The sequence below is a fragment of the Euleptes europaea genome, chromosome 1 (assembly GCF_029931775.1).
Source record: "Euleptes europaea isolate rEulEur1 chromosome 1, rEulEur1.hap1, whole genome shotgun sequence".
Taxonomy (NCBI): Eukaryota; Metazoa; Chordata; class Lepidosauria; order Squamata; family Sphaerodactylidae; genus Euleptes; species Euleptes europaea.
The window spans coordinates 97047878-97119966 of NC_079312.1; the positions used below are offsets into that span (position 1 = coordinate 97047878).

The 72089-nt window shown below is 42.9% G+C and overlaps 1 protein-coding gene across 1 annotated transcript; it reads left to right on the forward strand.

The window, feature by feature from the left end:
• Positions 1 to 2757: 2757 nt before the first annotated feature.
• Positions 2758 to 55668, forward strand: NDFIP1 (Nedd4 family interacting protein 1). Its single transcript, XM_056847786.1, has 8 exons — positions 2758 to 2799; positions 20319 to 20406; positions 34561 to 34691; positions 35496 to 35583; positions 36472 to 36596; positions 41438 to 41504; positions 45053 to 45158; positions 54741 to 55668. The coding sequence occupies exons 1-7, from the start codon at positions 2758 to 2760 to the stop codon at positions 45154 to 45156; spliced, it is 645 nt and encodes a 214-aa protein (XP_056703764.1). The 3' UTR covers positions 45157 to 45158; positions 54741 to 55668.
• The last annotated feature ends 16421 nt before the right edge of the window (positions 55669 to 72089 follow it).

Sequence of the window (72089 nt, forward strand, 5' to 3'; positions counted from 1 at the left end):
GGATAAATAGCGATAATGAAACTAATTTTTACACATTAGAGTCTGATACAATCAAGGGAATCTTTTCACCCACTGACTTCATAGGGTAAGTTGAACAATGAACATGTGCTTATGACTGTAATCCTGTGCACATTTATTTGGATGTAAATCCTACTGAACTCATTGGGCTTCTGAGTAAACATGCATAAGACTCAGTTGTGAACCCATCCAATAACATAATTGGAACTTTACAGTGCTTAATTTTAGCTGGATCCATGTTCTACAATAATTGTCCACACTAAATACCTGCAGTATGATCCAGTAAAACTAAAACACCTTTAAGTCCTACATATTTCAATGTGAGGATGGGTTAAACATGTGCAACTAGTACATCCAATGTTTTGTACTAGATGAAGAAAACAGGGGAAACTTCAAGAAGATAAGTAGACTGATTGTCAGGACCTTAAAAAGGAATGAAAATATGCTTTGGTGCATTTCCCCAGCAGTTGGTCATGATTCCTTGAACTTCTGCCAAGAGGAAAGAGATTACAACCCATCTAGACCTTAAATCGTGCAGGGACTATAGAGCAAAGTGGCCTGATACTTGCCTACTTTGAATGACCAATGTTTATTCACATAAAACCTAGCAGATCATAACAAAAATATGTAAAAAGAAGACCATAATGCCTTTCTCTCAATATTAATACAAATATTATAGAGTCAAGTCAAGTTTTATTTCGATACACTATCAGCTCTAGGTAAAAATCAAAGTTAGGTTAAAATAATAAAATAAAATAATAAAAGTTGATGATTCTGGAAGGATGATTTGAAGAGGAGGAAAGATCTTCTACTGGGAAACGTTTTCAGTTAGCCATTTACTAATCCCACTAGACCGGAGGCAGAATTTGGCTACTTGAATGGTTATCTCCCGAGAGGACTCTGCTAAGAGAAGGGAAATTTTAGCTTCTTCCATTCTCCCAGGAAAGGATGACAATATGGGGAGAATGTACTGTGATTTTATGTCGTTGTAGAAGAACATGTCGTTGCAGCAGAACATGTTCTATTGATCCATTTTGGTTAGCTAAGCCAAATTGCACCTTCCGGTATCAACCCAGGAACCCTACAAATGGATTTCAGAAGTCCTGCAAGATCTTTCTCCCTACAAATTTCCAACATTCAGTGCCATAAAAAGAAGCAAATTAGGAGACACTAAAATGAATGGAAATCTTGTTTGGAATCCAATAATTCAATAAATGAGAATATATGGTGTATAATACATTTTTGTCTTATTTATTGTCTTATTAATTGTAATTTTAAGTGATTGTGCTGGGGATGTGTGTGTGTATCTATCTATATATATCTGGAAATATTATAGATATATAGATAGATACGTCTGGAAACGTGGCATGCCCACCTAGTGAGGAAAGGCTATGCCCCTCCAAGAGAAAGGAAACAGGAGGGGAGAGGGAACAGCAAAGCATGAAAAACCCACTGAAGGTTAATGCTTTCCTGTGGTAATTCTAAGTCATATCTAAATGGGGAGGGGCCGTGGCTTAGTGGTAGAGCATCTGCTTGGCATGCAGAAGGTCCCAGGTTCAATCCCCAGCATCTCCAGTTAAAGGGACTAGTCAAGTAGGTGATGTGAAAGACCTCTGCCTGAGACTGTGGAGAGCCGCTGCCGGTCAGAGTAGACAATACTGACCAAGGATCTGATTCAGTATAAGGCAGCTTCATGTGTTCATGTGTAAATGCATAAGGAAGCCTGGGGGGCAAAGTTGGGAGGGGACTATGTCTCCCTATTCCCCAACCCAGATCTCTGTGACACACCCCAATACAATCCTGGATGAGGGAATGCTTTGTTTTAAACGGATGTGGCATTTAGCAGCAGCACTTTTAGTCTTGATGGATGGTCAACAAGATTGCCAGGTTTCCTTCGGCTGAGAGGACAAGCAGAATTGATGGGCACAACCTGCGGATCCCTTCTTCCCTGTCCTCCTCATACTGCTATACCAACTTCTGCTCACCAGAATCTCAATAGTGGCGCCTCTCCTCCTCCTGAAGTGGCACTTGATAAAGTATACACAACCAGCAGCAGCCCACTGTTGACGGAGGATCAAAGGTGTTACAAATCTGTCCGGGTAGGGTAGGGTAGGGTATGAGCCTATGAGAGGGTAAGTATGAGAGGGTATATTTTCTGGCGGGTATGAGCTTTCGTCAGCCACAGCTCACGCTGCGGCTCCCGAAAGCTCCTACCCTGCCAGAAAATATTTGTGTGAGTCTTGAAGGTGCTCCTGGACCCTGGCCCTTTTCTACTCTCCTAAGGCGGCTTTCGTGTCCTCAGGAGGGGTTCTTTTGCCAGAGACCCCACGATGCAGCCGCTCGCCCCTTTCCCAAGGGATTTGGCCTCCGCAAAGCAGCCTGGCGCCCTCTCGTAGGCCTCGCCGCGTCGGCGACAGCGAGGAGGAGCCCCGCAGTGGCCGCCTGAAGGAGGCGGCGTGTGACGGGGAGGCGGCGGCAGCGGAGGAGGGAGGAGGAGGAGGAGGGAAGCGGCAGAGCCTGAGGTGGCATCGGTGGGGGCTGCGAGCGGCCCGCCTGGCTGCCGCCTTCGTCGTCGCCCCGCCCGGCCGCCCGCCCGCCCCCCCCCAGCGGAGGGGAGGGAGCCACCGCGCCAGCCCTGCCCAGTGGGGCCTTCGCCCGCCCGCCCGCCCGCTCAGCCCGCTGCGCCCGGCACTACCCGGCTCCCTCCCGAGCTCCTTGTCGCCCTTCCTGCCCAGGGCCATGGCGGCGGCGGCGGAGGCCAGCAGCGGCCGATACCAGCAGGTGAGCGGAGGCCCGGCGGGACGGATCACGCAAGCGCCGCGGCTGTTTAGGCCGCACCGGGTGGAGAGGGGGGGGGAGGCGTTTTTGGTTGGTGTGTGTGACCCACATTCAGGACAGGAAGGCTCAGCCGGTCCTCCCTCTCGGCCTAATCCGGCAGAGTCATTATTTTTGTTACCTCTCCTGTTCATTTTAAGGACAAGGACATTTTCAGCTGTTTGTTTTGCCTCTCTCCGCCCCCCCCCCGCCTCCCCGGTTCCGGGGAGGCCGGCCTCCCTCTCCCGCAACCCCTCACTGGAAAGGCCGAATGATCTTCTTTTCAGTACTGTTCATCCCCTGCCGGAAAATATTTTTGTGAGTCTTGAAGGTGCTACTGGACTCTGGCCCTTTTCTACTTTTCAATACTGTACAGCTCTTTCCTTCATGTCCCCCCCCCGCCCCCCATATGGAGAGTTGGGGGCAAGAAGGGATTGGACTCCTTTCCTTGGAGATGTACGAAAGAAAGGGTTTAAATTCCGAATATCCCAGTGTTGTCCCTATTTCTTTGGTTGCTTCACAGTGGGTCGCCGTAGAAAAGGGCCAGAGTCCAGTAGCACCTTCAAGACTCACAAAAATATTTTCTGGCAGGGTAGGAGCTTTCGTGAGCCACAGCTCACTTCTTCAGATAGAGCTAGAATGTGAATCCATCTGTCTTTAAGTAGAGGAGAGTGAATTCAGACAAGCATTAGTATGTAAATGTTAACAGTATGTCTTTGGTTGCTGACATTCTTTGACGTTTAAATAAACACGGGGTCTTGTGGCATGATTTTGATGTTAGCGCAGACTTTGGTGCGCTGGAATAAACTGTTCTTGGTCTTTAACCTACCAGAACGCTATTTTTGCTGATACAGACTAATACGGTTATATGTCTGGAAGGGTTCACATGTTTCAGATCACTTACCTGCTTTACAGCACAGTCCTGTACACGGTTACTCAGAAGTAAGGCCTGCTGTGTTTGGTTAGGGGCTTTCTTCTATTGCAATGCGCATGGAGTTGCGGCCTCACATTGCAATCAGAAACATCCGGCTTAACCCATCGATTTCAAAGGATTTCCCTTTTCAGGTAAGGATCCACATGTCCCTTCTGGATCCTTGTGACGGTGTGGTTGTTTATCTGACCATCTACAGGGTTTAATGGCTGTTTTGTAGCCTGGAAATCAAAGGGATACAAGGATGTAACTTTAGGAGAGAAGGCAGTGGAGGAGGTGCTGACGTATGAGATTGGTACAGTTAAGAAAGTGTGACTGAAGTCACACTTCAAAACTAAGCAGAAAATGAAAATTTGCGGAGGGCTGCAAAACCACAGTGGCTTAAAAATACAAATGCAGTCAGATGTTACAGTACTTCTGGAATGGCTAGGAAGTTGCCTAGGAATGGTGGTATGACAATTGTGTTAAGCTGGATGGCTCATAAAATCCCCTCATTGATTGAAAATTGAGGGAGGGCACGAGTTTTGATTGTGAACAGGGAGATTTTTTCATGAGTATTCAACTTTTTCTGTGCTGAATATTTTTTCTTTAAATCAATTAAAATTCATTATCTAATAATTTTAAAACTTGGATTGTTGCCTTTTTAATTCCCCTGTTGCAACTATTAAAAGTGTTTTAAAAATATGAACTTTAAACCAGACTCATTATGGGGGTTGGGGGCGTTATCTATGTTTTTTTTTATGATTAGGAATAGTAAAGATATTTTTGAAATGGGGTTATTGTGCACCTTTTAATTTATTTTGTGAATGGATCTCTGAATGGAAGGTTACAAGGCTGAAATGTTATCCACTAGGAACTTGCAGGACAGCAGCATCTAGAAGGAGAAGCTTTAAATGCACTCACTGTAATACAAAATGGAACAAACTGGACTTCCTGTAATTGTGTGTGTTTACCAGCTAGTCTAGCAACATTACATATTCGTTTCCTATTATTCCCTTTACTTTAGTTGAAACGTAAAATAAGTTAAAAACCCCCCCCCCCAACAACTGTCATTTGATAATAATTTCTTGAAGAAAATCTGAAAGGCTAATTGATCATATTAGAATAATTTGTAATGAATTGTCAGTCTGCCACAAACTCTGAAAGAGGAAAGAATTTTTGATTGGGGAGTTCAAATGGCCAAATATAGTTCAAATATAGAGTTTGGCTCTATATGTGGAATAAATGGATGGGAATTTACAAATGGCAATACTATGCTGGGCAAAAAACCTACGTGGGGAGACAATTGCCTTAGTTAGCCAGATTTCTGGGTACAAATTTGTGGTATAATTATAACCATGTGTGGGTACACAATAAAGACAACCAGTACTATAATGCATTATCACTTGTTTTAAAAGCTATGCTTACTCAATCTGATCAAAATTCTGTAGGCGGGTTACTTTTAGTTCCCATGTATGAAATATATTTAACTAGATTAATGATGGAGATAAAGTTGGTTCAGGGTAACTAACCTTAAAAGGTGGCTCAGGACCGCCAGCATCCCAGGAGATGTTCCCGGGGCCAAAGGGGTTTGGGAGCTGCCTAAATACAGCTCCGCCCCCCGGAATGCTCGGGAATGCCCCAGGAATGGGAATCCCTCTGGCCCCAGGACGCCCCGTTGCAGCGTGGGGCTCAAGTGCCAGCGGGGCTTTCTGCCAGTGTTCTCCCAGTTCAAATCCCCGTGCCAGCATACTGGGAGGCATTCCTTGGCCGAAAGGGTTTTGGAAGCTGCCTAAAGGCAGCTCTGCCCCTAGAACACCCTGGGCGTTCAAGCCCCACGCTGTGGCATGGTGTCCGGGGGCCGCAGTGGTGTAAGTGCCCATTATCCCAGGATAACAGGCACATGCCGTGGTCGGGTCACATCGGCTCCTAAGCCAACTTGGCCCCCCCTTCAGGAATGCACAGTAACAGTCCTAAGGACGCTTTCCTGGGAGTAAGCTCCATTGAATAGACTTGTAGAATTGACCTGCTCAAAGTTGGTGCTATGTAAGGTTCCATAGCACTTTTTGTTATTTCCCTGTGCCCTTTCCAAAGAAAACTGGAACACATCTGAACAAATATGTTGCTGAACAAATATTTATAGATCTAAGTTCTGAAGGGTAGCCATGTTAATCTGTTGTGACCCAGAGTTCATTTTATTTAATTACAAAAGCAGCTAACAATTTAAAACATACAAAATAAAATTACATTATATAAAACCATTAAAATCAACCCCTTTCCCAAACATGTATAATTGAAACAATTTTTAAAAGAGTTTTTTAAAAAGACCTAAAATGTATACAAAACAGTAAAAGTACATACAAAACATAACATTGGAAGGAAGGGATCACAGAGGCAATCCCAAATGAAGCAAAAAAAGTCTAGAGCTTTGGTGCCATGACTGAGAAGGCCGTATCCTGGATTGCTACCCGCTTGATCTCAGAAGGCAGGGGCACCCAAAGCAGGACCTTGGAAGATGACCACAGTGGCTGGGCAGGTTGATGAGGGATTAGGCCAGTGATGGCGAACCTTTTAGAGACCGAGTGCCCAAACTGCAACCCAAAACCCACTTATTTATCACAAAATGCCAACACAGCTAGAAGTCCACATGGGCTAGGGGTTGCCAGGTCCCTCTTTGCCACCTGCGGGAGGTTTTTGGGGCGGAGCCTGAGGATGGTGGGGTTTGGGGAGGGACTTCAATGCCATAGAGTCCAATTGCCAAAGCGGCCGTTTTCTCCAGGTGAACTGAAATAGCAGATCTCCTGCTACTACCTGGAGGTTGGCAACCCTGCATGGGCGGCTGAGCGGAGGAAGGAAAGCAGCTGGAACATAGCCCCCACCCCTTCAGTTTGGTTCTTTCCCCAACTGTTATCTTCATATGAATTTAAAAAGACTGTTATGCGGTGGGGGGTGATGGTGGGGACAGCCCTCTGCATGCGCTCAGAAGCACCTTCAGTTGCATGAACGAGCAGAGTGGAAACCCGAGCTAAGCGAAGGGCTTGGCTCCAGCACAAACGCCAGGCTGGCCCCTGTTCGTCCCTTACCGCCAACCCCCTGCGCTGCAGTCACGAACCAGTCCGCCGCAGACGGCTGCCCAGGCATCCCACTCCTGGTCCAGCTCGTCGTCGTCTTCACTTCCGTCGCGCAGCCGGCGACTGCGGAGAAGGCATTGGGAAGGAACCCGGCGCTTCCCAGAGGAGCCAGGAAGGCACCGCTGGTCCCCAGCATCCTCAGCCGGGGGAACGAACTCAGGCAAACTCTGCTGGGGCGACGGCTCGCGTGCCCACAGAGAGGGCTCTGAGTGCCACCTCTGGCACGCGTGCCATAGGTTCGCCACCACTGGATTAGGCAGTTCTTCAGGTATGTTGGTCACAAACCATAAAGGGCTTTGAAGTTCAAGACCAGCATCTTGAATTGTTCCTGGAAACAAACTGGGAGCCAGTGTAAATAGGCCAAGACTGGAGTAATATTGTCCCTGTGACCCACTCCAGTCAACATCCTTTTTGCAGTGGTCTGTACTAGTTGAAATTTATGAACACTTTTCAAGAGCAGCCCCATGTAGAGCTCATTGCAGTAATTTTACTTAGATGTAACCAGGGCACACACTACAGTGGCCAGATCTTTTCTGTGCAAGAAAGGCTGCAGCTGGTTAACCAGTCGAAACAGATAAAAGGCCCTCTTGACCACAGCTGCCACCTGCTTATCCAGCAGCAGGCGTGGGTCCAAGAACACCCCAGACATGGACCTGTTCTTTCAAGGGAAGTACATCCCCATCCAGAATGGGTGACACCTTAAATCTTGGGTCCGGTGTTACAGGGCAGGTGTTCCACCCACCAGTAGCACTTCTGTCTTGCCAGGATTAAGCTTCAATTTTTAACCCGCACCCACTCCAAAACTGCCTCTAGGCACCTTTTCAGGGTTTCTACAGCCGTCCTGGGATCATCTGGAAGTGCGAGATTGAGCTAAATGTCACCTGCATATTGATGACAACCAAATCACCAGATGACAACCAAATCACCAGATGACTGTACCCATCAGTTTCATGTAGATGTTAAAGAGCATAGGGGACAATATGGAACCTTGTGGAACCCTATAGGCCAAACACCGAGGGCTGAACAGCACCACCTGTGGAAACCTTCCCTCTAGGTAAGACCGGAACCAAAGCAGAATGGTGCCTCCGAATCCTAGTCCAGACAGGCAGTCCAGAGGGATACCTTGATTGATGGTATTGAAAGCTGCTGAGAGGTCCTGGAGAATCAACAGAGCTGCACTCCCTCTGTTCATGTCCTGGCGCAAGCCAAGGTGACCATGGCTGTTTGAGTCCCATAAAACAGGCCTAAACTCAGACTTGAAGGGGTTTAAACAGTTTGCCTCATCCAGGAAAGCTTGGAGTTGTCCAGCCACCACTTTGCTCAAGAATGGAACATTTGAGACTGATTGATAATTGTTGAGATCACCTATGAAAACAAGATCCAGTCAGAAAAATCAAAAGTCCCATCAGTGTGTGTGTGGACCACTCCTCGTTATTGGTAAAGCAAATTGTATAGTGTACATAAACTTCTAAAGAGAGGCAACTGCTTTCTGTTGTGATCTAGCCACTCCCAAGGCTGATAGCATTAAATATGAATTCCAGGCCAGCTGCTTCATGCTGGAGTTGTATTATGTTGATTCTTGTGAGTCGTTAAATCACTACTGAAGATATCACTAGCTTCCAATTCACTGCTAGTTTGATATAGTCCCCACCCACTGGGGAGGAATTATTTACATAAAAATACAATATTTTGTTTGCAAATATAAAATGATGGATTATATACTCTTTTGACTGCATCTTCTGCTCACATATGCTCTGTATAGTAATACAGTGTAACTGATATCTTGGCTCCATGTAATGTGCAACTGAGCACAAAACGTTATGCATCTAGATCACAAAAGCTCATGCCACAATAAATTTGTTAATCTACAATAGGGGTCCCCAACATGGTGCCCACCAACGCCTTTTCTGGCTCTTGTCAAATGTTTTTTAAAAGTGGGTGGGGCCAGGTGAGGCTTTTGCCCAGCAAGACTTCTGATTGGCCATTGGAGATCTGATTGGCTGTCCAGATTTTATAAAGTGTTGCTTTGCAGCAGTTTGCCACCACAGCGCAAGGATCTTCAACTGTGTGACTGAAGGTAAGCTGGTGCAACCATTTTGTAGCTGGCTCCACCTCCTGCTTGCTGGGGGTGTACCCAGCTTGTTGGAGGTAAAGGGAAGATGACTGGGGAAGGCACTGGCAAACCACCCCATAAACAAAGTCTGCCTAGTAAACGGGATGTGATATCACCCCATGGGTCTGGAATGACCCGGTGCTTGCACAGGGGACCTGTACCTTTTTACCACCTCCTGCAGCAGCCATTTTATGGCAGCCATTGTGTGGCTGTGGCCGGCACGCTGTGTCAGAATGCCAAAGGCTCAAAAAGGTTGGGGGCCCCTGGTCTGCAGAGTGCTACAGGACTCTTTGTTTTAACTCTGAGAAGGAGTGTCAAATTTCTCTGCTTATGAAGCCACCTAAAGCATCATTTGAAGGCTGAACTGAAGAGTCTTTGCGTGTATTCTGTTGGTTTCAAAGCCACGTAACTTTGGAGGATTCTAGAATGGAAATGGTTGGATAGTAATAAATTTGTGGCACATCTCGTGGGAATTGTGTGGAAACTCCTCTGTGCTTGCGTAAATGCAGTGTTCTTATGAGGGCCATACTGTCCTGTCACTCAGGCCTGTACTAGTGCTGAATTGGGAGTAACAGGCAGGAACTAAATAGGAATAGAAGAGCAAGGATTCCCAGTTGATTGTCCCTACTGAGTGCAGCCTGCAGTAAAGTTCCCTGTTGCGATGTAGTCATTTGTGATGGACTTTTCTGACCTGCTTTAGATTTGCTGGATTAATTAGTCTTTGATTTGCCAAACCAAGCTCTTCATATAACAGGAAACATTTTAAAGAAGTGGATGGAAATGGGTTTTTGTTTTTATACCATTACTTTACTTTTACATTTTAGTTGGCCTTTTCCTTATTTCTTCACTGGGCTGGAAAAAAAGCCCTCACTTGGAGGCAGACCTTTTTGTTAGTATTTTTTTTAGTACATTGTTGCCGTTGAATGAATAATAATTAATTACACAGTTTGCTTACTCAGTGGTTTCAAACTCTTATTCCATGGAGCTTTGCAAACTAAGTTAGATTGCTCAGCTTTTTGGGAAGGGATTAATTTTACTCGGCAGTCATGTTTGGGAGTCTTTGTACGCGTAGTTCAACATAAACCAGGGCTGTTTGGATATGTACTGTAAAAATGTCTGTATCCTAAATAGCTCATAGTGACAAAATGTATGAGTGTATGGTGAATGTCAAGTCACAGCTGGTAGACATGCACTTCTGTGATAGCGCATGACATTTTGATTCTGTGATATGTCAGAGCATATGATCATTGTCACCAAATGACATTGTTTAGAAGGAAGACAAGTCTTCTCATTCCATACTTGATGTAGCATTTAGAACATTAACCCCACAGGCTCAAAACTGAAGTGTTCATTTCTAATAAATGTATATTGTTTTGCTTGGAGCTTTTAAAACACAATCGAGCCATTATTTTGACACGTCGTGCAATCCTAAACTGAATTGCACCTAAATCCATTGATTTCAGTGTACTTAGGGCAAAACTTGATGTGACGTGTCCTTGTGGCCACCGAGGGGATGCTACTGCCATTTTATAAAGTGATTTAAAAATTAAGTGAAGGCTTGATCCTGATCCGTCCACAGTTCAGTGACTGAGGCACTCTTGTTCCCCCCTCCCGACACCTTTTCATTGCCGAAACAGCCACACGCACACACACACACACCCTGCAGCGGCTCTTTCAGGACTTGAAAAGGAAAACAAGAGTGCCACTCTGCAGACCTGATCAGGATTGGGCCTTGTGGCATTTTTAAATTGCTTTAAAGGGGCAATGGCATCATTGAGGCTGCCACCAAGACGCCGTCCTGTCTAGTTTAACCCTTAGAAGGATGTAACTTTGGTTAGAGATGCACTATTAGTTTGGCAGATAGTGGGATTGGGTTTTCAGGCATTTAAAGTGATTTTATCATGTTCTGAGTACAGCCTTGTAGCTGCATATTGCCTACCATCAGCATTGGCTATGATCTAGGGTCGCTAACAGGCCTGAAGAAAAATGTCCTTTTCCTTTAACAGGGCCTTAACAGCAGTGAAATAGGTTAGGTCGAGAGAGAGTTACTAGCCCAGGTGAACATTTGAACCTGGATATTACTGGTCCAAGTCCAACCCTCTGTCCCATTACATTACACTGGCTGTTTTACCAAACAATGCAACACCTGAATAGTATATGTTTCACATTTTGTTTCCATACAGTTACTTCTTCAGCTTCACTGTTCCAGATTTGGGTCTCCCAAATAGAGGGTTTTAAATTTTTTTTGATACAAATCTCACATTTGTTAGCTTACCTTAGGTTAAAAATTTCATATTGAATGATGGTCAGTGTCTAGAACTAAGTTTGTATTGCTAAAATTTATTAGAAGCATATCATCTTCACTGTTTTAAAAATTAGTGGCAGTTAGAAAAGCCTGAAAAAACAGGAATTCGTATTTGGCAGTGGGAGGTGCTAGGAATGGCATAGTTCTCAGAGGTTGATTTGCCCTGTTAATGGGCTGACTCTGGTATCCGTACTGGCCTTTGGAAGTGAATATATGAAAGTGGTATTTTAAGGAAGAGATTGAGCAAAAATGTGTTACAGAACGTTCTCACAGACTTGCTCTTAATTTTTAATTTTTGTTGCGCAAGTGCTGTTTTGTAGCTGATCTGTGTATATACACGGTGAATTACAATGTAGGAAGTTCTGGTTATGTGAGCATTCTACTTGTTTGGGTGCATTGGGCTTTACAATACACTCAGAACACCTGGACATTTTAGTTACAGGTTTTGGCCAATAGAATTTAGTGTCAACAGTGGTATGGGGAATATGGAACACTATTTGTTGCAATATAAGCAGAGCACGCTGATGTCTAGGTGTAGTGTTGAAACAGATTGACAATTGGAGTCTCATGATCAGTGCAATAGTTGTATGCATGAAGTCATTTGTGTGACGCATTTACTGCAGGGATACTTACCATAGGGCCTTCTTACCCGTGCCACCACTACATACCAGCCATCATGATAAAATGCTTAAAATAAAAGGATAACAAGGAATAATAATAATATCTAAAATAGGTTTATATATATATATTCACACAGATATGTGTGTGTGTGAATTATATACATATGAATAAAATATAGATAAATAAAACAAACACTCAGCTCGTACTGTAGGAGTGCCTGCCTGCACTCCAACCTAAAACCCTTACAGTTAATCTTGAGAGGAAGAAAAGAAAGAAAAAGAAAGAAGAGACGGTGCCAATAAAACTAGAAAACAAAGATAAGCACTTGAGTAAACTCAAATAAGGCAGAGGGAGATTAAAAAACAAATAAAACGAGCCCTAAATAAAAGCTAAAACAAAGAAAAATGAAAGCTCCAGATACGGAGTGCAGCCTTGAGCATCCTGTAATATCATGGCGGTAACCGGAAGCCACACTGGGCCATCTTACCATGGATACAGCACCCATGTCTTAGGTTGCTTTGCTTGGAAACCAGACAAGTTCAGAGGGTAAGGTTTTTCAGGTAATGCTTCTGTTGAACGTCTGAGAGATTTCTTACACCACTGTGCCTATAGCTTTGTTTAATCGCATATAATAAAAATAAAAGAAAACCACTTTGACTCATACTCCTAGAGTTGAGGGGGTGAGGGGTGAGGTGATTCACAGCTCTTCAGCCTGAGGGACTTGTTGCGTGGTAATATAATGTAGCAAGTGAAAGGCCTGGTTCTGAGGCTGTGACACACAGGTTCCCAGCTTGTCAGTTCTAATGTTTCTTGAACCTCAGTACTGAACGTATACAGAAATGAGTGACACTGAAATTCGGAACTTCCTGTTGTATTTTAGATTCAGAATGTCCTAATCTGTAGCACATACAGAATGTGCATGTAAAGTGCCGTTGTGTCGTAGCCAATTTATAATGACCCCTGCGAGAGGCTTTCAAGGCAAGTGAGAAGCAGAGGTCGTTTGCCATTGCCTTCCTCAGAGTCTTCCTTGTGGTCTCTCTTCCAATTACTGATCCTGCCTAGCTTGCGGATCTGACAAGATCATGCTATACTAAGCCGCCTTCCCTCCAGAGCACACAACAAAGTTGTGTGTATTTTTAACTTTTCTTATGTGTTAGAAAAAAAATGACTGATGTAGTTGATAGAAGTACCGCAACACGGTAAAAACCAGGCATATGTCTCTCCTCACGCTAATGCAAAAGTAATTTAAAGCACACTGTATTTCACAGCTGTTGTTTTTCTGACTTTGCTTATATGCTGCAATTTATTATATTTTTTAAAAGAGCTGCAAACCCATCTCAACCACACTTTTCAGCATATATATGCTTGTAAATGTACTGCTGTGCCATGAGGAAAAGCAAGCACAGTGCAGCCAAACCCCTTTGGTGAGTCTATATGGTTCTTGGCAAAGGAGCAGCTAACTGTATAGTAATCAGTGTGGTATATTCACATTGAATAGACAGAAAAGTATGGATTACATTTGTTGTGAAATGCTAGTGCAGTCCTACTGTATGCCTGTTAGAGATCATGGAATCCCCCTCTGTTGCTATAGCAACAGGTTGAGATTGAGGAGTGGTGTGCAGTCTAGAGGCTGTCTCATGCGTTGTTGCTGTAGGATTGTTCAGCAGTTTTTTCACACGTTAAATTATAAGATATAGTAATAGAAATGAATAATCAGGCCTTCTTTGATGGAGATGGAAAGGCCTGCAGTGTTGTTCTAGATAAGTACATACTCAGTTGCAAATAGAAATCTACATTCTTTCATTGACTGGATGCCTGTGAGAGATAGGAGTAGGACGTTAAACCCAGTAAGAAATAGTTTTCTAAACAAAAGGTAATCTTTCAGAACGGGAAAGCTTTTACTGGGGAACAACAGGAGAGAAAAATTGGCCAGAAATCATTTTAATACTCAGTGTCTTTTATTTTCAGTTTTTCAGTTGGTAGCATTATGAGTTGGGAAATTTCTTTTCCTATGAAGGGAAGCTGAAAAAATGAGTAGGTATTCCAGCACCTAATGGAAAAAGCCCACATAGCAGATCTGAAATGCCATCAACTGAATTTATTGTTCCAAAATTTAACCAGAAAACTCGGTGTGTTCGCATTGTGTTGGAAGAAGGCAAGACTTTGTCTAAACGAGACCAAAAAACCCCCATGCTCTAAGTAGTTACTGCAAGTTTGCTCTGGTAGCAATCACCCCCTTCCTGTCTTAGCTTCCTCTTCCTTCTCAGTATTGGCTACTGATGTTGTTCTTCCTCCCTTTCACCACTCTTCCATTTTTCATGCATCTCACACGGTCTTCTTTCTTCCTTCCTGCACTCAACTGGGTCTCTCCAGATCCCCCTCCTGGCCACAACTGTCCCCCCTCCCTCGCACATGCCATTGCTCATTTTCCAGCCTGTACTCTGGGGGCAGCAACCTCATGCTTTTTCCCACCAGCTGTGCTGGCCCACTAGGGCAGGGTGCGCCTGTAGCAGCACGGTGGTCTGAAGAGGCCTGCAGCAGGCAGGGCAACAGGCTGGGGTTTCTGAAGCCGAGGCTTCTACAGCTGGCAGCTGTATTAATTGGAAATGGGAGTAATAACGCAGTCCAGTAACAGTCCAAGGTCAGTCAGGGTGAAAGGCAATTCGTCAGAGCGAAAGGCAGAGTCAAGGTCAGGCAGGGAGTCCAGAAGAATTCAGGGTCGAGAAAACAGTCCGAGTCGATACAACGTCAGCCAGAGTGGAGTGCCGCAGGTTCGCCACGCGTTGCTTCCACAGCTTCTGCTGACTCAGCCCTCCTAAATACTTGCAGCTGTCTGGGGGAGGCAGCTTCTGTAAAGACTCACTATCTTCATGACTGTCTCGGTTCCTTCTTTATTGTTCCAACCTGGCTGAACGCCGGCGTTGTTCTGCCAGGACCTGGCCCATTTTCCTTCGACGAGTCCCAGGAGACATCTGTTCCTCATGGTCTCCCAGCTCCCTGGGCAGCTTCCTTGATGTTCCTGGGTCGGCTGGCGTCTGGTCTTCTTTAGGCTGCTCTGTAGCCGGTGACTTTAAGGTATGTCTTGGCAATACATCGTCATCAGCTGTTTTCTCTGTCAGCGTGGGTGCGGAAGGAGGACTCTGTCCCTGGATCTGGTCTCCGTCAGAGTCTGAATCTGTTGTCAGGCAGCCTATGACACCAGCCCACTGATCTTCCAGATTGCTGCCAGTGTTTTTGCCTTGCAAGTCCCTGGGTGAGTGCAAGGGCAGGGTGTCACAGAGCGAAAGGAAAACCTCATGTATTTGGCATTACTGTGCAATCCTAATCAAGTTTACTCGCAGGTTTGCTCAGAAATCTCCTTGAGCTCCATGGAGCTTACTCCCTCGTATGTGTGTTTGTGTGTGTTTAAAGTGCCTTCAAGTCGCAGCCAACTTATGGCGACCCCTTTTGGGGGGGGTTTCATGGCAAGAGACTAACAGAGGTAGTTTGCCAGTGCCTTCCTCTGCACAGCAACCCTGGTATTCCTTGGTGATCTCCCATCCAAATACTAACCAGGGCTGACCCTGCTTTAGCTTCTGAGATCTGACGAGATCTAGTCTACTTGGAAGTAAGTCCCATTTTATTCAGTGGGGCTTACTCTCAGGAAAGTGTTCTTAGGGTTACAGCCTCAGTTCACCACAATCACCACACGCATGTCTTTGCTAAGTTCAGCAGAAGGTGGGGAAAATAGTGTACCCATGGGAAGCATTTGTGACATCATTTAATTCTGAGACAGGACGGCACTTTTTCCTGGACTTCTGGAATCAATGTATAGAAGTACAGCAGCTTCCTCTTAAGTTTGTTGGTAAAGTATAGGTGGATTATTAAATCTCATTGAGTATGTTTGTCTTGCCTCTAATTGAAGCTGGTTTAATAAGTAAGTTGAACTGTAGTCCATGGTACGTGTGCACAGGATTGCAGACGACAGTGGGGAATCCATATTCATTTGTTGCGAGAGAAACCAGCCTTAAGGCATTTCAGCAAGTATATTGTGAGACATTATTTTGCGCACCAGACAGAACTTCATCAGATACATGATGCTCATTGGAGTATATAGCCAAGTACAGAGGAGAATTTTTAACAAAGTGAGGCAAAAAAATCAAGCTACGCAAAAGACAGCCGTAGGTGGCTCAGTGCTATGCAAAATGTAGCTTGGTCTAGAACAGGGGTCGCAAAAGTGCGGCTCCCGAGCCGCATGCGGCTCTTTGAGCCCTTGAGTGCGGCTCTTTCCATGTCCGGGCCCGGCTGAGTAGCGAAAGGGGCGGGGGGCGGGAGAGAGTCTGCGCAGGAGGCGCTTGGGTTACGTAGGAGCGACCACGTGCCGCTGCTGCTGGCGGGCCTGCTGTGGGGAGAAGTCTGCGCAGGAGGCACTCGAATTACAAAGGAGCGACCACGTGCTGCTGCTGCTGGCTGGCCTGCTGTGGGGATTGGGGGTTTCTTAAGCAGCGGAGGGAGCAGCCGCCATTTCGATATTTGCACGGTAAGCCCACACGCTGCCTCTTGGCTTCTGCTGTTGGCTCCTCGAGTCCCTCGTCAGAAAGGCTTGAGAGAAATTCTCATTGCTTTGGATGCGCTTCGCCCAGACGAGGAAGCCCCGCACAGCGCCTTTCTCGCTTGAGGCCGCCCGCAGCCCGGAGGGGAGGGGGAGGCAGAAAGTGAGCTGCCCCGGCGGCCGCCACCTCCCCCCTCCCTGCCGCGCGGGCCTCTCTTTCGGTACGGCCGCTCTCGCCCCCAGGGCTGCAGAGTGGGCCCAAGGCTGTGCTCAGGCCGCCCCTGGGAGGGGGGAGGGGGCTGGCGCCGTGGCCTCGAGGGAGGGAGGGAGGGAGGAAGGGGCAGTTGGGGGACTCTCCTTTCTCCCCCCCCCACCGTGGAAGCCGCCTGGGCGCGCAGCCCTGCCTGCCTGCCCCCCAGCTGGGGGGGGGGGCTCCTCCAGCCAAGCCACCTTGCCCGGGCACCCGCCTGCCTGCCCTGAATCTGGAGCCCGTCGGTCCCAGAATGGTGGGGGGGGTGAGCACCTGCCCCTCCCTCTGGCCAGGAGGGAACTGGCATGTCCGTGGTGGGGGGAAGGAAGGATGGACTGTGCATCTCCCCCTTGTTTGTTTGCATGGAACACACACAGACCGGGGACCTGCTGACCTCTTCCTCTGTGCCTGGGATCCCTGGGCATCTGGACCCTCGCTGGGTGATGGTGTGGGGGGGAGAAAACAGTGGGCCTTTTTGTCTGGCAATTGTTAGCCCTCCCCTGGCCTATTACTACAGGTTTCCCCTCTTCCTGCTACTTTGTGCCTCTTTCAAAAGGAACCGGGGGGGGGGGGTTTACACTCTCCCCACAGCCATTCACCACCCCACTGTGCAGTAGGTGCTCTACTGGTTTCCACTTCTGCTAAATTTTAATTAAAGTTTATTAAGTTAATAAAGTGTACCTACCTATATAGTTTGAGTTTAAAAAATTTGGCTCTCAAAAGAAATCTCAATCGTTGTACTGTTGATATTTGGCTCTCTTGACTAATGAGTTTGGCGACCCCTGGTCTAGAATTAAGTAAATGAATGTATCATCCAGCTAGAAGCCGCTGGCTATTCAAACACAGCAACATGTAGAGTGGCTTGGTGCCAAAAAGTAACATCAGATTTGCAAAAACAAAACAGCAAATTGAGCATATTTTAGGAAAAGAAGCATATAAATATAAACCTGTTCTGAGCCCAGCTTGCTGGGAATGAGGGCGGGCTATAAATGGAAAAACAAATAAACAAATATATTAAATAAATATTTTAAAAAGCATTTTTATTCTTTTATACCACCCTTTGACTGCATCTAGCTAGATTTTGTTTGTGAAGTAAATGCCAGTCATTTGTAACTTAGAGACAACATCAAACTTATTTAATATGACATTGCAAATATTATTTTTGTTACAAGTGAGTCTGGCTCCTAGGATTAAATAAAATTGGGCAAGGTCTGGTTTAAACTTAGCATATATGTGTTGTAGTCTTTATGTTTTAAAAGAAATATTGGCCAGTCACAAAAACAAAATACGAAACAATTGTGGTTTTTCAAACAACTCTTAGATTCACTGGTAACTTTTGCAGATGGAAGGGATTTCTGTCTGTGGAGTGTGACTTCCTTGCTTCCCCCTCCCACTGAAATCCCAAATCCCCCCACCCTAATACTGTTTCTGGCTAACAGCGTACCCCTGGGAACATCATGGGAAGGAGTCTGTGAAAAATTACCCTCCTTCCATTTGCAGATATCCTCAATGGGATCCAGTCCTTGGGTGCTCCCTTGTTCCATGTTAATCCAATAATCTAAAGCCAACCTTTTAAAAAAGCATGCAAGTGAAAGCATGACAGATTTAGGCTATCAAGGCACCATTTGTTTATGTACAGCTGATGAACACATGAATATTTGTTGTTCTAATGAGTGCTTTGTAGAATTTTAGATTGCCGGCATTATGGAAATGGATACTCTTGTGCCTTAGCATTAAAAGCGGAATCGTTTTCATATTACTGGTAAGGCAGGTTTTAAGATGAGCCTTAAAATCTTCAAATTTATAGTTTGCCTTTAATAAAAAACAAGCGGAAAGCTTGAGAGTAGTTATGATGTTTGGGACATGGGGAGCATTTCCTAAAGCATCCACTTTGGGATACAGTAAGCTTTTAGAGGCTTGTGCAGGCCAACTTCCCCCAGTTCCCTCATTTTGTCTTCTTTCAAAGATACGGTATATACCCATGTATAAGCCGACCCGCGTATAAGCCGAGGTGCCTAATTTCTCCCCAAAAATGGGGAAAAATTAGGCACCCGCGTATAAGCCGAGGGTCGGCTTATAACCCCTCCCCCCCCAAACTTACCTTCACTCCAGGCCCGGCAAAGGCGGCGGCGGCGGGCCCCCCGCAGGAGGCTCCCCCAGGCCAGTCCTGGGGGGAGGGAGCCGGGCGCGCCCGGCAGCAGCGGTGGTGTTGCCTTCTGGCGGCCGCAGGAGGCTCCCTCAGGCCCGTCCTGGGTGGAGGGAGCCGGGCGCGCCTGGCGGCGGTGGCTGCGCGGCCCTCCCGTGGCCGCAGGAGGCTCCCCCAGGCCGGTCCTGGGCGAAGGGAGCCGGGGGCGCCCGGCAGCAGCGGCGGCGCAGCCTTCTGGCAGCCGCAGGAGGCTCCCCCAGGCCGGTCCTGGGCGGAGGGAGCCGGGCACGCCCGGCAGCAGCGGCGGCACGGCCTTCTGGCGGCCGCAGGAGGCTCCCCCAGGCCCGTCCTGGGCGGAGGGAGCCGGGCGCGCCCGGCAGCAGCGGTGGCGCGGCCTTCCTCGGCCGCAGGAGGCCCTCACAGGGCGCTCCTGGCCAGGGGAAGCCGCGCGGCGATGGCGGCTGCGGTAAGTCCCCCCTCCCTCCTCCCCCCTCCCTCCTCTACCGTATTGACCCGCGTATAAGCCGAGGCCGGCTTTTCCAGCCCTTTTTTTGGGCTGAAAAACTCGGCTTATACTTGAGTATATACGGTACTTTGACCTGGAAACGGCAGCTGAGCGTGCGTGAACAAACCTAAATCTAAAAGTACCCAGTTTGTGAACTTGATCCTTATAAAGGAATGCGATTTCAATCCACAACAGGCTGAATACCATCTACATCAGTATCCCCATCTTGCTTGGACTGAACTTTCGCTTGTAAGTCCTCATCTGTTCTAGTACTGAGCTCAGACATCTTTTCTGGACAAGCACTGCCACAATTAGAACCAATAAAAAAGGAGAAATAGAGCTGGGGTCATATAATACTGAAGGCATCTTTGGACATTCTTCCTCAGCAATTTCATAGGAGACCAGATAGAATCCTGCAGTGCGCCATAGCATAAATGTTCTAGTGTATTTATCTGTATTTTTCTCAAATTAGTATATTCTCAGTTACTCTGCATACTTTTTCAGGGAAAATAAGAGTTTCAGAATGGAAAACTGTGACAGTCTTTTTTTTGTTGGAGACAAGTGAAATCATGATTTAAATCACCTTGATTTATGCAATCTGCCGTTTTAAAGTCACACAATTTACCAACACCAACAATCTTTATGCGAATGCATCTTTAGTCACATTATTAATGGCTTTGTGCGTTGCCAGTAGAGTTATAGGAATTAATTGAAATGATGTTCTGTTATGATCAGTAGGGAGATCTGATTTTTCTGTTTTGCTTTGTGCTTACAGTGTTTCCTTCATACGTTAACACTGTTAAAAACTCTGGTTAAATTTTAATAAAAGGAGTTAATTTTTTTATATTGCATTGCCTTGTTAATTATGTAGTCACTGTTGAACTTAACCTGATTTCTTTTTATTATACTTTATCATCAATTTTGCAGTTTTATTTTGTTCATGCCCCTATTAAATACAAATTGTTTCTATTCAGTTGCAGAATGAAGAAGAACCTAGTGATAACCTTCAAACTGCTAACGATTTCCCACCACCTTACAGCAGCATTTCTGGAGAAAATTCAGGTAAAAAAATTAATTTGGTCACTGGTGGAGCCATGAAACATTGCAGACTCTAGCTGATCTTATTGTGTATTGCACTTGTGGCCATGAAGCCTTGTGATCAATAACTATGTCAAGGCAGAGGAAGGAGCAAGAGAGCGAAACAGAAGACAGAGCATGTATCAGGGAAGAAAGAGAAGAAAGACCAATCATGGGGGAATGTAAGAACTGAATTGGGGTGTTAGGACCTTGGTGTGGCCGGTAGGATCTGGAACTGGAATCTGATAATTCGTATAATATATTTCTCCTTCTGACTGCTCTTGTACCTTAAATCAGTTTGGGTTTGTTACCAGTGGCCATAATAGACGTTCTCTTATTTGTGATTTGCTTAAGACCTTTGCATTTTTGTTAGATAAAGACTACAACCTCATGTGAACCTGCTGATGTGTGTAGACTAGGGTTGTCAGGTCCCTCTTCACCACCGGTGGGAGATTTTTGGCACGGAGCCTGAGGAGAGCGGGGTTTGGGGAGGGGAGGGACTTGAATGCCATAGAGTTCAATTGCCAAAGTGGCCCTTTTCTCCAGGTGAAAAGTGGCCCTTTTCTCTATTGGCTAGAGATCAGTTGTAATAGCAGATCTCCTGCTACTACCTGGAAGTTGGCAACCCTAGTGTAGACAAACAATCTGAATATTTGCTTGCATGTAATAATTTATGTAATATTAAGATACTGAGGAGAGGAGGAGGAACCAGAGAAATGACTACTCTAATATAGCCATGTTCCCTGTGACAAGATATATTATGATTTGGATCTCATGGTAGAGTTTTTTTCTGTGCATGTCATATCTTTGGTTTCTTTCATTTCTGCTACTTTCTGCTGCTACAAATGAGCTAACATGGAGGTTATATAACATTACACTGAGGATTAGATCTTGAATTTCATGCACATCAGTCCTAAAGCTGCTACCCTGCTATATGCTGTTTACCTTGGTCTGGAAAACTGAGCTGCTGTTTGTGCGGCATATTTGAAAACATTAGCTAATTATCACTTGCAGAAGATAGCTTCCTTCAAGCATTCATGGTATCTCTAATGATTATGCAGACATGCCTGAGTTGATCTCAGCTGTTATAATAGGCTATGATCATTCTGAAAAGTTCCAAACCATCTGGGCTTTAAATTGACACCTGGGAATACATTTTCATGCAGTGTAGAATTAATAGGATGAATCAAAACACCATAATCTGCTTCTAAGTGACATTCATTATATGATTAGGTTCATTATATGACAACTGCTCATTTGCAAAGGGAATTAACATTGATTGTCTGAAGAGGCTGCACATAAGGGATCTCTTATTACACATATTCACACCTGAATAAAGTTCATAATGAAGTATAATATAATATTAAATATAAATTTAATAAATATAAATGTTTATAATAAAAATATAAATATATAATACATACAATATAAACTCTCTCTCTCTCTCTCTCTCTCTCTCTCTCTCTCTCTCTCTCTCTCTCTCTATATATATATATATATATATATGTAATACTTATAAAATATTATGTATATATATAAAATATGGCAACAAATATGGAAAACAAAACAATGGCCTACAGACTGGAAACAGTCAATTTACATTCCAATTCCCAAAAAGGGGAAGTCAAAGATTGCAGTAACTATCGGACCATCGCATTAATTTCTCACGCAAGTAAAGGGATACTCAGAATCTTACAATAAAAATTGTTACCATATATGGAACGAGAAATGCCTGATGTTTCAAGCTGGATTCAGAAAAGGAAGAGGCACTAGAGATCATATTGCAAATTTATGTTGGTTGCTGGACCATAAGAGAGAATTTCAGAAGAAAATCAGCTTGTGTTTCATAGATTACAGGATCATGAAAAACTGTGGCTGGTTTTAAAGGAAATGGGTGTGCCACAGCATCTGATTGTTTTGATGAGCAACCTGTACCCTGGATACTCTGAACAAGAGGCTGTTGTTAGGACAGATTATGGAGAAACAGAATGGATTTCAATTGGCAAAGGTGTTAGACAAGGATGTATTTTATCTCCCTATCTCTTCAGTCTCTATGCAGAACATATAATAAGGAAATCTGGATTATATTTAGACGAAGGTGGAGTGAGAATTGGAGGGAGGGATATTAACAATTTGTGATATGCCGGTGATACTACATTGCTGGCAGAAAATAGCAAAGACTTAAAACAACTACTGATGAAAGCTAAAGGAGAAAGTGCCAAAGCAGAACGACAGCTGAACATCAAGAAGACAAAAGTCATAACTACTGGAGAATTACTCAACTTTAAGGTGGACAATGAAGAAATTGAAATTGTTCAAGACTTTGTATTCCTTGACTCCATCATCAGCGTCTGTGCCACTTGTGCCATGCAAAATGGCATGAACACCAGCCGTTTGTGGCGGTGCCCCAGGACTGGCATGGCAGCATGGCCCATGGACACCGGCTTGTCCTCCCGCTGGCATCCTCTGGCGCAAGTGCTTGCACTGGTGTGCAGGGAGGCATTCCCAGGGCGTTCTGGGGGCAAGGCTGTTGCTAGGCTGCCTCCTATCCCCTTCCAGCCTGGGAATGCTCCCCTTCGAAACAGTGTTGCTGTTCCAAGTTTTTCCTGGCACAGCCTCGCTGTTCTCTATGGAGGGAAATTCCCTATTTTTTGATTTTTTAAAATTTAACAAGGCTTTTTTTTAGCCTTTCAGCGGCCGGGGAACCTCTGTGGAGGTGCTGCAGTGGAGACTTGACTACGCTGTCCCTGGCTGCTGCAAAGCTCAGGAATGAGTTGTGAGACTGGGAAGGGTAGCCATGAAGATCAAGTTAATTCATGCCATAGTGTTCCATATGAGTATGTATGGTTATGAAATCTTGACAGGAAGAAAGTAGATTCTTTTGAAATGTAGTGTTGGAAGAGAGTGTTACAGATACCGTGGACTGCCAAAAACAAACAAACAAATCAGTGGGTTCTAGATCAAATCAAGCCTGAACTGTCCCTAGAAGCTAAAATGACTAAACTAAGGCTTACTTTAAACTTGGTTACTTTATGAGAAGACAAGAGTCACTGGAAAAGACAATAATGCTAGGGAAAGTGGAAGGCAGCAGTAAAAGAGGAAGACCCAACATGAGATAGATTGACTCTATAAAGGAAGCCACAGCACTCAGTTTACAAGACCTGAGCAAGGCTGTTAATGAGAGGACGTTTTGGAGAACATTGATTCATAGGGTCTCCATGAGTCGAAAGTGACTTGATGGCAACACACACATTTAAATATTTATCACACACGCGCACACACACACACACTTCATTATTTATAGATTTCATTTTATGAACATACACTTACACACACATATATAAACATAGTAAATATAATAAATAATAAAGCTCCTGCCAACTCCATCATGTTAATTGACCATCATCATTCCAGCCAGCCTTTATTCTTTAGTAACTAACCAAATTTTTAGCATTGACTGAACCAGTTGCGTCAGATGGTCGTGGACAGTAGGCATAAGAGGGAATAAAAAAAAGAAAATAGAAATACATTTTTAATTATATTTAAGTATAGGTTTCATTGTTGAAATTGGTGGGACTTAAAATGGCTTTACCCAGTTTAGTAGATTGTCTATATGATATACTGTCTACTAGATATATCCCGATCATTGTTTATAGGTCATATGACCCGTGCCTTTTTTTATACATTAATAAATATGCCATTTATTCATTTTTCATATTAAGGTGTTAATATAATTCACTCAGCAGCGAGGGTTGAAATTATATTAATACTAAGAAGGCAGGTTGGTGTCCCAATTCTTCTTTAGAAGTGTTTGTTATAGTAACTATTTTCATCATTATCTGTGCTACATTTTTTAATTTGTAGAAGCATCTTCTACATCTACTTTTAAAATAAGAGATTTCTGTCATAAGTGCCTTGGTAAACCAGGATTGTTGCAGCTTCTGGCTGACAGCCAATAACTCAGTGTTGTAACTTTAATATCCATCTGTCTGCCTCTTGCAAGTAACAGTGACTTCCAGATGAGCTGTATCCTGCTGTTGTTATGACCCCTCTGGCACTAGCAAAACTGTGAATGCCATATCGCTTCCATATCGCTACCTTGAGTTTTGCTGCTGGTTTAAAGTATTTCTGAAGAAGCCAACTGAATTGTAAAGGGGAAAGTTGGATCAGACTGCCCTGAGGTGGAGGCCTCTCTTTAGAGGCACAAAGGCTTCTTGTTGCTCTCGTCCATGTTCCTGTTCACAACCTCTTTTAATGGCTTGGTTGTGGTCTGACCTATTCAGATAATATAAATTCCCAGGAGAAGCCAGAAACTCCCGGCAGGCTTTGGGAGAATGACATTTTATGGGAGCAGGCAGCTTGATGAATACCTTCATTCTCAGTTAGTTCTCCACTCTTCACCCAAACAGACACTTAGATATGTTTTTACCTTTTGCTGGAGTAAGTGGGCCTTTTCTGTAGTAGCTTCTGCAGTGCAGTCCCAAGGAGAGTTTCAATCTTCTAATTAATAGAAAACAGTGATCATAGAAGGGTATAACTCTGTTTAGGATTGCACTGTTAAGTCCATTGTCTTTAATTATGGACTGAACCTCACATGTAATTTTGTGCAGAAGGATCAACAAAAATTATGTCTTCGTAAGAGTTGCACTCAATGCTCTGGGCATAACTGGTCTGACATTTTAGTAATTTAAGGATAGCAGATGCTGAGGAAGGAATGAAACCCTTGAGGGTATGGTTATGTATATAGTGCTCTACCTTTAGGAAAGGTGAATTTGTACCAGCAAGAAGGTGGAAGAGGTATAACCGGGAAAGCATTAGCACAGTCTGTTACTGAATAAAACCTTGAACCCACAGCCACTTCTGAAATAATTTCATTTTGCCCCCACAGGTAGCTTGGTAGTCCTTGATAGTCTACAGACACGTGAAGCGTGACGGTCCACAGACACGTGATGTGTGACTTTGTTCACCTTAATTGGGCACTGCTTTAAAGGGGTACTTCTTTCTGGAGAGGGAGGATTGTATCCTTCTGCTAGAGGTTCAACTGTTTTTCCTCACTCTTGAAGCCCAACTTCAAGAGACCACGGAGGTCTTGGGTGAACCGAGGAAAAGAAATGTGTTCCCCAATGAGGACAAGGCCATTTCTGATTGACTAGAGCCCCTGAACCAGGACAGATTTGTTAACTTAGGGATGCCAGCCTCCAGGTGAGACTTGGGTCTGGCAACCCTACCCCCCCCATCTCCCGCTGGGGCCTGGGGGGACCTGGGGCCTGGGGGGACACAGCGAGATGCAGAGTGGCTTGGTGCCAAAAAGTAACATCAGATTTACAAAAGACAGAAAATTGAGTTTATTTTAGGAAAAGTAGCATATAAATATATAAAATAAATATTTTTAAAAGCATTTTTATTGTTTTATACCATCCTTTGACTGCATACAGGTAGATTTTGTTTGTGAAGTAAATTCCAGTCACTTGTAATTTAGAGACAACATCAAACGTATTTAATGTGACATTGCAAATATTTTTGTACAAATGAGTCTGGCTTCTAGGACTAAATAAAATTTGTCATGGTCTGTTAGCTTATATGTGTTGTAGTCTTTATATTTTAAAAGAAATATTCTTGGCTAGTCGCAGAAACAAAATACATAATAATTGTGGTTATCCTGAGTTTTTCAGACTCCAGAAGCCTGTCTTTCCTGAAAGCAACTTTAGCCCTAAGTAGCTGATAATATCTGGATAATATGAAACTAAAGAAGTCCCCTCCACCACCACTGATTACAATGATGTAGACCTGGGGTCCCCAGTTTGGTGACCATGGTCGCCATGGCGCCTGTTGACACCTCTTCTGGCATCCGCCAAGAGTTTTCAGGAAGTGGGTGAGGCCAGGTAGGGTTTTTGTCCAGCAAGGCTTCTGATTGGCTATTGGAGATTTGATTGGCGCTGCAGATTTTTTAAAAAATGTTGCTTTGGCAACAGCTGCCACTACAGCACACGGATCTTCACTGTGTTATTGAAGTTAAGCTGTGGCAATTGTTTTGTGACTGGCTCTACCTCCTGTGGCAGCCATTTTGTGGCAGCTATTTTGTTGCTGCACCCACCACGCCATGTCAGAATTCCAAATGTGCCAACATGCTCGAAAAGGTTGGGGACCCCTGAATAGACTTTACCAAACATATGTATGAAGGTTTAAATAGGCAAACCAAAACGGCCATGAGACCTATGGACTTGGATAACATCCAGCCGCTAGTGTTAAATAATAAAATCAGACAGGTGTGGACTTGTTCTGAGAAGCAGAGAACTAAGGGAATCAATGAAACCAAGGTAGACAGCTGAACCCCATGGCCAACAATGGCCTCATCCCTCCACTCTGCTGATAAAATTGCTTGTTTATTGTGTCTCCAAAAAATTTTACCTAGATAACTGCTCACAATCACACTTTCTCAGCACACCCAGATCTCCTTTTACTTTATTAATCGTGACCTTGCATTCCACAGGGCTGACTGCAGCTTTAGCCAGGTGGTTCTGCACAGCCAGGAAATGCTTTGCCTCTTGGAGTTGCTCTAATTGGACTTGAAGATTATTAACTTTTCTCTGTAATCCTCTAGCTTCTTCCGCTCCCTCCTGTTCTTTGCTTAGTAGGGCAGTTAATTTTAACTTACATACTACAAAATCACACATCTCTTTTGCTCTTATCCACAAGTTTCTGTGTGTTACTTGTTCTTTTCTTCACGCCTTGTCCTTGGCATTGCAGCCCTTTTACGTACATGCACTCCACAATCTACATGCACCATAAAACCTTTCCTTACTCCTGTGTGCTTTAAGCTAGGTACAGTACCCCAGAAATAATTCACATGCTTGTGAATTCATGTTTTTTCCCCACCCACAAAGCACCCTCGCTGCTATAAGGCTCAGTCCCCTTTTGTGAACCCATTGTTTACATTGTGTGGTTCCTTGACTCTGATCCATCAAGAACTTTAAAAGTTTGGAGCTGTTGGCCTCTGCCATGTTACTTAGCTCCAGGCTTATCTGGGTTACACTTGGGACTCTCCTATCTAGCAGCCAAGTATGACCTTTAAAAGCATTTGGAAGCTTCTTGGACTCTAACATCCCCCTACCAAATACTTAAGTTGAGGCCAGTGAGTGAAAGACCTCCTCCCAAGCCAAATTCAGGCTTCCTTTGGTGCAACATTAACCACATGCACATAGCCTGACTACTATAAGTTCAATCTTTGGATACTTCTTACAATGGAGCTATAGAAAACGTACCATTGATTAGTCCAGTGCCCCAGTGTTGCACTGGCCCAGCTAAACATCTAAGAGTCCAGTAGTGCAATGAGCTCACCAGAGAAAAAACATTTAAGGAATTAAAACAACAGTATTACTAGTCACCTGTGAGGATCTTTGCTCAGCAGTGCAACTGCAAAATGAACCCTAAGCTGTTGAACTTGGTAATGCGATAGAAAAGGGTGATGTGGATTCACTGTTCCCACTCCACTGGAAGGTATAGTATGTCGTTTAAAGGGTAGTGCTAGTCCGAAGGGCCCCACCTTCCAATAACCAGCCCAACCAGTGAAGCAGTGAACTTCTCCAACCAGCCTAATCCAACATGCAATTACTGTAATTACTTGGGCAAGGATACACAGACTGAATGCAGCCCATTCACCTTTACCCAAATTGCTGGTCTCGGTATAAACTTTAATATCAGTGCACCAAGAAAATTGAAAGATTGGTTTTGGATTCCTTCCAAGTCGTGCAAAAGATGTGTGCTGCCAAAACTGTTTAAGTCATGTTGGCATGCTCAGGAGACAAGTATCTGCATTCTGCCTTCTCCACAAGTTTTGTTACAGTGTGTAAGTCAGTACATGTGTGCTTGAAAGAGCAATGCTAAAACAAGTGTGCTCAAAATCCTAATCATATCTATTCTGTGGGGCTTATTCCCAGGCAAGGGTTCTTACTAAGGTATACCTCACTAAGGTATACCGACTGGAAGGAAAAAACCCTCCTGTCTATCACTTTTCCCTCTGAAGAACTGTTAGCTGATTTAAGGAATATACCTATTCTGGGCAAAGATCAGTGCAAAGGGCTATCAAGGGATCATTACAAGTGATAAGGCTCCTTAACTCAAGTTTGGAAAAAGCCCTGGGACTTTGAATATGGTGAAATAAAAGGTAGCACATTAGGGGAAATAATACTGTGAAGGATTCAAAATAATAAGCCTATGGTATTAATGTTCATTTATATCAGGGGTGGGGAACGTCAGGCCCGGGGGCCGTATAAGGCCCGCGAAAGCATTTGGTCTGGCCCTTCGTGGGTCCTGGCAGATCTCTAGCTCAGAAGGATCTAAGACTGGTGATCTGCCCCCTCCCGCAGACAGCAATAGCCTTTATTCAAGGCGGATGTGAGTTTGTTTTGCCGAGAAAAGGAACCTTTTTTCTGCCTTGAAGAAGAGTCATTAGCTATGGAGCTGCTAGGACCGCCCAAGAATATAGCAGGCTAATTTTAAGTTGATAATTCTGTATGGCCCTCAAATGATATTATAAATATCTAAATGGCCCTTGGCAGAAAAAAGGTTCCCCACCCCTGATTTATATTGTAGTTCCCAGGAGGTTGTGCGTTTATTTTCCAGTTACTGGCCAGGTGTGAATATGACACTGCCATAGGTCTTGAGAGTTTGGTACTAATCCCGTGAATTCACCCTTTTATCTTGAAAACTCTCCCATGAAAAATCCATAGCAATTTAGGATATTTTATTCTCTGTTGTAATAGACAGAAGCAGGCAGTTTCAGAGGAGACAATGTTCTGCTCGCTTATTTAATGAGATTTCTACTGTCTTCAGTTCACTTCCTGGTTGAAGAATTTTGAAATGCAGTACCCAAATATCTTTTCCTAAATAATAGTAATAATAATAAATAATATAATAAAAATAATGATAAATAAGACAAAAGTAATTAATACAGGAGACTTACACAACTTTAAGATTGACAATGAGGAAATTGTTGAAGACTTTCTATTCCTTGGCTCCATCATCAACCCAAAGGGAGATCTTGGCTGAATTGTTCAACATTGCAGAACAAGATTTAGACCTTGCCATCAGGAGGATTTACAGGATTCCTTTACCACCTAATATGAGAAGAGAGATGTCATGATATCCTTCTATGTCATGAGGATGAAAGATGTAATAATGCAACAGCACTACCAAGATCCTAAAGTAATAGATGGCAATGTTCTGATACTCTTGAAGGATATTCCTAGACACCTGATGGCGAAGAGAGCCCAGTTCAAGGATTTTGCAACATCCCTGAGAAAAAGTGGAGTTAAATATAGGTGGCTGCTACCACAAGGACTGACATTTACCTACAAAGATGTTAAATATACAATCACCACAAAAGAAGATGTTGGAAAATTCCTGAGAAAATACAAGAAAGACCTGGTTGGCTACACACCAGGTCAGAAAGAGAAATCAAGCCAAGAAGAAGATGAGGATGCAGATAAAGTAGCAGTGGGTGGAGTTTAAGACTGTATAAATAAAATTCTGATGGCTAAAGTCATATCGTGGAATGTTAACGGTCTAAATGAGAAGGTGAAAAGAGGGCGGATTTTTAAATTTTTACAAAAACAAAAATATTCATTAATATGTTTATAAGAGACTCATATTTCGAAAAAAGACAAAAAATATTTGGAGAGGAAGACCCTGGGTCAATCTTTTATTTCCTCGGCTAAAACCAAAACCAAAGGACTTGTCATATATGCCCATGCAAATTTTGTTCCAGAATTGGTTTATAAAGATGAAGATGGTAGGATATTGTTGGTAAGAGCAAAAATAGCTGGACAGAAGATACTGATAGTAGGGATATATGCTCCAAATGAAGGAAAAGCTCAGTTTTATACGCAATTATACGATATTTTGTTGCAGTATGCAGATCACCAACTACTATTATTGGGAGATTTTAATGGAATCATCAACCCAACATTAGACAAGAAATCAACAGCAAAAGATGAAAGAGAAGGTTGTTTACCTAAAAATTTTTATCAGCTTACTGAGGAATTTCATATACAAGACATATGGAGAACTATAAATACAACAGCAAAAGAATATACTTTTTATTCCGCTAGGCACAACTCTCACTCCAGAATTGACATGATATGGGCCAGCAAGTCTGTTTTTACTCACCTGAGAAAGGTACACATACTTCCGAGAACATTTTCAGACCATAACCCGGTTGCCTTTGAGTGGTTTACCAAACAAGCATTCAGATGGAGACTTAATGACAGGCTATCGAGAGATGAAAAGACAAGGAAGGAAATACTGGACATTGTTGAGGATTATTTTCAAATAAATGTCAATGGAGAAACTAGCTTAAATGTGGTCTGGGATGCTTTTAAGGCGGTGTTGAGGCTACATGATTCAGAAGAATACTGCATGGAAGAAAAAACAATTGCAACAAATGAATGACATACTTTGGGAATTACAAAATTTAGAACAGAAATTAATTTCGGAAACTCAAGAAGATCAGAGGAGACAAATTGAGACAAAAATTAACTAACTAAACACCAGTTAAATTTGTTGACCATGGAAGAAATGAATAAAAATATGAAAATTGCTAAGCAGAGATACTTTGAACATGCAAATCGACCTGGAAAATTTTTGGCTACTCAGATTTTCTCCAAGCAGAAAAAGGTAATAAATAAAATACAAACTTCAAAAGGACCGGCTTATACAACAACAGCAATATTGAAAGAGTTTGAACTTTTTTATACAAAATTATATCAAAAAGACAATATTGCAGGGGAAAAGATGGATAATTTTTTAAGAACTACAAAGGTAAATAGACTTTCTGTGGAACAGCAGAAGTTTTTGGATGCCTCAATTACATTGGTTGAAATTGAAGAAGCAATAATGAAACAAAAACTGATAAAACACCAGGCCCAGATGGAATCACAGCTTTATTTTACAGGACATTTAAGGAGAATTTTAAAAGCTCTTTTACTGGTATGTAATTCAATTTTAGATACAGGAATAGCCCCAGAGACTTGGTCACATGCTTATATATCACTGATCCATAAGACTGGTAGAGACATGGAAAAGGTGACCAATTATAGACCAATCTCGCTTTTAAATGTGGATTATAAAATTTATGCTTCAATTTTAGCCAACCGTTTGAAAAAATATATATTGTTTTTGATACATGAGGACCAAGCGGGATTTGTACCAGGTCGACAAATAAAAGACAATTTAAGGATTTTTTTGGATGCAGTGGAATATTATGAGTATAACAATCAACATAAGGCAGCTTTTGTTTTCCTGGATGCAGAGAAAGCTTTTGATATGGTTTCCTGGGATTATATGAAAAAGGTTTTGGAAATAATGAACTTTGGAACAAGGTTTCGTACAGGTATTGATGCGATATATACTACACAAAAAGCCAAAATACTAGTAAATGAATTAATGTCAGACAATTGTGTAATACAAAAAGGAACCAGACAAGGATGTCTATTATCTCCTTTGTTGTTTATTTTGACCTTGGAAACCTTGTGTTGTAAGATTCGTGAAACAGAAGCAATCCAGGGTTTAAAAGTTAACAAACAAGAGTTCAAATTAAGAGCCTTTGCAGATGACTTATTGTTTGTGCTGTCTGACCCAAATCAATCCGCTCCTTATTTACTGGAATTATTGAAAGATTATGGGGAAATCTCTGGTTTTAACATTAACAAAGATAAGACTCATGTTTTATTCAAAAATCTTTCTAAAGAAGAACAAACAGATTTTTTGATCACCACTGGTTGGGAAAAAACGAACAAAGTGAAATACTTGGGTATTTGGATTACAAATAAAAATAAAGATCTTTTGGAGAATAATTATGTGAAACTTTGGGACTCTGTTAAAAGAGACATGGTAATTTGGTCCAATAAAAACATTTCATTACTGGGCCGCATATCAGTAGTACAAATGAACATTTTGCCAAGACTACTTTTTTTACTTCAGAACTTGCCAATTGTGGAGCATGCCAAGTACTTCAATGCCTGGAGAAAAGGTTTACTTAATTTTATATGGCAAGGGAAAAAGCCTAGAATTGCCTACAAATACTTGGTTGACACTAAAGAAAGAGGAGGATTTGCTTTACCAAACGTTAAACTGTACGCGGAAGCAGCAGTATTAGTTTGGCTAAAAGATTGGATATATTTGAAAAATAATAGATTGTTGGACTTAGAAGGCTTTAATAATAGATATGGATGGCACGGTTATCTATGGTATGATAAACTGAAAATACATAAGCTCTTTCAGCATCATGTTGTTAGATCCTCATTAATAAAAACTTGGCTAAAATATAAACATCTTTTGGAACCTAGAACACCATTATGGATCTCTACACAAGAGATGCTGACACTGAAACCATTGAGACCAGCACAATTTCTTACTTATCAAGATTTATTGGTATGGAAGGACAATAAATGTGCCTTAAAGGAATACAGTGAAATGAAGGAACAGATTACCTGGCTTCAATATTATCAATTACAATCTGTATTTATACAAGATATGAGGCTAGGTTTTACAAAAGACAAATCACTTTTTCAACGAATGTTGTTAGATAACAATGAACATTTAATATCTAAGATTTATAAGATATTATTGACTTTGTACACTGAACAAGACCTTATTAAACTAACAATGATAACTTGGGCACAAACTCTGGGTCATGATATACATATGTACAAATGGGAAAGACTTTGGTCAAAGGATATGAAATACATATATTCACAATCTTTAAGAGAGAATATATATAAAATGATGTACAGATGGTATCTAACACCAAAGAAATTAGCCAAAATGTATGGAAATATGTCATTGAACTGTTGGAAATGTCAAAAAGAAGTGGATTCCTTTCATCATGTTTGGTGGCTATGTGAGAAGGCTAAGAATTATTGGGATATGATCTACAATGAACTAAGGCTGATATTACAACAAAATATCCCTAAATCAACAGAAATGATGCTGTTGAGTATAATACCAGATACCATAGTGACCCAGATACCTTTTTTGATGTATGCCACCATTGCCGCCAGAATGGTATACGCTAGGAGATGGAAAATGACGGATATACCAAACAAATGGGAGTGGATTGAAAAAATGATGGAATTAGTAGAGATGGCAAAACTTACGGCATTGATAAATCAAAAGGATGACAATGAATTTGCAAAAGAATGGGAGGCATGGACTAGTTATTGCAGAAATGAACTTATATGTGATATTAAGAAATATATTTTGATCTAATTCAGTGTGGATATATTCGACATGGATGTTTTGGTTACAATTTAATTAGACCTATAACACAAAGAGAGAAACAATGTTAAATAAAGGGTTAGAGGAGGGGAGAGGGGAAGTTAATGAATTATACTTTTTGATATGTGAACCGGAATGTATAATGATTTGGAAAAAATAAAAAAAATTATTAAAAAAAAATCAACCCAAAGGGAGACTGCAGCCAAGAAATCAGAAGGAGATTGAGATTGGGAAGGGCAGCCATGAAAGAGCTAGAAAAGATTCTTAAGTGTAAGGATGTGTAAGGCCACCAAGATCAAGTTAATTCATGCCATCGTATGCCCTATTACTATGTATGGGTGTGAAAGCTGGACTTTGAAGAAAGCTGATAGGAAGAAAGTAGACTCTTTTGAAATGTGGTGTTGGAGGAGAGTGTTACAGATACCGTGGACGGCCAAAAAAAACAAATCATTGGTTTATAGATCAAATCAAGCCTGAACTGACCCTAGAAGCTAAAATGACTAAACTGAGGCTATCGTGTTTTGGTCACATTATGAGAATACAAGAGTCACTGGAAAAGACAATCATGCTAGGAAAAGTTGAGGGCAGCAGGAAAAGAGGAAGACCCAACAAGAGATGGATTGGCTCTATAAAAGAAGTCACAGCCCTCAATTTGCAAGATCTGATCAAGGCTGTCAAAGATAGGACATTTTGGAGGACATTGATTCATAGGGTCGCCATGAGTCGGAAGCGACTTGACGGCACTTACACACACACACACACACACACACACACACACACACACACACGTACAGTGCTTTTAAGTATATGGATTTTATTACCTTCATAATTAATACACATTCTCCCCCCCCCTCTTTTTCCAAGTGTATTTTGACTACAAAGATGAGGCTGGTTTTCCAAACCCCCCTTCTTATAATGTAGCCACAACATTGCCTACTTACGATGAAGCTGAGCGAACGAAGGCAGAAGCTACTATTCCTTTGGTTCCAGGAAGGGTAAGTGTTTGTTGATGTAGGGTTTTTTGTGTGTATGTATGTGTTTTATAAATCTTCATTAATATGCTTAGCTTTGAGAAAGGTGAATGTGTATTTTGCCCACGGCCACTGTGGGTTGCCCCCAAAGGGCAGATGCTAAGCAGTTTGCTTCTTCATGGAAGAGCAAAGGATATGGGCCTTTTTCTCCCCCTCCCCTGCCCATTTTGGTTGCATTACTTTTTTAGTTTGTGGTGAAGCATCTGACCTTGAATTTCTTTGCTGTGGTTAATTTGTGAAAACATGATTTGATGTTACATTTGTAGGCTTAAATTGTTTTGCTTGATCTTTTGTTAGCTACTTTATGTGATTATAGATGTCAGAAGGTGGGATATAAATATGTTAAACAAATATGTTCTAAAATCGATGGAAGTTTCCTGATATTTAATTTTGGAAAATGTAGTGAAATGCTGCCAGATTCTCTCCCCCTCCCCCATGCAATTTTTAGTACATTTAGTACATTTTTGTACTAAGTTTTAGCAACCTCTTATTTTGCCCACTGTCTTAATTAGACGGTCTTGTCTAGAAGTGTGGGCTTTTTTCCTTTGGCTGACTTTTGGTGTGGGTCTGAATTTCATGTATGAAAAGATTCTTATTTTGCTCTGGCTTTCAATAAAAATAGTGTTTTGCATCAATAGTCATTTGTATTTTTTTTAAAAAAGGCAAAGGCAGATAGAAGCTTTTAATTGTTTGCCAGCAGTAAAGTCCACATTAGTTTTAATCAAACATTTACTAGTCAACTTGACCCATTTCCCATGTGTGTTTTAGGAGGAGGACTTTGTGGCAAGGGATGACTTTGATGATTCTGACCAGCTGAGGATAGGAAATGATGGCATTTTCATGTTGACTTTCTTCAGTAAGTACTTAAAAAAAACCCAACCTTAGTTATCAGCTGTTGATAAGCAAGCTTTGTTTCCACTTTTTAAGATGGTTCATCCATATGATGGACATCTTCCTATTTGAATATTGATTAGCCAGACGGCTTTTGTGCTCTCCCGATGGATGGTGATGAACCTGGTAGCTGCTCACTTTTGGTGTTGCAGTGCTGTAACAGCAGGTCCTATAAAAATGATAGAAACTCTGCTTAGATGTAGCTTGGTATGAGTGACAGAGAGAAGCTAAGGGGAAAAAAGTGAAAAACAAAACAAAGAAACAGCAAAACTGAGGAACCATCTCTATTGGTGTAAACTGGAGCACCAACCAAATAACTCACATTCTAGTCATTTCTGAGCAGGAAGGTTTGGTCACTTACTTGGAATATTCTTTAGCAGTCTCCCAATCTCTTATTTAGTAGAATACTAATGAAGGAGGGGTTTTATTTTCCAGATAATAGAAGTAGGAGTTAGTTCAAATGCATGCTGCATTTATATATGCAGACTCGGAACAGAACTTGTAGTAAAATGGAAGTGTAGAGTAAATAGCTGTCCTTGAGAGATGCCTACTGTTTAGCTTTCTGTGTAGGTTGAACCATAGTTTCATTTCTAAAAAAAGTCATCCTTCTACAAACATTAAGTGTTTCTGGATGCCCAAGTTTCTGTTACTAACTGGTTAATTTCAGCAGTGACCAACATGTTTGTTCTCTATTTCCTTTGAGTTTTTAAAGACAATTTTTTAAATCATAGGTTTTTGATTGATTCTCACTTGCAGTATGTGTAATTTATTTGCTGTGATTTTAAGATCTGCAATCACTTGATGAGGCTGTTTGACATCTTTTTGGTTGTTTCTCCCCCCCTCCCTCCCCCAGTGGCATTCCTTTTCAACTGGATTGGATTCTTCCTCTCTTTCTGCTTGACTACCTCAGCAGCAGGAAGATATGGGGCCATTTCTGGATTTGGTCTCTCTCTCATTAAGTGGATCTTGATTGTCAGGGTGAGTTGCAAAGTAGAAAACAACCTTAAGAGATTGCACAAACAAGTAAGACTTCTAGATCTGCTGCCCTGTTTAATAAATAAGAATACTCTAGTGTTTCATCTCTTTGTAAAATGTCTTCCAGCAAAGGTTTGATGTAGCACAGTAATAGGTTGGTAATTATATTAAACTTAGTAAGGGAATAGAATCTGATTGATGTGCTGTCTCTGGATAGGCATTTTGAAGATCTTCTGTAATTCCCTTGCATTCTGCAAATAAACCCGATTTCGGAAATGAGATTTATTTATTTACTTACTGTAGAACATTTCTACCCTGATTTTTTATTACCCAGGTTAAAGGGGCACTTACGCCGGTGCGGGGTCACACTGACTCATCAGGAGCTTTGCCCACCCACTTTAGATTGCACACAAAGTGGTTTACAGTCAAAGGGTAAAATAAGAATAAGGCTTGCTTAAGGGGTAGTCGTTTTAGTTTGTTGCAGCTAAAGCAAAGGGACCTTGTTGCACCTTATAAACCAGCCCTCATTTTATGGTGCTAGATTTTCTGGGCTAGGGCACACTTTGCATGCAATCCAAAGTTGGTGGGCAAAGCTCCTGATGAGTCAGTGTGACCCCGCACCGGCGTAAGTGCCCCTTTAACCTGGGTTGAATATGCCACAGTACATTACCTGCCTATATTAATAGGAAAAATAAGTGATTGTAAAATGCAGCTTGTCAAATACAAGTTAGGTTTGCAATGTTAGTCCTACATTATTTTGTTTTCACAGTAGTTGGAATGTTCATGGGACATGATCCAAACTCACCATTAAGGGATTTCCTATTGTCAACTGTGACAGTATTCCCAGACAAATCTTTGTAGGGTATGGTGGGAGGCCTGTACCTTGAAAAAAAATCCTTTAATTAGGAGGAACAGTACCTCACTGTTAGAGCACATCATGTGTTTAGGGCTGCCCTGACCCCGGCTTTTGGCTGGGGAGGGCGGGGTAGAAATGTAATAAAATAAATAAATAAATAGGGCCGTCAGGAGACCTGGAGAAAAATGTCCCGTCCCTTTACTAGAGGCTTAATATGTGAGAACATGCAGTCGAAACTTTTCATGGCAGAACACTACCTGGTAAATAACCTCCCATTAAGTCTTGATTAAAGGGACTGGACAATTCCCCCCCATAGCAGGTGGCCACCCTACATATTTTTAGGACAGAAACATAAGCATATGCTTTGCGCAGTAAGGTCACCGGCATCCCAGTCAGAAATCAGGTGCTGGAAAAGCTTTTGCTCTACCTGAGAACTTGAAAAGCACATAAGAGAGCATGCCTGTGTTTCCCTTGTTGTTCCTTCTGCGCACAGAATTACTGCGAAGAGGTCATTAGTGCTAAAGACAAGAGAAGGAGCTTGCATGGCAAATTTATATTGTGAGACACTTAAAGTTAAAAGCCTACGTCTATCACAACCCGCTTAATAGTGTATACAATAAACTGAAGCCATGTGTATATTACGTGACTGAGCTAGCTGCTGATGTTAACACAAAAATGGCTCTTACGTCGTTAGTTCCTTTGACTTGAAACTATCATTTTTCCTTTCAGTTCAAGCATTTTCTTTCTTTTTTTCCAAATATTTTATTAAGATTTTAACAAACATACAGATACACATACATTCACACAGTTTATACTCCTTCGGGGAGTCTGTTTCATCTTACGTTTCCAAAATCTACAATATCAAAGCCTAATCTACATCTTAACCAATATATACTTCTAACCATCTATCTTTTTTGTGTAACATAATCAAAGTATCCTTTCCATTTCCGTTGAAATTCTTCAGTCGTCTTTTCTTTCATCAAACTAGTCAGTCTGGCCATCACAACGTATTCGTCCATTTTTTGTTTCCACTTTTCTAGATCTGGGGTGTCTTCCAACTTCTAAGATGTTGCCAATGTTACTCTAGCCGCCATTGTCAAATATCCAAATAGTTCTCCCAATGTCTTGTCCAAATTATCAGGTTTGATCCCTAATAACTGTTTCAGGATTCAGAGGGAATTTGATTTTTTAAAATTTCCTGCATTTCTTGATGAACTTGTGGTTCACTTATGGTGCATGTCCACCATAAGTGAAAGTATGTTCCATCTACATCTTTGCATTTCCAACACCGACTATCATAAGATTCATTCATTTTTTTAATGTCCATTGGTGTGATATACCATCTAAAAAATTGTTTGTACCAGTTTTCACGTAAATTATTACTGGCCGTAAATTTAATTGACTTGGTCCAAAGTTTTTCCCATTGTTCAAATGTTATCTCCTTTTTAAAATTTTCCATCCATTTTATCATACACGTCTTAACTTGCTCTTGTTCCGTTTCGTTTTTAAGTAAAAGTTTATACATTTCCCCCCAAATATGATCTTTATCTTTATTAATTAAATCTTCAAATTCTGTATTCACTCTCAATGTTCCTTTTGGAAGATCTTGACACATTTTCATGATCAATTGATTGTAAATTAGCCAGCCAATATTTCTGTTCTTCTTAATCTCCTTCCATGATTTTATTTCCCCTCGTTCATTCAACATATCTTGATATTTAACTATATCTGTATTTTTCTTCTCTCCTTTTGTTAAATAAGCATCTGTGGGAGACATTATCCATGGAGGCGACGGACTCAATCTATTTCTGTTTCTCAGCCATATCTTCATCAATCCGTCTTTGATGACATGTTTTTCTCCAAAGATTTCCGTGCTCTTGGCTTTCCACAAATAATAATGAAATCCGTTGGTCCATGTACCCTTTTCGATATTCATTGTCATTTGGTTTGGTTTCTTTATCCAATCTTCTAGCCATGCCAATCCAGCCGCTAGTTCAAGCCTTTTTCTAGCTCCAGTTTTTCCAAGTTTTAAAGTGACATGAAGCACATCAGTAAAAGAGGCAGCGTGGCATAGTGATTAAGAGTTAACCACTAGAAGGAAAACGTTTCCATCTCTTCATTAGCTTATCTTAGCAGCACACAGTCACTGATATAAGTCTAGGCATCTGGCAACTTTTGCTTTGCCAGGTCAAACACAGCCCATTCACTGCCTAGTTTGGCCCTGCCAACTGCACAACTGCCTCCCGGGTTTTGCAGTCCCAGTCAGGCAGCAGAAACAAAAGGTTTCTTGAGGCCCAAGTTGCACTTGGCTCTGGTTGTGTGGACTTGTTTAAAGCAATGATAAACACCCATCTCTTTCAAAATGGTCCTTGTCTTACCTGGCACACAGAGCCACAGATCAGGTGGGTGATGCTGAGCAGCGTGACAGGCGGTTTTCCATTTGTGGTGCATTTTTTCCATTGTGCTGCTGACTGAGTGTATTGTCACATTTTTGCTCATTCACAGTATTTTGTCCTTATCCGCGTTTGTAGTTTGAGAGCTGTTTACATTCTTGAACTGTTGTGTTCTATACTAAATCTTTTTTACTCTTACCTGTTTGGTGGTTGTTGTTGTTTTTTGCTTTGTACCTCTAGTACATCTGTTCAGTTTTTTGCTGTTGTAGAGCTCAGTCTCTTTTGTATTCTTCTGTTAGTTTGGAGTGCCAAACTTTGCTACAAGTGAGGAGTCTGCATTTGAAGAACAAATGCTGCATGCATGAATTGGGTTTGTCCACTTCCGCCCTTTCAAACAATATCAGTTTCCTCCTACATTAACCCACCGCAATACAATATTTCACTTCCACCCTATTAGTGTTGCCCTTTCTCTGGGGACTAAGCTACCGCAGTTCCCATCTTGCTTTGTATCCGCCTGGGATTAAAAATAGTGGCCATCTCATATTCTGTAGCATAGAATATGTACCAGTGATGCTGTTTTTGAAAATGACAGTTTTACTTCACTGTTTTCTGCCCTGAAGGATGCAGGTAGTTTACTATTATTGAAGTACCGTATTTTTCGCTCCATAAGATGCACTTTTTTCCTCCTCAAAAGTGAGGGGAAATGTCTGTGCGTCTTATGGAGTGAATGTGTGTGAATCCGGCCCCGGGGAGAAGGGCAAAGCTGCCTAGGCAGCGCAGAGCAGTTTAACCTCCCCCCTCCCCCCGCGCTTCCCGGTCCCGAGGCTCAGCTGTTGGGCGGGCTCAGCTGCCTGGGCAGGCAGCGCAGAGCAGTTTAAACCCCCACCGCCCCCCTTCCTGGGACTCCCGGGAAGGGGGGCGGTGGGTATTTAAACTGCTCTGCGCTGCCTGCCCAGGCAGTGCAGAGCAGTTTAACCTCCCCCCGCGCTTCCCGGTCCAAGGCTCAGCTGTTGGGCGGGTCCCCGCCCAACAGCTGAGCCTCGGACCGGGAAGCGCGGGGGGAGGGGGAGGTTAAACTGCTCTTCGCTGCCTAGGCAGGCAGCACAGAGCAGTTTAAATACCCCCCCCCCCCGCCGGGCTTCCAGGGAGTCCCTAGAAGCTGGGCGGGGGGGGGGTGTCTTGAAAGTGCTCTGCGCTTCCTGGGATGGCAGCGTGGAGAACTTTCAAGACCCCCCCGCCCAGCTTCCAGGGACTCTGCTTTAAAGCCTCCTCTAAAAACCTGTTTTCCTCCTCTAAAAACTAGGTGCGTCTTATGGTCAGGTGCGTCTGATGGAGCGAAAAATACGGTAGTTTGTGCTCTCCCATTCGAGCCCCTCAGAGGGAAATAGCTCTAAATTACCAGCAGTAATTATTAGCACTCCACCACCATTGGAACGTGTGGTGGTGGGAGTGTCTACAGCAGCACCTCCGATAGAAAGCCGGTGATAAAAGGCCCGTGCGGCTTGTGAGCCCCAATCAGTCATGACTGCTCTTATTCACCGTGTGGGCTGCAGAACAGCTTCAGTGCTCTAACTTGTATTTTGTCTTTTTTTTAGTTCTCCACCTATTTCCCTGGTTACTTCGATGGTCAGTACTGGTTGTGGTGGGTGTTCCTTGTATTAGGTAAGTGTTTTATGCGGACTCCAGATTTTTACCTTACTAGATGTGAGTCGATCCTTCTGGAGGGGAGAGATTATAATCATGTTAGTATACCGTGTTATTTCAGAAATGGGCTTTTCTGCCAATATTTTGAATTAAGTACTGAATGCTTAAGGGAGGCATTGTGGTGGAAAGGACCATAAAGTCACAGCTGACTTATAGCGACCCCATAGGGTTTTCAAGGCAAGAGACGTTCTGATATGGTTTGCCATTGCCTGCCTCCACATGGGCTGAGAGAACTGCGACTGGCCCAAGGTCACCCAGCAGGCTTTGTGTGGAGGAGTGTGGAATCGAACCCGGTTCTCCAGGTTAGAGTCTTCCGCTCTTAACCACTACACCACTAAGGGAGGCGTAGAGTATTAATAACCTTTGACTGATTTGTAAGACATTCTGTAATCTTTAAAGGAATCCTGCCATCTAGTGGAGGGCTTAACTATTTGCTTGTCAGATAGATAGACAACCGGTTTTTGGCTGTCTTGCCCAGCTGCTAGTCTTGTTGACCTTGAAATGACATTAATGAGGTCAACTATTTCAGAAGAGGGAATTTTGCTAAACTGACAAGATTAGTTATAAGGAAGCATAAGAGCAGACTGAGGAGGATCAAATGGCTTCAGGAAGATTGAAGATTATGTAAAAGCCATAATAGAGGTACAGACAGAATGTATCCCATGGAGTAGAAAGGGAACAAACAAGACCAGGAAGATGCCAGCATGATTAAATAGCAGCATCAAGCTATACTGGAATCTCTGTTGGGACCAGTTCTGTTTTTCTCCTTCATCAATTTACCAACAATTGGAAATGAGAAGTGAGGTAGCCAACTTTGAAAATGACACCAAACGGTTCAGGATGGTGAAATCCAAAGTGGATTGTGAAGGATTCTCTAAACTGAATAAATGAGGAAGGTAATAACAAATGAGATTTACGGTAAGCAAATACAAATATTTATATGTAGATCTGCATTCTCAGATTTTTCTCTAGGGATGCCTTAAAATAATGTGGGATTGTATTGTGTGATAAGGTGGCACCTACACCGGCATGGGGTCACGAAGGCTCCTAAGGAATGGGTTCAAAATAGTTTGAAGTTGTTTAATTTTTCAAATGTATACCCCATCTTTTTGTTGTCATAAGGGCCACCCAAGGCAGCTAACAATTTTAAAACATAGGTAATAAAATCACACTTTAAAAATCACAAAAACCAACATAAAACATATCATTAAAACAAAACCAGAAAAAAAATACACATAGAAAACATAAAAACAACAATTTAAACATTGGATAGGAAAGAGGATGACTGAGGGCAGTGCCTAACGAAACAAAGGCTTCCGCTGGCAGAAGATAGTAACTGAAGGGGATACATGAGTCTCCCTCGGGATATAGTTTTAGAGTTTTGGTGCCATGACCCAGGTTGCCACCTGCCTAATCTCTGAAGGTGGGGGCACCCAAAACAAGGTCTCAAAGGAAGAACTTGTTGGATAGGTTGTTGGGTAGGTTCGTAAGGGAGTAGATGGTCCTTCAGGTATTCTTGTTCCAAGCCATATAGGGCTTTGAAGGTCAACACAGCCATCTTAAATTGAGCCCAGACTGGGAGCCAATGTAGATGGGCCACTTCTGGAATGATATGCTCCATACAACCCACTCTAGTCTTGGATACAGCACTCTTCACCAGTTGAACTTTCTGAACTCTTTTAAGGCTAGTGCACTGCAGTAATCTATTCTAGATGTTACCAGAACATGTACCACAGTGGCAAGACCTTTTTGCCCAGGAAACACTGCAGCTGGCTAACCAGTGGAAGATGGTAAAAGGTACTCTTGGCCACAGCTGCCACCTGCTTATCCAGCAGTAGGTCTGGGTCCAAGAGCACCCCCAGACTGTGGACCTGTTCTTTCACGGGGAGTGCATCCCTATCCAGAATGGGTAACACCTAAAATCCTTGGTTACTCACCAGTAACACTGCCATCTTATCAGGATTGAGCTTCCATTTATTTGCATGTATCCACTCCAAAACTGTCTCTAGGCACTGTTTCAGGCTTTCTACAGTCTCCCCGTGATTGGCTGGAAGCATGAGCCAAGTGTGATCTTCATATTGGTGGCAACCTTGCCCAGATCTCTGGTTGACCTCACCCAGTGGTTTCATGTCCATATTAAAGAGCATAAGGGAAAAGTCAAAACCTTGCAGGACTCCCCAGGCCAAAAGCCTGAGCAGCAGTCCTCCCAGCACCACCTTCTGAAACCTTTCCTCCAGGTAGGACTGGAACCACCACCTCCCAATCCCAGCCTGAAAAGCCAGTCCACTGAGAGGTCCAGGAGAATTGACAGAGTCGCACTTTCTAGCTCCTAGCACGAGTCACCCATGAGGGCAACCAAGACTGATTCAGTCCAATAACCAGGCTTAAAACCAGACTGGAAAGGATGCAGGCATAAAGCAAAAATACAACTGAAGAGGAACAATCATAATCATAGAATTATGCATGGTGTAGAGAAAATGGACCAAGAACTTTCTCCCTCTTATAGCTAATTAAACAAAGAACCACCTAATGAAACTGATTGGAGGAAGCCATATTCAGGAGCCATAACAAGTTTTCAGATGAGTAGGGAACTTGCTTCTGTATTAGGAACTGCAAAGTGATGTGCATTGCAGAAAAATGTAAGGGCGCTTTCACACAGACCGGATAATGCACTTTCAGTCCATTTTCAATGCACTTTAACCATTGTTTGCAAGTGGTTTTTGCCCTTTCACACAGTAAAATCCAGGTGCATAGTGCATCGAAAGTGGATTGAAAGTGGATTATTTGGCATGTGCGAAAGCACCCTCAGTCTACAGAGGCTCCAGCCTTGCTTGAAAGATATAGGAAGCTTTGTTAGATACATCTATGGAAAGATGGATTTTATTTGTAAACAACTGAAATAGGTTTATTTACATTATTTACTTCATTTCTATAGCACACATTTCTCTCCAGTGGGGTCCCAAAGCGGCTTACAACCTCCCCTTCTTTATTTTATTGTCCCAACAACCCTGTAAGGTATGGTAGGCTGAGAGTGTGGCGAGGGGCTGTGGCTTAGTGGTAGAGCATCTGCTTGGTATGCAGAAGGTCCCAGGTTCAATCCCCGGCATCTCCACTTAAAGGGACTAGGCAAGTAGTTGATGTGAAAGACCTCTGCCTGAGACCCTGGGGAGCTGCTGCCAATCTGAGTAGACAATGCTGACTTTGATGGACCAAGGGTCTGATTCAGTATAAGGCAGCTTCATGTGTTCATGTGTTCATGTGACTGGCCCAATGTCACCCAGCCAGCTTCCATGACAGATTGGGGATTTGAACCCGGGTCTCCCAGATTCTAGTTCAATACTCTAATCAATACACCCACGCTGGCTCTCAAAGCTTGTAAATCATGTGCAGCTTTATGTATATTTTTGTTTGATTTAAAGTAATTTGTTAATATGTAAACTGCAGGATAGGCTTTGGGCCTTAGAAGAAAAAGAATGTGTGAAAATAATTGTGTGTTTTCTCCTTAGGCTTTCTCTTGTTTCTCAGAGGATTTATCAATTATGCAAAAGTTCGGAAGATGCCTGATTCATTTTCCACTCTTCCTAGGACTAGAGTTCTCTTCATTTACTAAAGGTAATATTCTTCTATTATTCTATTTTTTTGCCTTTGCTTGACAAAAACTTGGAAATTGCATCTTCTACGCCTTGTAAATCTATTTTATTTGTAAGTCTCATGTTGTTGCTCTGATTGTAACAGTGGTCAGACTTAATTAAATTTCACTGATTCCATTGAAAATCACTTCCCTGTAAGTGTTTTTAGCATCTTTTTCTTTCCCAAAGCTTTTCTTTTCCTAGAACATAAGAAGGCACACAAAAGCAGCCGCAGAGGATCTTTCCATGCCAGTAAGCATTCTGAGCACACAGCACCACGTGTGCCAGAGGGCATCAGAGAACTAATATTTGAAAATAACTGTACAAAGAGTTTTTAATTTAAAAAAATGAATTAATGTTTAGCAGAACAACTGTCTGAAAAATCATTTAAGGGTTTGGAGCCACAGTTTATATGTACTCATGGGCAATTATAGCTATTGAAATAAAATAATAATTTGGTGGTTTCTGCTGTGTCGTTCCCCCCCCCCCATTTTAGGAAATTCCCAGTCTGCATTCCTTTTAAAAGCTGCCTCCCAACAACTTCTAATCTATACCCAAACAATTTATTTATGATGATATCTAATAAGACACTAGCTTGCCTTGTTTGAATGACGGAAGCACAACCACAGGGCTATTCATAGACAAAACAGGGGTCTCTACCTACTAAGGGGACTCCCAGATATGCATAAAAAGGTGGCACTGTAATTTAACAACAACAAAACACTTAAAAACTGGCCTGGTAAGGGCTGAAAATTCTTCAGAAGGGATGCAACGGTGGGAGCAGTTGAGTGTCAGTTAAAGGGGGGAGCAGGGATAGGAAATCAGACTTCATAAGACTTAAAATTAAATCCTTATCAGGGATGAGGTTTTTGAACACTTGAAGCTGGTTTATACTGAATCAGACCCTTGGTCCATGAAAGTCAGTATTGTCTACTCAAACTGGAAGTGGCTCTCCAGGGTCTCAGGTAGAGGTGTTTCACATCACCTACTTGCCTAGTCCCTTTAACTGGATTTGCCGGGGATTGAACCTGGGACCTTCTGCATGCCAAGCAGATGTTCTACCACTAAGAACATAAGAACATAAGAAAGGTTCGGCTGGATCAGACCAAGGCCCATCAAGTCCAGCAGTCTGTTCACACAGTGGCCAACCAGGTGCCTCTAGGAAGCCACTAACAAGACGAGTGCAGCAGCACCATCCTGCCTGTGTTCCACCGCACCCAAAATAATAGGCATGCTCCTCTGATACTAGATAGAATAGGTATGCAGCATGACTAGTATCCATTCTAACTAACAGCCATGAATACCCCTCTCCTCCATGAATATGTCCACTCCCCTCTTAAAGCCCTCCAAGCTGGCAGCCATCACCACATCCTGGGGCAGGGAGTTCCACAATTTAACTATGCGTTGTGTGAAAAAATACTTCCTTTTATCTGTTTTGAATCTCTCACCCTCCAGCTTTAGCAGATGACCCTGCGTTCTAGTATTATGGGAGAGGGAGAAAAACTTCTCCCTGTCCACTCTCTTCAAACCATGCATAATTTTATAGACCTCTATCATGTCTCCCCTCAGCCACCTTCTTTCCAAGCTAAACAGCCCTAAGCGTCTTAACCGCTCCCCATAGGACAGTTGCTCTAGTCCCCTAATCATTTTGGTTGCTCTTTTCTGCACCTTCTCAAGCTCTGTAATATCCTTTTTTAGGTGTGGTGACCAGAACTGTACACAGTATTCCAAGTGTGGTCTCACCATAGATTTTTACAAGGGTAGTATGATATAGCCCTGACCTGGGTGGCCCGGGCCAGCCTGATCTCGTCAGATCTCAGAAGCTAAGCAGGGTCATCCCTGGTTAGTATTTGGATGGGAGACCACCAAGGAATACCAGGGTTGCTGTGCAGAGGAAGGCACTGGCAAACCACCTCTGTTAGTCTCTTGCCATGAAAACCCCAAAAAGGGTCGCCATAAGTCGGCTGCGACTTGAAGGTACTTTACACACACACAGTATGATGTCAGCAGTTTTATTCTCTATTCCTCGTCTAATTATAGCCAGCATGGAATTTGCCTTTTTTTTACAGGAGCCGCACACTGGGTTGACATCTTCATTGAGCTATCCACTACCACCCCAAGATCCCTTTCTTGGTCTGTTGCTGCCAGCACAGATCCCATCAGTGTATATGTGAAGTTGGGATTTTTTGTCCCAATGTGCATCACTTTACACTTACATTGAATCTCATTTGCCATTTTAATGCCCATTCTTCCAGTATGTAGAGATCCTTCTGGAGCTCTTCACAGTCCGATTTTGTTTTAACCACCCTAAATAATTTGGTGTCATCTGCAAACTCGGCTACTTTACTGTTTAACCCCAACTCCAGGTCATTGATGAACAGGTTGAAAAGCACCGGTCCCAATACAGATCCTTGAGGCACCCCACTGCTCACATCCTGCCATTGGGAGAACTAACCATTGATTCCTACTCTCTGCTTCCTATTTTTCAGCCAGCTCTCAATCCATAAGAGGACCTGTCCTCTTATCCCGTGACTATGAAGTTTGCTTAGCAGTCTTTGGTGGGGGACTTGTCAAAAGCTTTTTGGAAATCCAAATACACAATATCCACAGGCTCATTCCTGTCCACATGCTTATTGACGCTTAAAAAAAACTCTAATAGGTTAGTGAGACAGGACCTACCCTTACAGAAGCCATGTTGGGTTTTGCCCAGCAGACCTTGCCCTTCTATATGCTTGACAATTCTATCTTTAATAATGCTTTCCACTAATTTACCCGGAAAAGACATTAAGCTAACTGGCCTGTAATTTCCTGGGTCCCCCCTGGAACCTTTTTTATAAATGGGTGTTACATTGGCCATTCTCCAGTCCTCTGGTACAGAGGCTGAACCACAACCCCTCCCCTTGGTGGGTACAAAGAGATTTCCAAGTTATCCCTCCTCCCCTGTAATCCCTTACAGACCTCTAGTTTGTGTCCAACTAATATCAGTTTCAAGTTGGTTTCAGGTAGCCGGCTCAAGGTTGACTCAGCCTTCCATCCTTCTGAGGTTGGTAAAATGAGTACCCAGCTTGCTGGGGGTAAAGGGAAGATGACTGGGGAAGGCACTGGCAAACCACCCCGCAGTCAAAGTCTGCCTTGGAAATGTCAGGATGTGACGTCACCCCATGGGTCAGGAATGACCCGGTGCTTGCACAGGGGACCTTTACCTTTAATATCAGTTTGAAGGGACATACGATCAGGTTTGTATTTATGTGTAAAATTAGGATCCGGGACTACAGAGGGCACCACAAACCCTGCTAAGGAAAAAACAAAACAAAAACTAATTACGAAGTATTATCCAGCCTTAGAATATTATATCAATATTGTTTTGCTTTTCCTTTCATTGGAATCTGGATAGTGTTTGAGAGAAAGAAGCTGCAAAAAGAATCCACTACCTTTCTTATATCATCTGTAGGTTCTTATCTCCTTTGTCAAAAAAAGCACTTCTTATTACACAAGGCGTCCTTAGATCCTGTACTCTGAGAGTATGAGGTGGCTCCCAAGGTGGGTGGGGAAGCATGTAGAAGAAGAAGAAGAGTTGGTTTTTATATGCTGACTTTCTCTACCATTTAAGGAAGAATCAAACCGGCTTACAATCATCTTCCCCTTCTCACAACAGACACCCTGTGAGGTAGGTGGGGCCGAGAGAGCTCTAAGAGAGCTGTGAGTGGCCCAAGGTCACCCAGCAGGTTTCATGTGGAGAAGCAGGGAAACCAACCTGGTTCACCAGATTAGCATCTGCCGCTCATGTGGAGGAGTGGGGAATCAAACCTGGTTCTCCAGATTAGAGTTCACCGCACCAAACCACTGCTTTGAACCACTACACCACGCTGACCAGGAAGGAGAAATGACCCAAGAGTCCCATGACACCATAAAGCCTAGCACCTTTATCCTAGCATAATCTTTTGCAGACTAGAATCCATTGTTGTCAAAAGCATGTGAGACACAAAAAAGGTTACATCACAGTAAACTTTAACAAACAAAACTTTTAGTGGCCTGTTGTAGCCATGTTAGTTTTTGGTACTCCGCTGTCATTCACGGATGTAGGGAAATTTGGTTGAGTCCCAGAATGACACCACCTATCAGAAGCATGAAGATGTGCACAAGTCTGCCCCCCATCAAAGGCAACTTTTGAAGACTGCCTTTCCCATTTCAAGATTGATGCCAATGACTAAAATTAGTGTGTGTTTGCACCCTCATATGCAGTTCAGCTCTGGGTTCAGTTGATGAGTAGAACTGGAGCTAGAGACAGACTAGAGAGCTAAGCATCTTTGATATCACGTCAGTCTCATTCAAAGTTTATGTGCCATAAGAGGCCATATTCGCAGAGTTTTGTGTGAGGACCGCTGTGGGCTAACCTGCCAGAATTATGGGTGAGAGGCCAGAATCTCAGAATAAAGTTGGAAAGGGTTCACAATATTTGAGCAACACTGCCTTAGAGGCAGTACATAAAATGTTAATCTAAGACGGTATCCTGGCCAGAACAGTAGTGGCAAAAGCTGTATGCTGTTAAACTGCACCTTAGTTTTCTCCCCCCCCCCGCCCGCTTTTCTTTTTAGGAAGCCAGTAACCACACGAGCTGTTAAAAGGCTTGCTTTTCCTTCCAGAATTAATGAGATGCATAGCTAGACCACCCACAAATTGAAGACTTCTTTAGCAATGGTGAAGCTCTTTTAGAAAAACCCATCAGGACACAGACCATGTCAGAAATGCAGTTGGTACTGACCACATTAGAAAACTTGAACTGGAAAAAAGCTATAAAAAAGTAATACTTTGTGGTTAGGGTTCTTTACTTCCTTAGCGGGGTATGTGGTGTCCTCTCTAGTCCTGGATCTTAATTTTACACTGAAATACAAACCCAATCTTAAATCCCTCTAATTCTAGTGCTAAAAGGGCCATATGCACAGCCAGATCTGCCCCGTTGCTTACATTGGGAACCAGTAATTATATTTTCGTTACATTCCTTTCCTGATTTTAACTTTTTTTGAATTGGAGGTGCTTGGTTCCTTGCAATTATTACTTATTTTATGGTACAGGAAGACGAGCCTGACTGCATTCAGTGAGACTTTCTCTTAACTTCAGTGTACATAAAACTGTGGCTTTGTTCTTATTTCCATGTGAGAAACCATGACCCAGTGCAGTCATAACCCTTGGCCATAGTTAAAAGATTGGGAGCCAGCTGCAGGACTGCACACTCCCTGGGGCAGACAAATGCCTTCTGCCTTCTGAACTGGGATGCTCTGATAGCCCAGGCTTTAAACCCTAGATTATTTTATTTTATTTTATTTATTTTTTTTAAAAATGTATCGAGAGCCAGCGTGGTATAGTGGTTAAGAGTGGTGGTTTGGAACAGCGGGTTCTGATCTGGAGAACCGGGTTTGATTCCCCACCCCTCCACATTAGAGGTGGAGGCTAATCTGGTGAACTGGATTGGTTTCCCCACCCCTACACATGAATCCTGCTGGGTGACCTTGGACTAGTCACACTCTCTCAGCCTCACCTACCTCACAGGGTGTGTCTTGTGGGGAGGGGAGGGGAAGGGAAGGTGATTATAAACCGGTTTGATTCTTCCTGAAGCGGTAGAGAAAGTCGACATATAAAAACCAACTTTTCTTCCTCTTCCTCCTCCTCCTTTTATTATTATTACAGGACTCAAGCAGTTTACAGATTTTAAAATAATAAACCATCCAAAATCATAACACAGTCACACACACAAATCAAAACCAGGCATAAAAGCACTCCATGCTGTTACAGTAAACTTCAGCTGGCACTCAGTCAATTCATGGCATCACTCAGATCTCTCAGGCTCACCTGAACACCTTAGCCCAATTCCCTGAACACCTGAGAGTAGGTGTATTTCTTATGGCTACTGGACAATCATTTCACAAAAGAGGGGCAGCTACTGTCAACCAGGGTGTCATGACAATCCTTGCCTTTCTGCATGTTGGAAATGTTAACAGTGCCCCGAGTGGAAGTCGGGAGCTACTCTGCAGGCTCATACAAGGAGAGGTGGTACCTCAGGGTATGAAGGACTTTAGAGGTTAAAGCCAGCACCTTGAATTGCATGCAGAAGCAAATTGGCAACCAATGGAAATTTTTTAAAACTGAGGTGATAAGCGTACACTGCATGGGGTGTGTGTGTGAGAAAATGGATAAGAGAACTTTTTCTCCCTCTCCTAGAATACTAGAACTCAGGCCACCCAGTGAATTTGATGAACAATAGATTTAGGACCGACAATGAGTAATTAAATTGTGGGTGGAGGTAGTGATGGCCACGAGCACAGATGGCTTTAAAAGGAAGTTAGAAAGATTTGTGGAGGATAGGTCCATGGATGACTACTAGTCATGGTTACTAAAGGGAACCTTCATACTTAGAAGTGGCAACCCTCTGAACATCAGTGTTAGGGGGCAACCTCAATTGAAGGCCTCCGTGCCCTCTTTGTTGGCCCTCCAGGACAACTGGATGGCCGCTGTATGAGGTTGCTGGATGAGATGGACCACCAGTCTGATACAGCAGGGCTCTTAAGTTCTTAACCAGTTGGGAATCATGCTACATTTTGAACCATTTTCAGCTTTCACATTGTGTTCAAGGTAGTCCCATGAACAGCATATTAAAATAGTCCAGTCTTGAAGTTACCATAGTGTGCATTAGCATGTCCCAGGTCTGCTGAGTCTACATGCAGTTGAAAGAAAACATTTTTTTTGCCACCCAGTTTGCCTGATTCTCTGATAGAAGGGCCAGATTGAAGAAGATTCACAAATCTTTAACAGAGTATGTTAATGAAAGGCTCTCTCAAGTGCAGTTTCCTCCAGTTCACATGAGCCTCTCGTAATCAGCATCCCCTCTGTCTTCTAAGGATCAAATTGAATATTCTCCCTGTCCCTGAATGATACTTCTGTTTCAGAAGTGGGTGCAAGATCAAAGTGTTAAAAAGGGAGGTGCTCGAGTTGTATGACTACACCTCAGTTGATGGTAAAGGTAAAGGTCCCCTGTACAAGCACCGGGTCATTCCTGACCCATGGGGTGACGTCACATCCCGACGTTTCCAAGGCAGACTTTGTTTGCGGGGTGGTTTGCCAGTGCCTTCGCCAGTCATCTTCCCTTTACCCCCAGCAAGCTGGGTACTCATTTTACCGACCTCAGAAGGATGGAAGGCTGAGTCAACCTTGAGCCGGCTACCTGAAGCCGACTTCCGTCGGGATCGAACTCAGGTCACGAGCAGAGCTTTATGACTGCAGTACTGCAGCTTACCACTCTGCGCCACGGGGCTTAGTTGATGGTAGCCATGCTTAATGCTAGGACAGAAATAAGAGAAACCTAATCCCAGCAAAATGCTGAGCACTAGAGGGGCTTGGGAAGGGGTGGGAGAGGCACAGCGTGTGAGTGCATTTCGATGTCCTGCTCCTGATCTTGCTTAAGAGAGACATTGGCAAGAGCCCCTTCAAAAAGCCCAGCTTTCTTCATTACAAAGAAGTGGTGGTAGAAGTTGATCGAATGTCGAAGTGGTATTTTCTCAGTTTGAAGGGGAGGGGCTGTGGCTCAGTGGTAGAGCATCTGCTTGGCATGTAGAAGGTCCCAGATCCAATTCCTGGCATCTCCAGTTAAAAGGGACCAGACAAGTAGGCAATGTGAAAGACTCCTGCCTGAGACCCTGGAGAGCCGCTGCCAGTCTGAGTAGACAATACTGACTTTCATGGACCAAGGGTCTGATTCAGTATAAGGCAGCTTCATGTGTTCATGTGTTCAACCTTGATAGGTTCTCACGTAGTTTCTCAATTTGAGTATCTAACATAGCATGTCAGTTAAACATATGTTCTTCTGCGTGGCTGAATAGCTGTTGTGGATGCCAACACTATAAAACACAGGATTGCTTAGAACTGAGTTTGGTTAATTGGGTGAAAAAGATGTCCAATAATATCGGTGTGTGTGTGTGTGTGGGGGGGGGGAGAATCCTCAAGCATGTATCAGGAACACTGCTTATGTTCGCTTGCCACCTGCCCTTTTTAAAAGCTCGTTATGTTAAACTGGATGGTAGAACTTGGCATATAATTGCTTTTCAGGTTTCTGAAAATGAAATGTTTATAAGTTGTTTTTGACAAAGGAACTGAGGGCTTCCCAAAAACTTCAGTGTTGCACACCACAATCTTTTGTTTGCTTGGACTGAGACTTGCTTAAGATGTTTATACATGCCTGTAATTCATTAAAAAAAAAGATGTTTACACATGCAATGCTCCAGTATTTTTGCCAGTTTATAATTAAAAGAACATTTTATTGGGGGAGGGGGGAATCTTGTTTAAATAAGTGATTCATGTCATCTGAAACACCAGAAGATCTAACTGATGGCAATCAGAGGCTTTAAAGACCAATAGTATTTAACAAAAACAATACTTTAAAGATAGGCTTTTAAAATCCCAGATGTGAGAAACTTTGAACCAGCCCCTCTGTTCTTAAAATGAGTTTACAAATGGTATTGAAGAGGAAAAAAATGATTTCTTTTCTGCTCATCTTTGAGTTTCAGAATCCTTCTTAATACCTAAATAATCATGAGGTCTATAAACTTATTTTTAAAATGAAAACTGGAATTGTCTGGTTTTGAGGGGTATCTTTGAGCTGCATTTGAGAATATAGTGTTTGTATAACTTGTTTATAAATAGGGATAACTTTTAAATAAAGGTTGCATGTCAGGCAAAATTCCACAGGTGTCGGAATTCTTGATTGGTTAATTGAATTTCTGCCTTTTGTGCAGCCATTGATGGCATAGGTCCTCTGTCAGGACAAATGGTGGCAATTATTATCTTGCATTTTGTTTGCCTAAGTAAAAGAAAGACTGGATCAGTTTTTGTTTTTAATGTAGCCCAGATGGTGGGGGATTATATTGGTTTAAAATATTAAAATTTAACTTAGAATAAGCAGGGGGAGGAAACAAGTTTGCTGTTCATTTCCACTCTGTTCCTGTGCCATACCAGGAAAAGCTTTATTGATGAATTTGTGTGTGTAAAACATAGGGAAAGGGAAAGGGAGGTTGAGGAATCTCCTTTGGGAAGGGTCAGTCCAGATGATGAAACAAGTAGCTAAATTCTGTGCCGCAATATACAAGAACTGTCAGACAAAGCGGGAGTTTGGCAATCTAGCCTAAAATGGAAAATGTTATGTTAATTTGAGGTTTTTAGCGAATAGTAATTTGTTTAATTTATCTACGAATTATATATCCAGTAGTTTTAGATATTGTATCTTTTAACTGTATCTTGTAATTGATAAGACTATTTTAATGGCTTTGCCGTATTAATAATAAATCTGAATCACAGGTAAAGGGTCAGGGCAAATATCAGATTAAAAATTGTAACCTGGGGGGTATAGTAGAGGATTGGGGACATGAAAGTATGTAAACTGTGGCATAATTTTGTCATCTTTGAATATTTGTACATGCCAAAATACTTCCTTGTACCCCAAGCCCTTTGTGAATGACACACTTCTCTAGTGAAAATAACAGCTCTAACTATACTTTTGCTATTTCCATATCTTTCTCAGACAGATGTTTTCTGGCAACATCTTCCTGCATTAACGAATCCTCCCTCAGATAGTAAGTGGACACCTGCAGGAAGCAAATCAAGATTCTGAACACAGAAGAAGAAAAATAATCACCTGCTTTAAAAGAAATAAACGTACTGTTAAAAAAAGAGAAGCATTTCTTTCTATTTGTTTCTAGATGTAAAATTTTAATAGTTTAATGCAAAACTCCTGTAATCATTGACTGAATCATTAGTGGCTAATGTTTGAAAATGGCTCTCGCAATCAAGTCTGTGATGTTGATAATAAAGCCTTATATAGTATTTGTAGTCATTTAAATAGCATGAGCTATTGCCCTGTAGCCAGAAGGGGTCAGTCTTGCTTTTTGTTCTCCTTAAAAATGAACTTTGAATATGTTCTCGTAAGATATGTAATAATGCTGGCCATTGTGAAGGGATGTCTTCAGAACTTTAGAAAATTGTTTTGACTGTATTTCTGCACATAGTGTGTATCTGCTGTTAAAATAAATTGAAAACAACCTGGAAGTAAAACCTACATGCACAATATGAATGTTTTAAAGGTATGGTCCTGGAAGAATGTTGTTAGGAGGGTGGCACAAGTATTAATGTTTGGTAGTATGCATTCTTAACTTTGCAGTACATATTACTTTGATATTGCTAATTTTGAGTAGGGACCCTCACGTTGGTGGTGTCAAAGGAGAAGATTTTGATGCTGTATTGTGTAAAATCAGAATGCACCACCATTTGCATTGGCGTTAGGACTCTGGAGGTAGTCTCTAACATAGCTGTACTTCTGCTTTTTCTAATTTCTGGTGCAGTTCAATATAGATTAATGTCCACTTCTGTGCTTTCTGCAAAGCAGTAATTCAGAGTTTTATTATGTTAAAACTGTAAATATAGCAGAATGTTAATAAATGCCACTTATATGAGTAGGGTTTTCTTTTGCTGTACAAAGGTGTTTGCACATGGACCTATTTGGTTCTTAACGTAGCTTTTTAAAAAAAAAAAACCCTGAGCAAATCTTGGCTCCCAAATCATGCATATACAATGTTAGCGACCAAATGATAACCTTGTGGTTTCCCAGCTGTTGTATCATCAATGTTTTTCTTATCTAAGTGAGGCCATCAGAAGAGCTGCATCTTTTTCTGTGTGGCATACTTTCATTGCCCTCAGCTGGTTGATGATGTGGCCTGGTGACCCATCTCACTCACTAGCTTAACTCTCTAATGGATCCTGCCATCTGGAAGCATTGGGCCTTCCTAAAGAGCTGTTCACAAATCTCTTTCTGGTCTACCCCAGGTACGTTATGTGTGTTTTTTAAACCTAGAGACAAAATCAACCGACAGCCTCCAAGAATGCTACACTTTGTGGATGTGCCATTGGCATTCTTCCACTGCAGGAGGAGGGATACTGTGGAGTAATTTGTCATTATACAGTTTCTTGCTCCTTATGGAGCCAGTGTGGTGTAGTGGTTAAGAGCATTGGTTTGGAGCAGTGGACTCTGATCTGGAGAACCGGGTTTGATTCCCCATTCCTCCACATGAACTGCGGACACTAATCTGGTGAACTGGATTTGTTCCCCCTTCTCCACATGGAGCCAGTTGGGTGACCTTGGGCTGGTCACACTCTGTCAACCCCAGCTACCTTACAGGGTGTTTGTTGTGGGGAGGGGAAGGGAAGGTGATTGCAAGCTGGTTTGATTCTTTCTTAAGTGGTAGAGAAAGTTGGCACATAAAAACCAACTCTTATTATTATTTTTGGACCTTAAAGTATATCATCCTAATTTCTTTGCTGTAGTGTCCCAGGCCTCTTCAATTTACATACTGATTCCAGATACAATTGCTTGAAAGCAAGCCCTGTTGATGAATATACTTAGCTATGGAACCTTGGTTATCCTTGTGAAGTCCACCACTAGGGCGCAGCACCTATGCACAGTGGAGATACCAAGGGCCTTGTTTCTTTTCCTCTCCCCCTGGGCGGTAAGCTCAGACATTGTCAAAACTGGGCATAGGAGGTCTGTGTGTGCCCTCCCCCAACCGATAACTAATCCTACCTCTTCTGGTCAAGGAATGTAAGTTCTCGTGTGGTGTCCTGAAGTCGCCTGTGGTGGTGGTGGTGATGCAGGACTGATATGCACCGCTGGGATTCTGCCATGTTCCTGGGCTATATGGCCTTAGTGTGCTGGATCTGGCCTGTTGCCTTTTTGCCCTAAGGGGCTTCACAAAGATTGCTTTTTAGAATCTCATCTGCATTTTGTTGACTTTATCTTAATAGTACAGATTTGTCCACCATTGTCACTGTCCGCAATATTTTTAGCATATCAGCATGCCCTATGAGGAGGATGTTCATCTTTTCTCAACCTGTTATAGCAAATTTTGTCGCATAACATTTTCTTGGCAGGTCATTTCAGAGCACGCGGCAAAGTTTTTAGCACAGTGATAGGTTTAGAATTTCTGTCTAGGTGATAAGTTAGGAATGATAAGCCCAGGAGACTTGGTGATATAAAAGTTTTACTGTAACTTAAACAGTCACAAGTGTTATTGTTACAGTATGAGTTCACAGCTCAATCAGTAATGTTGCTATCCCTTCCTGTTTTATTGCAGCGCTTTAAAGCTTTTGCTTGCTGTTATTTGAAAATGAAGCTTAATTTATTTTAAACTGTAATGAATAATTTGATTAAGTGAATTTCTTACAGAAACGTTTTTGGGGCAAGATGGCTTTTCTCCCAACAAAACGCCAGGAAAAAGTACCAGTTGTAGTAACACTGGGGTTTAAGAGCACAACTTTCATTTAAGAGTGTTCAATATATGTGGTTTTTGAGGTGTTTTTTTTTAAGCAAATCATTTATTTTTTTGGGGGGGGGAATCTACAGCATTGCAGTTTTTTAAAAGAGGTGTCAGACCCCCTCTTACTGATAATTTCCTGAGAAGTTTAAATGAGGCATACCTGGCAATGGTGATATTTGACTGTCTTGGTGTGGATCTCTGGAGAAGGTCACCTTTTTTATTTGCAAAGAGGTGCTGATTACTTACAACTGTAGCTTTGAATCACATGCCTTTCTAAAAAAGTAACCAGCTTCCCTTGCAGAGTAACACAAGTGCTATGATGATTTTTGATGCCCCTAACTGAATTGAACTGTCATGTAGCTTCTATACTTAAGAGTCATGCAGAGCTTTGAATTCTCTTTATGTAAACCTTTTCTTTGAATATATCATGCCTCCTCCTGGGCAGAGACCTCTTATTTTTTTCATATATCATGGACTCGTATTACATCTAACCCCTGTCCCCAACTAGAAGTTATTGTTCAAAGAAGAGAATAATGTCTTTTAAAACTGGTGGGGTTTTCAAATACCTGCATTTAAACGTTTTTCAGCAACATTGTAATTGAGATTTCTTTTCCCTTCTTAAAAGTGAAATAAAGCCCTGTTTTAAATGTAAAGGTGGGACCGTGCAACTTGTCATGGTTCTGGGCTTTGCTGAGACCTTTAGATGTCCGTTGGTCACTTGCTCCTATGTTAGTTTTTCAGAGGAGTGGCTGGCTTCCTTTTTCAGCCCCAGGAACCAAGAACAAATTGACTGCAAGATGGAAAGGGGGGGAGGAGGAAGGAATGATGATCCAGCCATTTCCTGATGCTCATGCTAGGAAGCATTTCCCCCTAAAGCTCTGCTTATCACATTCCTTGAGTTCTTTGCAAAAAGAGAAACAACGTCTTGCGAAAGAGAGATTCTGAGGAGAAAAATCCTCTTTAAACAGTTTTAAAAAAACAGATTTACAAGTTAGGAATTCCTGGCTCCTGCTTCCTTAGTGTCAGAACAGGATTATCTAAGCCTTTTAGGAGCCTTTCATAAACCAAATAAATCATTATTTGCCTTTAAGCAAATAATTGAGATTGTCTAGAGACAAGTCATCTGAAACCAAGTTAGTGTTTGATTTTATTATTTTGCTTTCTTTTCATTAAATGTTTTCCCCTTTGACTTTCGTTTGTAAGTGAACTTCTTACCTTCTTCTTTGAAACTGGGAACTAACAAAAACGTTAGCAATCCCCTTATAAAGAGCAAGGCACATCTAAGGATTGGAGTCGGGCACATCTGAGTGTGGAGGACAAGGCTGCAGGTGCTGGAGGAAAGCCAAATCTACATCTGAGTACTAAAACAATAGCAAGGGGGACACATAAAGTCAGCCAAAATAATAATAATAATCCAATGAGAGTTCACATTTGTAGTTCACATTTAGATTTCCATTTGTAAGAATTATACATGGCCTTTGCATGAAAGAAAGAAGGGCGAGTGATTGCAGAGACATAAGCTGAAAAGGAAACTCCTGATCATTTTTTTTTTAATTTCAGCATTTTTACATTTTGTCACAAACGTCCAGAAAGTTATAATATGCTCTTTGGCAAATCCTCTTTCTCTCTTAACCCCCCCCCCAAAGTTTATAATAGAAAATACACATGATGAAATGTGTTCCACTATTTGAATTTCAAGATAGTTGCCGCTGTTGTTTGGTGGCTTTCCTAACTCAAACCACAAGCTGTTATTTTGGCTCAAATTCTACAGCATGACAGGGCTTGCTTTAAGGTACCCCTGGGCTTTTGGTTCCAAGGAGGGAATGTAGGGTTGCCAACAACCTGGAGTAAAATGTCTTATCCCCTTAGTAAGAGACTCATGGGGTGGTGATGCCATTTACCTCCATGCCATAAAAAGTTGTCACCTGTCCATTTTCACACATCAAACCTCTTATTAAAAGGGCTGGGGATTTTTTTCTCCAGGCAGTTGGCCACCTTAGTTGAAGAGCTGGGTAATTCTTCAGTAATCCATATGCTTCAAGTTTATAAAAAGGATGGCATATCAGTGGCCAATGTGGTCTAGGCCTGTTTTCAGAATATCAGTCATATGGCATTGCTCACATGTTTTCTCCCAAAAGTGTGAGCCAGAAGAGCACAGATTTGACAGCTAAATAAAACAAGTCCAATGGCACCTTAAAAACTAACAAAATTTATTCCAGCCTATGCTTTTATTAGGCAGAGTTCATTCTATCAGATGTATTGGGAGTGTACATCTGTCATGCGGATTTGTATACAGAACAGAAGGATGGCGGGGTGTTATAAAGAGAGGCCAGTTCAAAACATGATCCAATCCAAAGAGTGATCAGTTCATTCATTCAGCTGTTGGCAATTGTAACTTCCATACTTTGAGATGCATTTCTCTGCCAGTGAGGTTACTGGGATTGCTTTGCCTAACACTAGGGGCTCACAGTTGATGCAATACACAGTATGCAAACCAATGTTGCTGCCAGCCAACAGGACACATCGGATTGAATAAACTACTGTGTGGACTAGCTCTTTAACTATTGTAAACTCAAGCAAGAAATAGCTGGATCTGACCGCTCCCTCCCAAATGATGGAACATTTTGATATTTGATCACATCCTTGTCCTAAACAGCCTGATGGGTATGACTGGTGTGCATTCTCCTCCCACAGGATGCTCTCACAAGGTAAGGTCAATCTGTCCTGTGAGAATTCCTGTTGGAGGCATCACCGGTATGTTTCACGCATGCACATTTATATTTCTCTGGTGCCTGAAGATGGTGGGCCAGTTAGAGATCGTTCCCTATTCTGCTTAAGACCCTTGCGGGCAGCTACTTAATATTTATCAAAAAGGATCACTGCTGTTGTTGCAGGAACCTTGAGGCACACTGCTGCATCTGGGCAGTAGCTTGAATTGGCTTGCAGAACTGGGTGCACTGCATGAAGCTGAGGTCTGACAGCAGACCTTGAGTTTGGTCCTCAGATATTTCTGGCAACGGAGTGAACCACAATGTTGGTTGATCATTTCAAGCCACAGGGATTTGACCAGGCCCTGTTTTTTAATTAAGATTTCCCAGCACAATTTTCTAGAGCAGGCATAATTGTATGACAAAAGCCACAAACAAGAACACCCAGTGCCGGAACTGAGAATGTCAGATGGCCAAGGAACTCTCCGGTACATCGACATCATATTCCTATTCCACTCTTTCTTCAAGAAGCTCAGGGCGGTACGCTTGTGTCATTTCTCATTTGATCCTCGCAGCAACCCTGTGAGGAAGGTTGAGTTGCCATAGTCCCAAGTCCAACTCTGAGTTCAGTACCTCTGTGCCCAATTCTCTCACTAAGGTGTAAGCCTGTGTCTGTTTTCATCCCCATAAGCGAGGAATGGGTCTTTACCAGCAAGGCAGCACCTCCATCAAGCTGGAATCCAGCTTCAGCTCACAGTCCCCTCCTTCAGCTTCCAAATGCCATTGATGAAACCCTCAGAGGCAGGGCATCCGAAAAGCTCCTCTCTAAGGAACATTTTTTTTATTGAATTTTAATTGTTATTTGTATTGCCTTTTCATTCCTAAGGACTGTACTGGCAGCCAATTTTGGCTGACAAGCAAGATTTAAGAAATGTCGAAAATTATCTGGCTGTGCTATTTCATGGTGTCATGCCTATCAATATTCTGTCAAGAGAATGCAAGGACCTGCTGTCATATAATTACATCATTAAATATGTAATAGTAGCAAGTATCCCTGTTTTATTGTATTTGTAGTGTTACAGGAAAGATAACTTTTTTGTGGGGGAACGTTTTAACCTTCCAGGTCATTCAGTTGATGATTTAAGAGTAACAGTTCTCTTACAAAGGGATTTCAAAGGGAGATGAGAAAGAGAGATGGCTGAATTACAACTAATAACGAATCTCAAGACTATGCATTCTTCAGGACTTAATAGAGGCCTGGGATTCCTGTCTCATTACGAATGCTGATTTCTCAGCACTGGTTGCCATGTTGGGGACCCCTGTGCTAGAGAATTACAATGGCAGCTAGTCCTTAACCTCCATACTGCCTTAGCAGCAGTGGCTACTGCACTGCTGAGTAATGCAAAGACTTTGCTTGACATCTGTGGTCATTCAAGTGGGATCGTGCAAGCTAAGAGTTGTCTAGCTCATTTTCAAGATGCCTTGTTTTTAAAATACTAATGTTAAAAAAACACCGTTAGCTCTGAGGATAAGCACCATAAATTAAACTATTGTGCTTCCATTTTGTTAGTTTGTTATTTTGTTATTTTTTTTTGTAATTTAAGTATTCATCAGACATGTGATTTGTTTTCATATGATGCAATGTAGCAGCAAGCCTAGGTAGACAAAGCTGTCTTTCCAGTTGCTGTTCCTACCATTATTCCCCTCCTCCCACACACACACACTGGCAATGGCCATTCTGGGTAGATATAGAGGGTAGATGTAGATTACTCTTCTCTGGCTATAGCTTAAGGCAAGAGCATCACAAACAGCTGTTGTTCAAGAGGGATATATCCCTGTAATCTGAAGAACACAGCTCCACACTCTCTTTCCCTTATCATTGCTGGTGTCATAAATTATGAAAAGAAGCAAAGAAACTTGCATAAACTGGAGACTTTTGTATGAGTTTCCTAATTTCCCTTCTTCAGAATGGTCACCCCAGAAGCTTCAAAGTTAAACGCAAATTAGATGCATTGACTATTGGCTACCTCCAACTGCAGCCTGATGAAATGAGCCAGCAAAAGCTTCACCTTCTGAATCTCTGCTAGTCCCTGTAGCTGTTAAAGACAACTTCATCTTCTTAAGTCTCTGGGGGTTACATAGGCATGCCAAGTGACTACTTTGGGTGAACAATCTCTCACTGATGGACCCTCTAACCCACCCTCACCTCTCCGGCTGGCGGGAGAAACAGTGGGGACAGAAATGACATCAGCACGTAGTCAGCCGGTGCTGTCGTTGAGCTGTCAATGTGCTGATGTCACATCAGGGGTTTTGCCCAGGTGGGATGTTGGCATATAGCTTGATGTCATTTCCAACCCTTGCCCGAAGTTCCTAGGGATGCCGTCCCTCTGCCTAGCATTGCTAAGTCACCTGTCTTCTTCAGACTTACCGCAACAAGCATTGGTGGACCCATAACGTTTGCCAGGTGCAAAGAAACTCAGAGCCTTAGCAAGGTGGCATGCCATGCATGTGCACGGACATGCTATTGTTAACAACCCCTTGGCAACATTTACAGCAAAATGGGAGAGGGAGAGTCATAGTCACAGAGGCACGCTGCACAAAGGGACCTTTGTGTGTCAGCCTAGTAGTGTTCAAACAGGCTTTGCCAGCAGCACCAGGGACACAGTATCAGCACTTTATCTCTGGCTGTGTTTATTTGCACCTACCAATCAGCCACATGTTTACCGTGCAGTGATGGTGCAAAGTTTAGAATTTCACATGGGTCCCAGTTGTGCAGCCTCAGTTCTCTTCCTGCAGCAAACAGCTTCCAGGTGGTTAGAGGTGTGTGTGTGTGTGTGGATGTTCTGTATCATTAGCCAGGTGTGTCTTTCTCAAGCAGTTTTGTTTACATTTTCCTGGGTCTATTTGGCTTAAACGGTTTATTTAGGAAAGGGCTGAAAGAAACCTACACTGACTTAGCTATACACCGCGCCTCTGACAAAGCTATCTGTCTGTTTTTGCTCTGCTGGAAGCCGTCTGTATCATCTGTATCATGTTGCCTGTTTTTTTCGCTTTTCTACCATGTTGTTATTTCTGATGATTTACCAAATCTTGGTGCTAGAGAGTAAGAAAGGCAGGTTATTATGAATGGGATGTGAGGAGTTACTGTAAGCATGCCCAAGGGTTGAGATGCTTTCCTCCAGTTTGAAGGGGCAACTGTGAATTGGCTGTGGGTAGATCGGGTGTCGGGATGTTCCACTTTCAGAATGGCACAGGGCATGCTATTTCCCCTGTTTAATCCTTTTAAGGGCTTCCCCCCCTTTTCCTGCAAAACTAAACTGTAGAGCTACACCACAACCCAGTGAGGAAAGGACGAAAGGGGGGTTCCAGGCAATGGGGTTGCAGGCAATGTGGGGGGGTTCCAGGCAATGCGTGGTCCTACTAAAATCACCCTTATGTCTGCTCTTTTCTGTAGGCACGATGATGAAAGGGAGGAGGAGTTCAGAGTGGTGGCAGCAGCAGATGGTACAGGGATGTGTGCGTGTGGATGTCGTTCCCACCTGTTCTCGTTCGGGTTGCTGCTGCTGCCTCCATCTGGGAGCAGCCCCATTGGGAGAGGTGACTTTTTACTGCACGTATTCTCCAGCTGCATGGCAAAATGCTTTTGAAAGTTGTTGCAGTTTCACAATCCCTGTTGTCCAAACAAGCAGGCATCTGGTTAGTGTGCTGTCAAAACAGTGCTGTTTGCATAGTTGCCTTCCTTCAGAAAGTACAGTGCTGACCTAGGAGGAAAAGGCACTAAACCGAATAACTTCCTGTCTGCTCCTGCCTGAGTGCTGCAGCATTCACACAGAGCTAAACAAAGTCCCTGTTTGCCACCTTGACAACAGACTCCAGATTTGGCCTTGGTGCAGACATGCTTGTGACAGAAACCCTAAAACTTACTAAGACTCAAGAGCACCACCTACAGTGCCTGGGGTCTTGGACTCTTGGAGGTTACATTAGAATGAGCCCTTCATTTCCATTCCACATTGGACCATCCTGGCAGACTTAATCCCTTTTGGACAAAGAACAAGCTGGCTTGGGCCAGACCACCTATTTGTCATGGAAGTTCAGAGCCATTACAAGGTGCTTGGTGAAGGTGGGACTATATTGTATACGGCTCTTATTGGTATCAGTAGCCTCTGCCATCAGAGATGGAGCTTTGCATGGGATTCAAACAGAGCTGTTCCTCAGTGGAACAGGCTTCCTTGGGAGTGGTGAACTCTGATCTTTTGATGTTGTTTCTGGGTGAAGACCCAGGAGTGACATCACTCCTCTGCTCGAATGTTGTATGAATCCCCAAAACTCTAGTGTAAATAGCATCTAATTAGGAGAGATGTTCCCCCTCCATTTTCCTCCTGCTGGTTACCAAAGCAAAGGAAGGAGTTCTCCCACCCTCAGTGGGCACCTGGCAGCCCTACTGTCTCCAAACGGTAGATCAACTAGTTAATATTTCTTTTTTTTTTCCAGACAACCCCAGCATACATACCTGGGCTGTTATAACTTTGCTATAATACTGTTATACTTGTTGGGTATGTGTGCATTGCAAGGGATTTTATTATATCACTGATGAAGGCCAGTGGCCGAAGCACGTTTGGTTTGTGGTTTAAGGTTATCAACCTGTATTAGTTGCCATTGAGCTTTCTTTTAATATGCCTTCTAATGTTCTTATTATATCTATCAACGCCTTAAAATAAACACATTTCTATATATTATTTAGTCTTTCTCCACCAAACCTTTGGGTACCTGACCCTACTGCCTCCCACAACATTTTCCCAACAGAAATCAGCCTCTCCTAAGCTGTTCTCTGTTCAGAGGGGGGCAGTAAAGTACAATGAGTATCTTCCTTTCTCCCCACGAGGGCTAACTGAAATGACACTCTCACAACAGAGTTGCTGCTGGGGAAAACAGAGTGGGGAGGGTCGAATCCTTTGCCTGTGCTGTGCTTGGCCCTGATCCATTCCTACCTAGTGCAGCTCCAGTTTAAGGTTAAAAATATACTAGGAGATGGACCGCCGATCTACTGTGTGGCATGTAGTTTTACTTCATATATTGGCTTTATCGTGAGTCGCATATAGCTGTGAAAATCAGTGGAAAGTTTTTTTCTGACACCAGTGGCAGCTGGATGTATTGTGGTCACATTATTAAAGCCATGTACATAGATATTGCTCCAGTGGGGGTCGGGGGAAGAGGAAGCACCTCTGATTTCACTGGAGATGACAGGAAGGGGGGGCGGAAGAGGAGAAGAGCCTCTGCTCTCCAGATGTGCCTCCCCTTCGTTGGAGTGCTTTCCCTCTGTTAGGAAAGGAACTAATGAGGACTTGTTTTGGAAACTGCAGTTGCACTCAGGAGCCGAGAAGTGCTTCTTGCACAATCCCCTTTACTGGAGTGCAAGCAGGAATCCTGTTCTACCCTCCTCATAGTGTGAGAAGGGCTGTGTGTTAAAGAGGAGCCAGGAGAATGAGAAAAGAGCTGCAAACAGAATAAATGCAGAGGGTGGGGAGAGAGAGAAATAGATCATGGAGAGAGATATTTGACAAAAATGGAGGAGGGGGTCGTGGGAGGGGGAAGCCCACAAATGGAAGAAGGGGAAGAAAATGGGAGCAGGGATGGAAATAGGATGAGGCTGGATGAGGCTAGGCCTGATGGAAAGTGGGGAGGGAGAGGAGAAGAGGGAGGAAAGTGGAGAGGGGCAGAAGTGGCTTCTTTAAGATGAAACTCTCAAGCTCTTGGGTCTTCACAGAGACCTTGAAAGCAGCAGTCCGGTTTACATTCAACTCAAATTCTGAGGAGGTTTCTCAAGAGGTAGTGTGAGTGTGTGCTTGTTGGGGGGGGGTGGGGGTGGCAGCTGGCAGTTAATGAATGCAGATATTTGGGTTCTACCCTGGGGTTGCCAGTTCCTGGAGATTTGGGGGAGCAGTACCTGGGGAGGGTGGAGTTTGGGGAGGTGAGGGAGCTCAGAAGGGATTAGGGTTGCCAACCTCCAGTACAAGCTGGAGATATCTTGCTATTACAACTGATCTCCAGGTGACATGAATCAATTCCCCTGGAGAAAATGGTCCCTTTGGCAATTGGACTCTCCCCTCCCCAAACCCCACACTCCTCAGGCTCTGCTCCAAAAATCTCCTGCTGGTGGTGAAGAGGGTTCTGGCAACCCTAGAGGGGATGGGGAACATCAGGCCCGGGGGCTGTTTAAGGCCTGTGAAATCATTTGTTCTGGCCCTTCGTGCGTCCTGGCAGATCTCTAGCTCAGAAGGATCTAAGACTGGTGATCCACCCCCTCCTGCGGGCAGGAATAGCCTCTATTCAAGGTGGATGTGAGTTTGTTTTGCTGAGAAAAGGAACCTTTTTTTCCCCTTGCAGAAGAGTCGTTAGCTATGGAGCTGCTAGGACCGCCCAAGAAACTGTGTTAACCCTTTCCCACCTGGTCCATGGAGAAATGTATTCCCTCTGTACTACAAGAGGGCTGGGGGCGGAAGTGGCGACAATGGAGGGGTTAAAGGGGGCAGGGCCAGAATGCGTGGGGGGAGGGGGGTGAGTTCTTAGCCAGTGTGTCTTCATTTCACCCCTGCAGGCGGAGGTAGCAGGGGCCGGCTGTAGAATCTGGCCCCGACCATGCGAAGCAGGAGCAACTCCGCTGTGCGGCTGGACAGCTATGCCCGGCTAGTGCAACAGACCATTCTGTACCACCAGGTGAGCGAGTGTTCCAATGGTTGGATGCCTGCCTGCTTGCCTGGGTGTGGGGCGCGGGGGGTCATCTGGGGCTGCCGGCTTGGGGCTTGGTCGGCTAATTTTTAAGTTGATAATTTTGTATGACCCCCGAATGATGTTATAAATATCCAAATGGCCCTTGGCAGAAAAAAGGTTCCCCACCCTTGCTATATAGTCTGCCTTATGAAGTCGCCAATTCCTCCAGGGGAACTGGTCTCTGTAGTATAGAAAGCAGTTGTAATTCTGGGAGACCTCCAAGCCACACCAGGAGGTTGGCAGCCATATGCTACCCTGTGTCCAGCTGCTCCATCATTGAGGAAAGAGCTCTGCTGAGTTTGATTCATGTTTGGGGTGGGTGGGGGCTGAAAACAATGCCAAATTCCCAGTGGGTTGTCAGAAACGTTGCCAGCAGAGTAACTGTTACCTTAGGAGGACCAAGTCACTCAACTGTCTGCTCCTTTTTTTAAAAAAAGTTTTAATTGTGTTTTAGGGAATACAGAAGGGGAAGGGGGGGAAATTTGCATCCGTTTGCAGCAAACGATGTCTCAATCACTGATATACACACATAGTACCAAGATTATACTTATTACTGCTGATTCAGAATATTAGTTTCTATTCTATTTTTGCTTGATAAAAAAGTAATCGAGTATATTTTTATGCATATTAAACAGCCGGTAGTATTAGTAGGATAGTATTAAAGATAAACCATGGTCAATTTCTCTAAAGATAATCATCATTAAGGTATTTATACACAAAGAGAACTTTTGCTCACATAAAAAGGAGAAAGATTAAGCTAGAGTTAAATATTTGAAGACATATAAATATACCATGGTAACCATTTCTCATTAAATTGCTCAACATTTTGCGTGTCGTCTAAATTATTCAAGTAAGTCATCTTAGCCATATTTGCCTATTCCAGCATCTTTTCTTTCCATTCATCTATTTCTGGTAGAGCCATTTGTTTCCATCTCCTTGCAAGAACTACTTTCACAGCCGTTGTGGCATATTTAAGCAAGTCTATGTTATGCTGGTAAATCTGATGGTACTATGCTCAATAGAAATTTTTTTGGATCCAGGCTGAGTGTTAGTCTGCTCCTAAAGGGACTAATTGCACTTTACATTTTACACTCCCCCCCCCCCACACAGGACTTTAATCAGATGTCAGCAGCTGTGACTTCCCCACTGGGAACATATTACATTCTCAGTTCATTATATTACAACACATTCTCAAGTGTTTGGGACCCTGATTTGGACTGGGACCACAGGCCTTCCCCAGTGCCATTTTTCTGACCAAGATTGGTTCCAAGGGTTGCTGTTTGCTCTGTTGGGGGGGCTGCTTGGTTACCGATAGTGTACCCAAAGGTTTCTGTTAGGAAACAGGAGGACATTTAAGCCAACTGGAAGCTGTCTATATCATCTGTCTCATGTTGCTTGGTTTTTAGTAAACATACTTTTGAGCCATTCCTCCCGTCCAAGTCCATGACCTGTTTGGGCAAGCTGCTCAGTCAATAAAATTGTGCAGAAATACAAAATCCAGTGCTTGTCAAAGCAACAAAGTATATCTCTGGCCATGTTTTTCAAAAACTAAACCAGAAGCCGCTTACAATCTATAATTAAAGACCTAGTGGCTGTAATGGGAATGGATTTTTGAACTCAAGGCAAATCCCTTCCGGCACTTCCTGTACCTAATAACCATCAACAGACAAATCAAACAAATCCAATTGGTTCCAGCTGCTAAATCTATAACAAGCAAAAGGTTGAAGGAGAGGCGAGGAAGGAAAGTGAACCCAAGCAATATCACTAAAAATATGCAGAGATGTCAAAGCTGCAATTGTGGAACGAGAAGAGCTTGTAAGATGCTTCAGTGAAGTGGCGGGGAAGAGCTTTCCTCAGCCACTTCTGTGTCAAGTAGGGTTGCCAACCTTCAGGTAGTAGCAGAAGGTCTCCTGGGATTACAACTGATCTCCAGCTGATAGAGATCAGTTCTCCTGGAGAAAGTGGCCGCTTTGGAAGGTGGACTCTATGGCATTATACCTCACTGAAGTCCCTCCCCTCTCCAAACTTCGCCCTCCCCAGGCTCTGCCCAAAAATCTCCAGGTATTTCCCAACCCGGAGCTGGCAACCCTAGTGTTAGGCCCTTGTTAGGACAAGCAACAAGCAGTGAGCATGGCACCAGAGCTGGTCAAGACCAATCTCAGGAATGGTTCGGGCAGCGTAGCACCTAGAGTTGCCCGCTCTGGCTTGGGAAATGCCTGGGGATTTTGGGGCGGAGCCTGAGGAAGATGGGGTTTGGAGAGGGGAGAGACTTAAATGCCACAGAGTCCAGTTGCCAAAGTGGCCCCTTTCTTCAGGGGAACTGATCTCTATCGGCTGGAGATCAGTCGTAAGATCTCCAGCCACCACCTGGAGGTTGGCGATCCTAGTAGCACCTCAGTTTTGAGGTAGGATTGAGTGGCTATTTAGTTATTTTTGTATTTACATATCACTTTTCTGTACAAGTGTTCTCAAAACAGTTTACTTAAAAAAATCTAGGCACAATGGAGGAGTATCTGTCTGCTGGCTCTGCTCCCTCTCCCCATATGAAGCATTGATCAACAGGGCTGTGCCCCAGAGTCTTTTAATGTATGGGCCTCTGGAAAAATACAGTCTGCTTCTCTCTCAGTAACCCCAGCGAGTCTGAATGTCAGGCATTAGGGGGCAGAAAATAGTTCAGAAAGCATGGCTGCCAGGCTTGTGTTTTAGTACTTCTAATTTTAGACATTGGACATTGTCCATAAATTGTCAAAAAGTAGGCCAATATGTTCAGTGGCCAAAAAGCTCATCTTCAGGATTTCTCTCTCTTTACCAAGCCTGCCAGCTAGGGTAGCCAACCTCCAGGTAATAGCAGAAGATCTCCTGCTATTACAGCTGATCTCCAACCACCGCATGCTGCACTAGCTGCAACCTCCAAACACTCTTCAAGGGTAGCCCTAAGTAGAGCACATTGCAGTAGTCCAGTCTAGATATAACTAAGACATAGATCACTGTGGCTAGATCTGACTGAACCAGGAACGGGCAGAACTGATGCACCAGCCAAAGCTAGGCAAAATCATTTGCAGGAGAAAGGGTAGTATATAAAGGTGAGGAATTGGGAAAACATATATGGTGAATGTAGAGCCAGTGCTGCCAGAAGTAATGCGATTTGTTTTCATATAATATTTGGGTTGGGTCTGGGTGGTATGAGGTGGGTTTCCAATAGGGTTGCCAACTTTGAGTTGGGAAATTCCTGGACATTTGGGGGGTTTGGGTTTAGATAGGGGGAAGGACCTCAGTATAAAGAGCCCCATGGTGCAGAGTATTAAGCTGCAGTACTACAGTCAAAAGCTCTGCTCACGACCTGAGTTCGATCCCCACGGAAGTTGGTTTCAGGTAGCCGGCTCAAGGTTGACTCAGCCTTCCATCCTTCCGAGGTTGGTAAAATGAGTACCCAGCTTGCTGGGGGTAAAGAGAAGATGACAGGGGAAGGCCCTGGCAAACCACCCCGTAAACAAAGTCTGCCCTGTAAACAAAGTCGGGATGTGACATCACCCCATGGGTCAGGAATGACCCAGTGCTTGCACAGGGGACCTTTACCTTTACTTAAGGACCTCAATGGGGTGAGTCCACCCTCCAGAGAAGCCATTTTCTTCAGGGGAGTGGATCTCTATAGTTGGAGATCTTCAGGGGAATGGATCTTTGTAAATCAGTTGTAATTCTGGGAGATCACCAAGTCCCACCTGGAAATTGGCAGCCCTGGTTTCCAAGGGAATCAGTGTCTAGGGGCTCATACTGCCTTTCAGTACCCCTGGGAACAAGAATAATGCTGGAAAGGAAAGAAGAAGACAACCCTCATTGTAGTTAAGAGTACCCTGAAGATGCTAAATTATATGTATTGTGTCAGGTTGATGTTGCCAGTAAAAGTAAAATGGATTGTATGGCTTTTCAGTTTTCATACTGTGAAGGGCAATGTAGTGATTCTCCAGCTTCTGAAATGCCAAAGCCTGAACTGTGGTATTTTACACTGCAGTACAACTTCTTTCTTACTCGCCTTCCTTTGGGGGAAGGGATTATGGGGAATACTGTAAAATCAGGCAGCTTTTAGCCATGCTAGTGTAGTACTGGGCAGAAGCAAAAGGCCTGTTGAAAGACAGTTTTGAACAGGGTTGTATTTTCTGTTGTGAGTTTTGTTGACTGTTTCAAGAAGAAAAAGGAGGGAACATCAGATTCAAAGTAACAGAATGGAACAAATGCAAGTATTTACAAGTACTGAAGATTCTTTGGACAGTTAGAGCTTGTACTGCCTATGAGAAGGCCAAACGAGAGACAGCCTGTGCCTGCGATAAAGTTTACGATCTCCTGATATGAGCATTGTAAAGAAAAGTTTAAAAACATCTTAGCCCTGTCCAGTCTTGTGCTACAAACTGCACTGTATTCTGCTCAGATGTATTGCCCAAGTGTACCAACAGTGGGAAGGGACTGGGGTCAGTGGTAGAGGACAGGTCCTGCTTTGTAGACAGAAATTCTTGGGCCTGATCCCATCTCCAGTTGAGAGGTGATGTGAAAGGTTTCTGCCTGAGACTGCGGAGAGCCACTGCAGGTCAAGTAGATAAACCAATAGTCTAACTCATTATACTTTGGGATATCTTGCACGTAAAGGTTTGAATGAAGATATGGACTGACTTTGTCTGTAATGGATATAATGTTTTAACTATAAACTGTCTTGTACCTGTTAATCTTTTGGCTGCAGTGAATGATAGCTTTCTTACAATCCCCCCTCCTTGCTGAGTCATGGTGATTACATCATTTCACTCATACTATTGAAGGTGAAGATCATCAGATAGTACCATTTATCTGGTTGATACTGGTATGCACACCTTGTAAGGAAGGTTAATACAACCCAGGTATGTAGATTATACATATATATATATATATTTTCATTTAAAATTGGCCTTGTTAGGCTATTACGTTATTGTTTCGGTAGTCCAACAGATTATTTGGTATTATCTTACAGAAAAGAACAAGTTCCTCATGGAAAAAAATCTTAGATGAGAAATAGTCATTGTTGGGCTTCTCGCAGGATATGTTATTAGATCTTGGGAAAACTGA

Coding starts and splice junctions, on each gene's coding strand:
- NDFIP1 (XM_056847786.1), top strand. CDS start 2,758: ATGGCGGCGGCGGCGGAGGCCAGCAGCGGCCGATACCAGCAG. Junction 2,800..20,318: donor GCAGCGGCCGATACCAGCAG/GTGAGCGGAGGC, acceptor GTTTCTATTCAG/TTGCAGAATGAAGAAGAACC. Junction 35,584..36,471: donor TTTCATGTTGACTTTCTTCA/GTAAGTACTTAA, acceptor TCCCTCCCCCAG/TGGCATTCCTTTTCAACTGG.